Source organism: Hyalella azteca, unplaced genomic scaffold, assembly GCF_000764305.2.
Source record: "Hyalella azteca isolate HAZT.00-mixed unplaced genomic scaffold, Hazt_2.0.2 contig2748, whole genome shotgun sequence".
NCBI lineage: Eukaryota > Metazoa > Arthropoda > Malacostraca > Amphipoda > Hyalellidae > Hyalella > Hyalella azteca.
This window is the reverse complement of record NW_025933011.1, coordinates 573,087-634,649: the sequence shown is the minus strand read 5'-3', so window position 1 is coordinate 634,649 and position 61,563 is coordinate 573,087. Positions and strand designations below refer to the sequence as shown.

Here is a 61,563-nt window from a genome sequence, read left to right as displayed (position 1 = left end):
CCTGCTAGTCAGCTGAAATTTTGCTTCTGAACCCTCCATTGCGACAAACCTAAATTTCATTAATAAGGCACACATATTAGTCGTTGGATTAATAAGACAAACAAATTTGCCGTACTGCATTAATAAGACAAACATGTTAGTTATACAACCCCAAGGAAAATCAAGAAAATGAATAATGACACACGTGAGCCCATTCTCACATTTCATTTCAGCCCATCTCAGAGAAAATTTAGTTTTTAACTTCTTCTAAAAAAAGGCTCCAATATTTATGCGGGTGATTATATATCTAGATGTATGCACGCGTACTTGATGTGTAAAGTAACTAGTTTTCTTTTAGCCATATTTTCAAAGATTTCACAATATTTATTTGCCTGCTTTTTACGCAATAATATGCAGAAATAATGTACATTTCTTGATCGCTCATGCCCTTAGCTGAAGCTCACAATTCATGGAATCATTGCTGAAAATATTTTCTTTCTGCAAATTCTAGGAAAGATTTTCAGTATCGCAGGATTAGTTTTGACATCTCGCAACATATTGCTAGTGCTTCCACTGCCAAGAAATGTGCCATAAACGTCGAAGAGAATTAAAGCGTAAGTGAGACTATGCACACTCGACCAGACTTGCTCCTCTATTTATTGTCAGTCATAATTGTGTCATAATAATTATTGTGAATGTCAGTTTGTTTCAAATAAAAACTTTATATTTTTATCGGTAGTTACTTGATAGTGTCACCTATTCTAATTCACGTCTGCTTTATATAACTACTTATAATTTCAGATCATTTACAAACTCCCAAATAAATATTTTTCGGCATATAAATGTATTTATCTACACTAGATTATTTCTTGCATTCATCCTCATACGCAAAACTTATTTCAACTGGATTCTATTCGAATTCGCGTGCATTTAATGCCAATTTAAGATTGAGACTTTTCCTTTTCTGAACCTTGGATGTAGCTTTCGGCTAATACTTTCATCTCGTGCCTCTTTAACGGTCTTTTTCGCTCGTTACATTCTGAAGTGATTTTGAAATCCCAGGTGCATTGTTCCCGAGCTCCCACGCACAGAGATCTGGCAGATGGTCTCACCTGTGAGGTGTAGTTGTTACGAAAACAAGATTGTTTTCTCTTCCCTTACATTTTTCGTAACGTGCTGAAGATCTTCAATAATGATTAATCTGTCCGTTTTGCTACTGCCTCATCACTTCTCCGTTCTTCGTCTCTTCAAGATGGTAACACCGTTTGTCTTCTTTTTACATGATTCTACCATTGGAAACTTTCGTCACGCATGTCTGGTACTCTCCAATTGTTTGCATCACTGTTATTCCGATGACTTTCTCGTTTTAGGAATTCTTTGGTTTCGGTGTGAAAAGGCCTTATAGTATGCCTGTTGAGAAAATGAATGTATACATTTTTATTTGTCTCGCAGGGCAAGGACCTCGAACAGAACGTGAGTGCGGGAGTGATGGTGGTCGGAAAGTCGTTGGTCCTACAAAAAGTCACGAGACGGCACGCCGGAGTCTACTCCTGCTCAGCCACCAACTCCCAGGGCTTCAACTCATCCAAGCCGGTCATGCTTAACGTCAAATGTAAGTCGCAAGAACAGATTTAGAGTGAAAAAACTGGCTTGGGATTGAATTCAACTGACGTGAGTTCTTATTTCCTCGGATAGCTAAAATAAACAAAAATGAGGAATTAGAATTATTCTCCTCATATATAAAACTGAGATGGATATCGCATGTTTCAATTGTTCTGACTAAGACACAAGTGTCCCCTCGAGAAACCGGATATCGCATCCCACTTGATACTTGTGTGGGAAATGGTTGATAAGCTTGATGGTGTGCGCAGGAATTATTGCTATAAAGCAAGGCTTAAAAAAACAGGAGGACGGGAGTTTCTTCCTTTATTTGAATTTTCGACAGCGATTAAAATTATATTAGTTAATTATATTGTTGCTTAATTTTAATTTATTACACTTGCTTGATGCATGATCGATAGGAGAGTATGAAAAACGTTTTCCGTGTTGTATTTTACATAAAGATATGAAATAAGTTTTAAATTTACTCAATATAATGATTATGAATTATGTATAGCGACTATTTTTCTGCTAATGATTTAGCAGAAAAAAGATTTCTACAAAATTAACATTACTTTCATGAAAAAATTATTTGAATAAAATATGATGAATTTCTTCGCATTTATATTTTATTTTATTTTTTTTTACTTTTAGATTCTTCGTCCATTTTCGATAGAAGCTAAGAAACGGTCTTAAAATTTCATCACCATACGAAGTGGAGATAAAGAATGTACATCGATTAATTAACTATATTATCTTTTAAAATTTCGGTAATTCCAAATGAGAGGAAGATGCGTTGGTAATTCCAAACGTGAGCTTTAATTTTCCTATAAATATTAACTCGATGTGAGCGAAACTTATTCGTTTATATGGAAGATGCCCAGTAGGTATCTGCCACGAAACTTCGAAATATTTATTAATATAATTTTAATCTATTAATTTATTTGCGCCTTTTGAATGGCGCTTAATAGAAAGGTCACATTTTAAAATGAATACCTCATTAGCTCACTTCCTGAGAGATAAATAGATTTGAGTTCCACGTGCATTATTTTCAGGCATGTAGCCTCCGTAAATGTCATAATTTCTCACATTCTTGGAAATTCAGCGTTTCATGTAAAGGATAAAAACCTACTCAGTTTTTTTTAATTTGATTGAAAATAGAATCAGGTCTTCTAGATCTTGCATAAACGATATGTATTAATTAATTTGTTTTACAATCATCTTTAGATCTGTTCCTGCTTATAAAGTAAAAATCGCTAGCTATTCATTTATTTTTTGCAGATTTTCCAGTCAATATCGTGTCTAGTCATATTTGTTCAGAAAAATACAGTCACGTCGTAAAATAGACATAATTAAGATTTAATTCAGAAGCTTGAGAATTGTATTTTTTTACATTTACAAAATAACTCGTTTCAAATGTATTAGGGAGTCATATTGAATTAGTTAAAACTGAATAATTTCTTTTGTAATGGAGGTATAATATTCTTCAAAGTCATACACAACAGGTTTTACAATTTGAAATGTGTCTTCATGGGAATGATGTGAAAATGGTTGCGGACGTAACTGTTTCTTTTCTGCAAGATTAGTCTTGCTGGTCATAATATTTATGAATAGACAGGCTTATCTCACACGATATTTGCCATACCTGTAGCTTATTTCCTGTCCACGATAGACCGGTGTGTAGCGCAACAAACTACTGACATCTACATAAGCTCCGCGAGTGTAAGTTTGGCAGAATCCAATTACCCTTCGCAATGTCCTAACCGAGGTATGTTGTACTTAGGCAGACGTTGGCAAAAAGCTCTACCATGCGGCCAACAACCTTGAGTGGCCGTATCAAGGCTTCAGAATAAAATTTTTTAGTTTTAATGGTAAGCTATATTATTCTTGCCAGAATTAATAATAAAAGTTTTCTCCATTTCAGAATACTTTTTAAAAGTTAGTATTTGGCACAAAAAAAAATCACAAAAAAGAAATTGGTGTTTTTGAAGGGTTAATAAATGTGCTCGAAAACATTATCTACTTACTCAGGTGATCTCAGTTGTGATAATTCATCAATGATCACAAAATTGTTTATTTCTCTATTATCCTCTGTTCTTTAATACTTGGTGTCAAGTTCTCTCTGGTAATGTTCTAAAAATTATATTCCTTTGTTTACATTTTTTGTGCTTGTTGACGTGTTTGTTTCCAAATCTAAATAAATAGAGATATTTATGTTAGATCAAATATCACAGTCAATTTCATGTTGGGAAAAATCTGAATGTGAAACTTTATTTTTATTGGGTCAAACATGAAGCCCTTGACAACGGTATGGGTGATTGAGGAAAAGAACCACTTTAGGGGTTGATATGCTGAGCCTATTATACCACGATATCACATGTTACGTATATTAACGGGACTCTGAAATCACATCTGTCACACGCAACTCAGGGGACAGCCGTCAAATTCTTAAGATATTTTTCTCTATGTTTCCACCTATCATTGTTCACCTGTTCTGACCTCAATTTTACTCTGTTCCTTATGTCCCGCGTCTGCCGTTGCAGACTCGCCGGTGTGCCGCGTCGAGCAGTCGGACGTCTACGGTGTCGGGAGGCTCGAGAAAACAACCGTCACGTGTCGAGTGGAAGCCGATCCTCCTGCGACAGCGTATCGTTGGGCTTTCAACAACACCGGGGAATTCGTTGATATCCCAGAGTAAGTCAATTTTTAGTATATAGAAAAATGTCTTGTGTCTGTGTGAAAAGCAACGGAACCAGCTATGAGTGGAATAAAATATTTTCATATGATTTCCTATTAAATTAAAATAGGAGAATATGAATCGTAATGATGTACACTCATATACGAGGTGACGTACACTCGTATTGAGGAGCATCATGTTAATGTTGAGAACACATCATAAAAAGTTACGGGAACTAACTGATTAACTTTCAAGTTGCATGCGTAACCTGTAAATGAGTCACCATTTATTATCAAAATTTATTGCTACTCTCATTAGGCTTCATCAAGTTATCAAAGCGTAAAATATTAGATACGATATCTATTAGCCTGAAATAAATTCTTGGTAAAAATCAGTGTCAATGTTGACACAATTGGATGATGACTTGGGTGATACTCGAGCCCTGAAAAATGAATACCAAAGCAAGGTTGTAGTGCCACTCTGGCACAGCTCAGAACTCCAGCCAGACGCCGGACTGCTCATTACAGGAAGCCGATATCAGGCAGAGAGAAGCTGCGACACAAAATGTAATTAGGGTCCACAGGAAGGCTCCTTGAGCGAGACATCTATTGCAGCGTTCCGTCTCGGTGTGGACCGAGTCAACATCTTCACAGAAATGTTGGGGCGCTAGGAAATTACTTGAAAGAACGACTGTTGGTCGCGTCTGGTTCTCGAGAGCTGAGTCGATTTGAATGAGGAAGCACTCAATTTGGAATTTTAAAAAAATCAGTTCGTAATAATATTGCCCCGCTGAAGTCGGGGAGATTCTAAATGCTAAAATGCTGGCTGCTTGATGTTATATAATCTGAATTTGTGTTCAGATTTCTTAGCTGAAGTACAACAAATATTTATTTAAATTGGAACAAAAGAATGAAAAAAAACCTATTTGGAATTGAATGTTCACTCGACAAATTAGTAAAACATTGATAAAATATATCAAATTGTTGCAGCGTGATGCTCGTGCCGTGCCGTTGCCGTGTATCATTGGATGCTCTAAATTTTAATCTACAAGAGAGTGGAAAATTGATTTTTTATAACTATTAAAAAGTTGCTCAGTTCGGCGTATCGTTTGAATGACCATGGTTTCCATTTCGTAGTCAAGATATCTTTTTGGTATCTCGACTGCTCACTATGTTGAGAATAATTATTGTGTCAAAGTGTACCAAATTATGGCTAAGATTGATAGAATAATGTATTTTGCGGTATTTAAAAAGTATTTGAATGTGCGTTCTAACTTCAAAATTCCTTTCAAAACAAAGGCTCGAATTCCCTACTTTTTCTTTTTTGAATTACTATTGTTTGAATTATTATTACGCTAAACAAATGCAACAGAGCGAAAAAACTGGTAGGAATAATTTAATTTGTAATTACCGACGTCGATAAATTGGAGTAATAATGACATGGTTGTGTAGATTCTGTAGTAAATTGTTTTTATCACTAAAAACTAAAAATGTTTTTAAATAAGATGAATTGAGTAGAATGCGTTAATGGAAGTCAACAAAATTTTAACATCAGCGGTGAATTCTGTCGGTTCTTGATTATGAAGTTATCAAAGCGAGTTAAAATCTTCGTTATTGCTTCACGTGACTGCAATGTATAGAATGCCTTTTCTGGCTTAGAATTCATGAATTTAAATTAACTCCGCAGTCAGAAAATTACTTGCTTGATAAATAAATTACTCGCTGGGCTCATTCAGGAATCAACTAATTACGTCGGTACGAGCGTCATCGCGCGTTTTTTTGCAAATGCGAAAGAAATTTAAAATTTGATTTCATATTAACGAGGTGCATGATTGTAGCCGTAGTCTAACTTGTCGTACGATGCGCGGAGTTATAAAATGTGCACGACAATTAATTATTTTGTAAGCTATTTAATTCATAACCGACATTTTGTTCAAAGTATTCAAAGTAAAGCATATACAGGACTCGACCTGATAAATGTTTTAACTTTCAATGTAGTACGATCGTTCCACGTGAATAAACAATGCACAATAATGGATGCCGAGGGAATTTAAACGAAGGGAAAATTGCAATGTAAGAGTTTCGACGCACATAAGATCCTCTTTAATTTAAAATTCTATGGCAAAAATTTGAGTGTTCTTTTCAATTCGAGTGCTTTTGCAAATGTGAGTGATCTTCTTATTATATTCTGAAAATTTTACTGTTCATCTTCTTATCTTGTTATTCAAAATTTGAAATTTTTGTGCAAACTCGAGTGTTTTTTTAGCACTAACTCTGTAGTTATTAATAAGATCAACTCATGATGAAATGTTAGAGAAGAGGATACTGGAGCTGCCCTCATTTTGTTTTGCAACTTTCCATAATGTTGCTATGGAAATTTAATTTTGCATATTTTCTTGAATAGTGGAATTTAAAGATGAAACTGCTTTAACTTAATAAAATCACTGTCTTATAATCTGTAGCAATAATTTGGAATTTTTTTGTAAGCATGTAGGTATCTGCGCTTAAACCGCTATTGAATTTTGAAATGATGTCAGTTACCTGATCGTTATATTGTAAGCAGAGCCAAGTAAACGTAGGAAGAAACGAGGTGTCAGTTAAGCGTGTGTGCCATACTTCTCTACATCGAGCGGTAGGAGGCAAACTCTTCTTATCAGCTGCATCAGCCGACGAGAAACTGGCACGCAACCTTCTGACGTTAACTCAAGCCAAGAGATCTAACTTGTTATTTTGAAGAATATATTCACCTAGAAACCCCAGCTTAGAGCTTTAATTCCCTAGATTATTATACTTTGTTTCATATCTTACGCTGATTATGGAAATTTAATTACACGTTCTGTTGACAACTTTTGCTACTGATTTTGCGATTTTAGTGCTTCTGAATATCGGATATTAATGACTTTTTCAAATTGGAAAGGCATTGGTTATTGCGAGTTGATGGTATTTCCAATTTTATTTTCCGGTAAATTAACTATCACTACATGTTCAAAACATATCTATTTTCTTCCTTACAACACGTGTAAGAGGTAAGTATTCTGCAACTATCATCCAATTTTGTTTTTAGCTTCTCACTACACCTAATTATTTCCAAAAATACACTTTCTTGGAGTAAGAATCTTATTCGTAAGTGTTAGAACCTCAACATGTGTGCTTAATTAGACAAATCTTCGAGGAAGAGACGGCTTTGAAATCAGGATGACAAAATATAGTAAAGTCTACGGTGTTAGGTCCTCAAATTTAAGTGTCTTCCTGTGTCATTTTAATTCTTGCGTGTTACTTGATTTGCAGCATATAACGTTTTCCAATTACAGATGTACAGGCGCTTAATAGGTGTACGGTGAATCTAAAAATTACAGGCGTACTGGCTGACAATAAGCCCACAATTTCATTTACATCGACTTAGTTGAGCAGAGAATGCATAGATAGATTGGACTCCCTGAGTGCATCGACAGAAATAAACTTCAAAGAATCGAATCATCTGCAGCCATATCATCATCATCATTACTTATGGAAACAAGACACTGCAAAATTTTGACTTACGAGCCTTATTATTTCTGTGAATTCTATTGATATTTGTATTATTGCGCTCTTATGGACATTAATTTATTTTGCAATACTTTGGAATCGAATTACGTAATGCACATTATCACTCTACATGAAGTTACAAATAAAGTGTTACAAAGCTAATGGGGTATTGAAGAGTTTTTAAAATGAAACAAAAAATAAATTACTGAAATGACTTAATTTTTCCTTGCTCTGTAATTCTGTGTTTGTCATACTTATTTTGTTTTTATTTATATAATTATTCAGAAGAACACTTAGTTTCAGGTATTGACGATCCTAAATAAAATTTCAGGTATCCTCGTATATAAAAAATGGGAATAGTTTTAATTTAATAAAAACATGTTTCTGGCTGCATTAAAACTAATAAATTAATACTTTGTTGATTATTGCTCATAACGCATAACGTATGTGGTTTAGCTCTGAAAGTTTGTGTTATTATTCTGAAACGCTGAATTGTTTTCAGGTTACAACGTTTTGCGCGAGAACTTATTTATTTGTCTCACTAATGAATTTGAAAGAACGTATTTGTTGACCGAACGATTCGGAACATGGAAAAAAATAAACAAAAATTATTTTACAGCTGCATTAGTAAATATTTGAATAATTTATCACAATTGAGCATGAAATCAAAATTCTTGTAAGCTCCTAAGTAATTAAAATAATTTTTGAATATACAATAAATAAGCCCATGTCTCTTCAAGATGCAATCAGATACACATTTTAAATCTCAGAACTTTTCAATTTAGCTCGTACTGAATATTTTATTCGTGCCATTTGCTTGGAACAGTCGAGCGCGTAAGTCAGGCTGGTCTGTGAAGCTCGTAGAGTGTGCGGATGTTGTGTTGAATATTTTCTGCTTATATTACCACTAAATTGGAAGCCTTCATATTCCCTAAGGAAGTTCTGCTCACGCCCCTCATGTTTATTGGCCTGAGCTTGTGGCGCTTCTGTATTTGTTGGCTCGCTAGGTTGCAGCACGCGACGGCTGGTGCTACTGTGAAATGACATAAATGTTAATAATATTGCTGGATAAATAAATACACTCCTCCAACGATACAAAATAAAAATTCGCTTATCTACATTTGGACTCAATGCTAATCGCTCATGATAAGTATGATTGGACAATAACGGAAGTCATTGCACAATAGAAACCAAATTCAATAATGCTTGAAAAAATCCACAATCCGAATCTAAGAAGATTTGGCATTCGGTAAGGTCTGATTGAGTTTCATGCGCTCAATAAGTGACTTTATTTGAGAAGGCGTAGGTCACTGTTTGATAGTTTACCATACTTATCTAGGAGAGGTGCTTTCGGCTTAACGTAATTTGATGTCCAAATCGCACAAAGTTCTGACATTGTCTCAGGTATCACCGGGCGACCGAGGTTGACTCAAATCTCTGACAGTTTTCCACTCATGCTCAACGAGGTTAAATGATGATAGCAAACCTGCGAGTGAATTAAGATGAAAAAATATAGCCTCTACTCAAGCTAACTAACGATATGGCCAACTTTGTTATATTGTACCAGATGAAGAAAGAAGGTCAAGCTCGCAATGATACTGGCGATAGCTGGCGTGATGACTAAAGCCAAAAATTCACCAACAAAAATATTCATAACACTAATATTGTTTTGAATTTTAATTTTTATTTCTTATGTGCAAAGCAAGCAAAATAAGTCAGGCTAACGCGAAAATACGACAACGGGCTATTCAGTTAAACCAAAAGTTGTCAGTTATATGTATAAAATTAAACTAACTCCTAATTTTACCTATTGACTCTTCAGATTCGAAAATTTTTTTCTAGAAAATATTTTTTATTAAAGTGAACAAGTTCGATATATTACTTAGGAGCGGTACGAAATAAGGCATATTAAACAGTATCTGACATGGAAACTGCAAGCCTTAAATAATTTCGCATTTTTGTAGTTGTACACGTAAAAGGAATGACGCAGTGGCTCGTTAACATTCAATAAATCGCGCAATACCAGACGTATACAAATATGCTAACAGCTTCCCGATGTTGAATAGACCTCATAACGTTGGAAGGTAATCTTACTAGAATTTTGGAAGATAATCACTTGGCCGATGCCTTCCCACTTTGACGGCCATCAAGAATAAATGACATCATTAAAGACTGATTAAAAGTATCAATTAAAAGCTTATAAAGCGGTGTATCTTATCAACCTTGTTTTGGTATCTACCGTTGGCTTCCTTAATCGTCGTGAACGAGAAGGGAAATTAGGTAAAATTGGGCATCGAGCAGCCTCGAAATTCGAAACGTGAATTATTCACTTACTTGATTATACGTTCAATTTGTATTGAAGTATTGCATTATATGAAGGATTGTGATGGTATGACTGCATAAATGAGACAGCGAAGGCTTGGGGAACATAGGGGCTCATAAGCGCGCGAGACAATAACATTTCAACTCACGTCTCTCATTTCACCCTCCACAGCGCCCCACGTCTAGCGATCCTTGCACTTTTTACAGATCACGATGAGTTACCGTGCATTTTTGCGGTTGCTTTATAACTACTTTTTTTACTTCATGTAAAAAGAGCCAAGTACAACCAAGCTCCCATCTTAAGTCTAGTTGAGGATAAAAATTCGCGGTGTTTAGGATATTTTATCTCCTACGGTTCAAACGAGTGGAATCTAGTTGGATTAGCATCCTTTGAATTTTTTCTCGAAATTAAGATGCGATTCTTGATACGTTTATTCCGTTCATTTTTTGGCAATAATTAATAATATTGCTTTTTTAAACTTTCAGGTCGCATTTCATCATCAAATCTGACGGAGAGTGAGTATTTTATTAAATATATTTTTAACGAGTGTAATACGTATTTTTAAATATATATTTAATTTCGATGAGCGCGATTTTCAGCAGTGGCGAGTGTAACTGCTTCTCAAAAGTCATTATATTAGTTGACCTTATATAGAAGCTACATTTGAATGATATTATTATATTATTATTGAAATCAAACTTTATCTTTAGTGGAGTAGCTGCTCCTAAAAAATTGTTCATTTTCGTATTTTTTACGCTTCACCTCTTTTTTAACGGTAAATTATGGTCACAAAATAATTGCAATTAAGGACTTTCATTCGAGATTTTGCGCCGCTTTGTCGCTTGTTGCGGAGTCTGATATGAGGGCTTCATCAAATACGGTTAGCAACGCCCTTAGTTCGTTATTCCGGTGCAAAAAAATTATCCACTTTGGCTCTTATAATACAGTGACCCAGATCATTAAAATGCTTTACTCGTAAAGAACCAGGCATGCGATAGCTAAATGTGGCGACGCGTTTCACCCGTTGTATTAATTATATCGCGAACTTCAAGACCGAAATTAATACTCTGTTCAATCAAATGCAGCATAAATGGTCATGATTAAACTCATTCAGTTATACATGAAATTGAACACTCTTTTACATAAATTTTAAATTATTCAGACTGAAGCTCGAGGATCAGCAAATTGCTCTACTTTTACTTGCTATTCAATTCCTAGTAATTTGCTGCAAACTCACAAAATCTAATTCTTAATGATTAATAAGGAGGTAATCCATAACGTAGCAAAGATTATTGCTAAAATTTAGATTCAATTTCATATAATCATGTAATGCTTCTATCAATACTGTAACAATTTTTTTGAGTCAGGCATCAACCAGATGCCGTTCACTTTTACTACTCACATTTCTCATTGATGTTATGAAATATTCATAAGACTCTACTCTGTGCTACAAGCATGAAATTCACTATCGCACACTCAATCTCCTCTCGTCTGGTTGAATTTAACATGAGAACGTCACAAGCTTAGAAAAATTCACTGTGCTCTAAGACATCTTCACTATACGAGTTTTGCTGTCACTCCCAAAACTTGAAGATAAATTCTATCTCGGGGATATTACGCGGTATCGTTATCGATAGTTTACTTGGGGTTGCGTTCCTGGGCTCTGATACTAGCTTTCAATGGAGTAAATAACGTTACCCTATCTCAACCTTTTTTATTTGTTGACCGAGCTTGCAACATTTACATGCATTAATTAGCAAAAATCATCAGTTTTAGGAACAAGTTTTATAACGATTCATCTAAGGTCTCAAATTCATAATTTTCAACAGGCCTGACATGATTTTCTCTACTTATTTTCCTAATAAGGTTGGGACAGCGATCCGACTTGCGGTATTCACCCGTGAGCGACTTGGACTACGGAACGCTGCTGTGCTGGGCCAGGAACAGCATAGCAGGAGTGAAAGTCTTTTAATACAGAACAGTTTACTCGCTAATTAGATTATACAATAGGCACTTGAGGTTACAGCATTGATGTGAGGGGTCAATACGACCTGCTCGATAGAGAAGCTTATATCGAGGGTCGGAGCGTAGGACTAAGGTGTGGACGCTTGGAGGTCTCTACTACAACTGACTCGTCGGTAGCTTGAAGAGCTATATGGGTCAACCCGCGTAGTGTAGCAAGCTACGTATGACAAGACGTACGACAATTGGGCGTCACGTCACCGAGGGTGACATATATTTTGTGACGGTGCATGGCATGAACACCTGACACATGCATTAATTTGAAAAATAAAATCATCAGTTTTAAGAGTAAGTTTTACGATTCTTCTTAGGCCTCAAATTCATAATTTTTAAGAGGCCTGACATGATTTCCTCTAATTATTTTTCCTAATAAGGTTGGGACAGCGATCGGACTTGCGGTATTCACCCGTGAGCGACTTGGACTACGGAACGCTGCTGTGCTGGGCCAGGAACAGCGTCGGCAACCAGCGAGTTCCTTGCACCTTCACCGTCTTCCCTGCCGGCAAGCCGGACACTGTCGCCTCCTGCAAGTGAGAAAGTCGCATTGATTTATTTCATTGAAATTGTGCGATCTTCGTCACAACTGGGGAAGGTATGTTAGCTTTTCTGATGGCCTCGGATTCAAGGCTTGGGGTAGAAATAACTTATTAATTGCCAACCAATATCGAGGAAACTGGTTTTTATCGTTCAGATTTCTTGTGAGTGTCAAACATTGAGAGTGAATGCCAAAATTAGTGCCAATGATCGGGCTTCTTTAGCAGATAACGGAAATTATAAATGACTTGTTAAAGTGAGCGAGATTTTCAGGTTAATTCTTGCCTTTGTGATTACTTGTTAGCATGGGCGATGGATTATGCATGCTATTGGATGAACAGCGCTATGGAGCCCGTCCCACAGAGATAGTGAGCCAGTGAGCTCAACTATTGGGAAACCAAATAATTTCATTTTCAGTTTGAAGAAAACAATAACAGAAAATATTTTACGGAATGTGACTTTGCATTCGATAAAATAATTAACAGTTCAATCTCATAATTGCATGTATGATTTTAATTGCTAATTCAGAAAACCTTCGTCATAGGAAAGAAAATGTAGACTTCTTTTTTAGTGCAAACTAGAAATACAATTGAATCACTCAAGAACGCTGACGAACAGTAAACGAAATTATATATAATTATTTGAAATGCGAAACAAAGTTTCCAACCAAAAAACGTTTCCAACAGAATACATTTAAAACGCAAGAATAAGTATGTGAATCTAGAATGCCATGTTCTCCATTACTCGGCCATAATTTAATCATATTCTCTTCATTATTCAATAGGTAGTTAGGCCAGGAGGCCTTTTTGGCGAAGCATATTACAATTTCGACTGAAAGGGAGAAATTCTGTGAATGTGAAGCCCGAAATAAAACGAGAGCTGCGCTTTTCTTATGAATGAGGCCGAAGATTTGGGAAATTGAGGCAGTAACTATATATGTCCAAAAATTATATTAAATCATAAAATCTCATAATCGACATTTTAATTCTGAGATAAAAGAATATATCATATTATATTATTTATCGCTGGCGTTGCGCGGGAGAGATTATACCTGCAATTTGAGTATACTGTTATTTCGTATCCATCATCCCAAATTCCGCCATTTCAACTCTCATAGATAATTTTGATACTTAAGTCCAGTAATTAAGGAAAGACCTCTTCAAATCCACAGCACGAAACTCTCAATCAAATCCCATTTAGAAATTTATCGGAGACTCCCACATTTTATTTTATTAATTAAAATAATTCACACTGAACTTAATAAGATTTTTTAATTCTTCTAATCCTTTCTGCATCGTACGAGTACGTTATCCAAAATTGAATTTAATGCCCAGGTAATATACTGAACACTCGCAATGATCAGCCTGTATTTATTTCCAGCGACAGGCACTCCAGATACAAATTAAAGAATTTTTGCATATTATATGACATCAAAAAATCTCAAAGCTAAACGATTGCATTCCATTCATCTTTATCCAATATTTTCTGCACTTTAAATCAAATAATGATCATGTAATAAAAACCCACAAATTAATAGAATGATAAAGTTATAAATTTCCCTTGAGAGCATATTAAATTATATAGAATCATGTTATCAGTATCCTCATTCAATCCAAGCTACCGTTCCGATCCAACTATTGCTTCCGTCGGTCTTTAATGCAGCTAACCATCTATATTTTTCCATCTTCATGGGCACTCAATCCTGAAATTTATCTCATTCCAAGGCCCAACATCCCCCACCTCAGTTTTAGGTAAACAAGTTTTGCTAAATTCTAAAACGAGTCACTCACAAGACGCATTTTAAAGAAGGCTGATGTAACAGACAAGTAATTTCCTGACAGATAACTTGGCAATTGTTACTTGATCGTTGCCCTACATCACGGAGTAGACCCTCTCCGATCGTGCGCTGTTTACTGCAGAATGAGAATCCTAAGCACAGTTAGCCTGACGGCGATAAATTCGTACTTTCCTTGGCATCATTCTGCAATTTTTCCCGCGGTACCTTCGACAGATCGCGAGAGTCATGTCTTTATAACGGTGGCCATTTAGAGTCGCTCATTGGAGAGAGGAAATTAGACCAATGTTAATTTCCACTGCATCAGGTTTTTTCCTTTTAATCTGTCTAGTAATTTACTTCAACCCCTCACCTCGTCCGCAATTCAATTTAATATTGCGAGGAGTAATTTATTTATTCCACATCATACATTGAAGACGTCTAAAAGGAAGCAAAAAATTAACTGACAATCTTTAAGTATTCCGTAATGCTTCTTTTTTTAAAACCTTGGGATTTCAACGCTAATTTTAGATATAAGATTTAATATTCTTTTCTTTTGAGCATTTACATTCATGTTGGCTACAGAAATTAAGATTTTTCCGGACGATCTTCTTCATTTGACATTTACCGTTATAATGTTTCTCGCATTAATATTATCATGATTTTTAAGCCAAATTCATCGCGATATCATTCACCTGTGAATTTATTTTACTTTAGCTTTTCTTTTCAGGTTAAGATAATGTTTTCCAACATGGTAACTTTTAATCATTTCATCTCAATCCATCAGAAAAATTTTCCTAATGCTTGTCTTACTCACATCGTGGTTGTCGTGCGTGGGGGATTCAAGCCTTGATTTTTGGTTTAATTAAAATAAGTTGGAAAAATAAATAAATAAAAAATAAATAAAATAAAATTTTGTTTAAATAAAATAAGTCGGAAAAACAAAAAAATAAGTCGGAAAAATAATTTTTAACTAGTATTTTCAGTGCGAATTATACTCCATTTTGCTACGGGTTATTTAGGTAGCGATCAACCACATGCACAGAAGACGGAGAGCATCCCGATTTTGAGTGATCTAAGCTTTATACCGTACCTTGAATCTGTCATCATCGTAATGGACCAGGCCTTATATCGCCTGCAAGAGACTATTTCCATTCGTTTCCCCATATCTTTTATGCCTAATTAGAAAATAAAATGTGCTGGCGGATGATTCATAAGTGAAAATTTTACATATATGTTTTATTTGGTTATTTACCTCGTGTAAAACTAAACTAATTGAAGGTTTTGATTGTCCTACAGGACAAGGAACCAGACAGAAGAGATGATTCGGAAGTAAAAAATTTACATTTACGTATTAACTAAGTTATTTAACTCATGTGAAACTAAACTAATTTAAATTTTTTATTGACCTACAGAGCAACGAACCAGACAGAAGAGAGCGTTGTGGTAGTGTGCGAGCCTGGCTACTCGGGCGGTGTGAACCAAAGCTTCCTTCTCGAGGCCTGGGACGACGGTTCACTCCGAGCCACGGATCGCAGTGACACTCCTACGCTTGAGGCGAGCACTTAATTAAATTAAATAAATTATCTTAAAAACATTTGTTGAGCTGGCGTACAATCTCTATTGATATGCTTTGTTACTGATATATCAATGAAGCCAATTATCGAGAACTTGGAATTATATAAAAATCTCGGACCTCTTATCATGGTATAATTTTTTTCTTTAGCAAAAAAAATTATTTTTATCAATAAAACCGATGAAATAATGATTTTGGGTATTTTTTTATAAATGAATTAGGCGATGTGTTACGACGGTGATTTAATGTGCATTTCCTTTCGTGGATTTTCATGAATGTAAGGCTTTATGGTTATCAACTTAGTGCATGTTTTATGATTAAGATTATCAACTTACAGCCAAAAACTATGACGTAAAAATATGACGTATAGCAATTTTAATCGTGATTCAAAAACCTAAAAAATAGCAAAAAAATTTATTAAAGCTTCAATGAATACGTTTCGGAGACCGGCGCCATCATCAGTTCAAAAAACTGAAAATGGTTTTTTTGAGCTGATGATGGGGCTGTTTTCCGGAACGTTTTCAATGAAGATAAAAATGATTCACTTGGCGTTTTCTTCGGTTTTAAAGGCTTGATGAACCTTCCATTTAAACAGACAAATGATGTAAGCAATCATATGTTAATGTTACCATACGATTGCACACTTCAAACTTCGTAATTTTTTGACAAATGTTTAACAACGTAAATATAACACAGGGGTTTCAATAATGACAAATTCTATTTACATTCTAGTTAGAAAAGCGCATTCTAGTTAGATGTCGGTTTTGTGTGGAATTTAATACGGAATAATTTAGTTTGGTGCGACCATTTAACTTATTTCACCGGTGATTCAAACAGAAATTTGTAATTTAATTTATTTGTTGCAATACCAGTAGTCATGTCGTAGTAAGCATCTGATACCTAGGCGGCTGGTATATTGGTTCAGCTGAAAATATACTCTGCAGCAAATACGTGGCCCCCATATGTACTCGTGGATATTATATATATAAATACTATATACGTCACTCCAATATACAATATATAATCTGCAGATATGCGTGGCCCCAATATCGAATATTTTCTCGAGCACAATTGGGGCCTCTGTCTTCGAAAGCGCCACACCGAAATTCAATCACAAAATTTGATCTACGAGAAACTTATTTCAGATTTGACGTACTTCTTCTGCTGCCAATCAAACGGCACAATACAGGTAATTTATACTCCGATCGCTTCTCATGCCGACCAAATTATTATTTTCGCTGACTCAGGCTTCAGGACTGAGGCCAGGGACGCGGTACAACCTTCGTGTCTACGCTGAGAACTCAATGGGAAGGTCCCAGCCATTCTCCTTCAAGGCGTTCACGCTCACTGATGTGGCAGAGCGAAGAACTGGTGAGTCGTCGCCCGAATTGAATTAAATTCAGGCAGGATTAACATTGGAATTGCGTACCCAGTGGCACGCGTAATCTGAGTCGTTTGTAACCCAACATCTACCCAGAGGCTCCCTCAATTCTTTCAGAACGACCACTTAATTAGCAACCAAAGAGCTCAAAGAGTTTATTATATACAATTTTGCAAATGAAATAAATTCTTCAAATGTAGTGAGCAATTGGTTTCATCATAAATTGTTTGCTCGGATGGAAATTCAAAAAATTTTAGAGCAAAAAAAAATTTTTTCACTATTCTCTAACTTTTAATTATATTGTTTCGGAGACCAACTCCTTTTGGAATAAAATATTAATAATAATAAAACAAGTAAAATATGTATAGTGTACGACAAAATTCGAACCGTAAAGATGAAACTCAAATTAACCAGTAAAACGAAAAGTAAAGCATGACATTTAATAATTTCAAGCGGATAGCATACTTTACAAAATTCTCAAGCAATGTGTCTATCAACAATATGCAAAGATTACAATATCCTCCAATCGGAAGAACCGGATTTCGAAGCTGGAATTTAAAAAAATTTCTCCTGGACTCCGCAAATTCTCACCTTTCGCCGCTAAATTTCACTGATAAATGAAGTGCGAGTGCATGTGTTTTTCCAGTGCGATAGCAACTTCCACGCTATTCTATCAATCTGCTATGGAGGCTATGTGGCGTCATACTGACTTATGCTGGTGCGCACTGCACACAACTGTACTCGTAAATCTGATTGGACTGCAATTATGCAGGAAGGAAATCCACATAAAGGAAGAAAGAACCGATTCGAAATTACTAACTTATTCTACATGCAAGTAAATATGCAGTATATATATTAATATAATCAATTAAATTCGTTTGCTATAATTAGTGAAGCAGGGTCAAAGTATGGTATAGAGAATTGAAAATTTATCTTACTATAGAATCACTGCTGCCTATCATTCATGCATGAAGTTCTAAATTTGAGTTAACACGACGTATGCTCTAATGAGAGTAAAAAATTATTAAACCATTATTTATGTTTTAATCACATTCACTTTAAACCGATATGAGCATTGGCTAAAGAATCGCATTTGAAAACCACCGTCAGATTCAGTTACTTTACAGCTGAGGACTATTGTTTCTAGCTCCCAATGGTATATTGTTTCTAGTTACAATCAAACCATTGTTATTTTCTAGCTCCCTAGTGAATTTATTAAAGTTTTTAATATTTTGATAATAGAAGAAGTTGTTAACATGTCAGTTAGGCTAACTCACTACTTTACTATAGACAATACGTACACGTTGACCGGATCTACCAATGTCTCGTTAAGAAACTATAGATGATTGCCCCAACTCTTTGTTCAAAGATACAAATAACCGTGTTCATAGTATATGAAGCGCTTCATTTTGAAACACTCTTTTTGAATTATTTGTATGAACTCTTTTGTAATCTTTGCTGAGAAATTTTACCTAAAAATTGCTTGATTTTTCAAACTTTTACATTTTCAAACATCCCTCTCATGCTGGCGGTGTCTTCAATTAACTTAACTTTAAACACAAAAAAAAATTCATTGTGAAGGTAAAAGCCAAACATAGCTTGTCGTTTCTGGAATGCGTAATAAATTATTCGAACGGTCAATTTCAGAATACTCTATTGCGAAAGGCGGCCTTTAGCATGTGGAGCATGCGCTTACCTTGATATGCCTTCGGCCATTAAGGTTTTATGTAATTGTTATCGACATACAGTAGGTATCTAGTGTATATTATGTTAACCCGATATAAGAGGTTGATGTCTAAACGGCTGTCTCGTGTTGCTCGTCAGGTTGAATGAAAGTGTTTATTGCACTCACATGATTTGTTTGAGCGCAATTTGAAGCTTACTCAATAATGCTGTGTTGATTTGGTTGTTATAATTATTAATGCAAGTTTAATTTGAGTTTGATTTAGTGACGGAGCTTATATTTGAAGCGTTCATTTCTAAGCTTTATATTTCCAATTAAATTCTTAGTTATCCAGTTCTCACCTTAAAGTGCTTGTGCAAGTCGAAGGAGTTTACCGTTATTTTCGAGGCTTTCACGGTTCAATTTCTCCAAACCTGACATTTTTGAACGCAGTAATGAAGTTGTTTACAATATTCTAATTTAGGTTGCATTCGCCTTTTCCGGCATATACCAAGAAGATATCCAGAAACTGGAGTAGCCCATCCATTTTGTGGTAAGGATGGTGCATAAATCTGTCCCAGACAACACCGGACAGATCAACGGATCGTTCCCCACATTTTCCGCAGTTTATTGGAACAAATCTCTTCTTCCCGGAGAATAGCTTTGTAGCTGGACTCGTATAGTCACTTTCCTGAGCGAATTTCAATGTTTTAATTAATCTTTAACTTCAATTTAAAATTTTGGGAAGCGACTTTGATATATTTTGCTGGATGATTCCACATAATTAGAAAAAAAGGTAAATTCAATGGCTCTGTTCTTTTCCTAATCGATGTTTAGAATTTTTCATAAGATGAGTTGAGTTCCTCCAGTTGGATTCATTAGGATTTTCTCTACATGTCCAAACAGACGGCTGTCTTGTTCAAATTATTTTCAGACTTTGTATTATTATAATAACTTTTTTGCCTCAATTTCTACAGCCATCGGCACAGGAAAAGAAGGACAGCCTCTGAGTCCCGTGATCGGATCCATCGTGGGCGCGTCCGTCTCCCTCCTGCTGCTCGTGCTCGCTGGGGTGGCGGTCGCTCGCTGTAAACGTCACGATGACCACGAGAACAGGAGGTGCGGAATACAGCGAACTGTGATGATCAGGATAGTGTTTTGGTCTGCGAAAGGGAAATGGGCATTCAATGTGTTGGATACAATTTATTAAATACAAATTTTTGCCACACAACAAACAAGAAATCATGAGACTGTTACCTAAATGTTATTGTTGGTTCTCAGACAAGACAGGTTAAAAACATGAGAAACCTCAGGAATATTATTTTACATGTAGCCATATTAATCCAGGTTGGTTAGCTATAATGTGCACTGTTGTTCGTCTAGTGGGTTATACAAGGATATTTTCCCCAAAGTTTTGCGTACAGAAATAGTGGCATAGTCATGTGATATGAACCTGAATAGTTATCGTATTACAATTGTGGAACCTATTTGGATTCAGCCCTTGGTGGCAGGCAGTAGAACAACAAGCCCCACGCGCGGTCGCCGGATTTAGGAGATTGAATGAGTCCTGCAGCTGAACATGCATGCCTATGCATTATTTGCCGCATTGGAGGCTGTGACTGCAACATACGCCAAAACTGTACTGCGTGCCGGTTCCAGTACAGCCCTAAGGACACCTCGTGATTCAGGCATAAGCATTCAGTCAGAACTCCTATTTTTTGCATTATTGCGTCATGCAAGAAATTTTAATTCAGCTTCCGGTTGGTGTAAAGAAATAAAATAAATTTTGCAAGTAGAAAATCCAATTATCGTTGTTAGGGTTTTTTATCATTCATTAAATTTAAATATATAAACTTTTTGCCTACAATTTTTTGAATTTTTACCGTACGTTGTTCTAACTTAATATTGTGCTTAATTTTCTTGAAATAATATTAATATTTTGCTTCAAAAATGTACTTATTTGCTACCAGAAAGTTTTCGTGAACGAGTTCTGTAGAACTTCGAGCTACACAAGTAAACAATTTCAAAGTTGTCATGTACAAAGAGTCAGTTCGTGTAAAACCTTTATAACCTTGTAGGTATGAAGCAAACAAACTAAAGACTAGGGGGTGTTGACAGTGAATGACTTGCCCGATAAAAAAAAATGTTCTCTCGAAGACTAAAGAATACAATAACTTAGTTTTTATGGCGGCATCTTGTATCGTGCATTTATTCCAGTCGTGCAAGGAGTTTTAGATCTAAGGTTAGAATATTCAATGTTATGGACGACGTGTAAAGTCTCCTCCTCTTTTAATGCTCTCTCTTTCTTTTTGAAGGCTCACTTCCTCCTTCAACCAAGTTTTGTGTGAGCCTTATGGCCCTGAAATGCTATACGATAAATGCGTAACTGTGTATCTTCTGGATAAAATTTCCCGACTGAAGCCCTGACTACGAGCTTTTCCAAAACTCGCGAGTCGCACCAGCGCCGATAAAAGAATCGGGTACTAAAACAAGCGCAGCATCAGACTTTTCTCTTTGAGTTGAAGTGATGCGTGAAGAACTTATACGACCATCGTCTCGTTCGGTCAGCTTTGAAAGCTTTTTTGTCAGACGCCAATTACTTTTATATTCATCGTGAGCCTGTGACCAATAAATCAATTTAGCAGAAAAATAACCTTTTATTATTTATGATAAATCAGATTTTTATGCGAGCGCGATCGAAGAAATGAAAATTGAGAGGTAGTGATCTTTTGTCTAGCGATTATATCCCTGAATTTGAGCGGACTTTTGATTACGAATGAGAGTAGTGATAGGATGTAATGATGAGTAAGTTAATCGTTTTTTTTGCCACTATAAGTGAGGTGAAAGATCATCGACAGTCATTCAGTCCAAGTTACTAACTTCTTTAATCTGTTGATCAAACAAAATGTTTGAGGTATAAAATAAGGCAATGAAAAAATCTTCTGCCTATTGAAATTCTCGTTTAGTTTGCACAAATTTTTTTTTGTTCAATTAAACGGTAGTAATATTTGAATATGTGTTCAACCAATATTGTAGTTTTAAATGAATTTTACAGAATTTTCTAATTAAACATTCATTTAATTGACTTTGATCAAATTCTTTTGAGCTTCGAAGCCAATAAACAGTTATTTCACAGAATTTTCTAATTAAACATTCTTTTAATTGACACGAATGAAATTCTTTTGAGCTTCGATGCCTATAAACAGTTATTTAAAATCCAACAAATCGCCGTCGCCTCTGTCCGGCATTTAACACCTTTTTCTAATTAAACATTCTTTTAATTGACACGAATGAAATTCTTTTGAGCTTCGATGCCTTTAAACAGTTATTTAAAATCCAACAAATCGCCGTCGCCTCTGTCCGGCATTTAACACCTAAACTCCTCGGCTTCTTTGAGGTTTCGGGTTTATTTTCTCATTGCAGCCAGGACATTCCCTGAGTGCAATTGTGCAATTCTGCCGAGTCGAGCCTTGTTTTTCATTCTGACCACAGCAGCTTCAGAGAAACTGGACAGGACGAACCTGGCTATAAGTCTTTCCGAGCGAGCGAGGGAGACGTGGCTCAGCAGAGAGACGCTTCATCGTCACCGAGACCGACCACCACGTTAAGTGACGACGAACATGACGCTCAGGTCACGACTGCGTGTGATCTCGTCTCGGCATCGCAAGGTTTGTCGCAAAAAAGTCAGAGATTTACAGGAAAACAAATGAGTATTGTTTTGAATAAATAAATGAAAATTCTGTTTTTTGAAGTTAAAATGTTGTAGTGATGAACTTCTACTGAAACCCTCGTAAATGTGTCGAGAATTTGCTTGGTACTAATTTTTATAAAATTTATTTTCATCTTTTAAACGAGTTGGAAGCTTCAACCGAGGAATAAATTTTTAACCATTACTTTGTATAAGTAAAAATGTTAGGAGCTTCAAGATCCGAAGCTGTAATGACTTTGTCCAACATCGAATAAGCAGCCGAGCTCTGCCGCTCTTTGTTATGAACTTGCCATTTTTTCTAAAGTGCGCTTATAAATGCATGAAATTTGAGAATTATGCGATTGAAATGATGCGCGCATATGATGTCTAAATTTACGCCAGGATCGTACGCGAAGCCACGCGTTTATTGAATGGCTGCGACATATGCAAGGTTTCTTAAATTATCCAACATAGCCGGGTTTTTAATAAAAATAAAACAGGGTTTTAATAGAAAAAGGACACAATATGTAAAATGAGCTTGGTTCATTTATTTCAATTATATTTATCTTTGCAGTCTTTTTCATTTATCTTGCTATAATGAAAATGTGATGCTGGTGAGTATTAACCTCTTTAATTACAGTTGCCATCACTTTTAATCTAATATTTGCAATTTTTAAAGCAGTGAGTCAGTTATGCATCGTTAATTGGAGGAATGACAATCCAAAACAGTGACACAAGATAACAAATGATTACAATAAATAAGTTTTTAATCAATTAACGCCGTTCGTTGGCATTTTCTTGTTTCAAAACTCATATAGTGCAAGCCTATAAAAAACAATTTTAAGTATTTTCCTCGTAACTTTTGAGAATTGGACTTAGCCTTTCGAAATTTGTGCCAAACTTTAAAGTTTGTGCCAAACCAAACCTTGAACGATGTCCATGCTCAAAAATTGACAGGATTGTAGTGCTACTTGTTTTTACCTAGGAGGCAAAATTATACAAAAATCGCATGTATTTGAAAAATTAGTCTGCTGAAAAGAAATCGCATGCAAAAACTTCTCTGATTGTACCATGTCTTTGAAAATAATACTTACCGAGAGAGTTGGATCTTCTTTTTCCATCAAATGTCATTTATTGTATTTTAAGATTTGAGTCTATTTAAGGAGCCAAAATATAAACTGGTTACCTAACAAAGCAGGCAAAAGTCTATGGACTGGACTTCGGAGTACTTTATCACAAAAAATAATTCAAACATAAATTTATAACAAGTATTGTGTATGTAAATATCATGGAGAAATAATAGTTTCTTTATGACGAATGTGGTCATAAATTTAATTTTTCATTTTATTCTGTTTCACATTGATATTCTCCAGCATATTAATTAAATTAACATACACCTTGAAATTGATGTTGAACCGACAGTTGAGATAGCGCCAACATAAAATAGTTACAAAAAATCTCTGTGAAGTTTATTTCTCTAGCAATGACGTGACAAATATTGCGCCTATGAATTTGGACAAAATTGCTAAAATCTCAAACTAGTCTTTGATACGAATGAGATATTTGGCGGTTATTTTTATTATTTCTTGTCATTGTGATCCTATCTTAGCAAGTTAGAGGACCTGTTAATATTTTTTTAACTTTATTATGGGTGGGGTTTTCAGAACACAAATCGATATGGATTTTTTAGAGGGTGGCACTATATGTATGTGGGATTACTATACGTCTGTGGGAAGGCTTAAGGGGACCGACCTAGCTAAAATTTTCAATTTTGACGTTTTTCGGTTTTTGTGCTCATCTGAAAGCTGGAATTCTGCTCTTTCCAATGGTACCACTGCCATCGCTGTACGCCAATATTTACGTTAATGACGTCTCTTTAAAGGGAAGCGGATTTTTTTTTTACATTTTACGTATGTATGTGAAGTTTCATGACAATCGGATAATAACTGTAGAAGTTTTCCGTATGCTAGGTCGGTCCCCTTAATTGATGTTTCCTTGGTAGTATCCATTTAGTAGTAAAATAGTCTGAAATTTCAAAACCATGAAATTAATTTGATGCATTCGTAAGTTTTCTTAAACTTTACCTATTAATGCACGGTTTTTTTTTTCAAAAACCTTAGTTTTTGCAACCTTGGTTTAAAAGGGCATTCTTAGATGCCCAATCGCCACAGGTCGAACTATGGGACACGCTATGAAATATTAATCGAATTTTGAAAGCTGAAGCTAACGTTTCGAACCATCTAAATTGTATGCAACAATAATGTTACATGAAAGCATCCTTGATGCCTATAACCAATGTACGTATCAAATTTGCCAGCAGCCCTGAAAATTTTTCGAGCATGAAGAAAATTTACGAAGTTACGCACAATCACTTTAAAGTTATGTTCCAACTCATGAATGTTTCGCCCCCAACGTAATAATCTCTTCAGCTTTAAACCAACTTGTAACTCCTTCTGAGAAATAATGATGAATGTAATGCTTTTTTGTAACACGGAATACTTTTTGAATAATTGATTCACTTCGAATTACTCCGACTTGATGCTCTGAGCTACGACAGATTCATTCAAAACCACCTCATAGTACTTTTTTTCTACAATATTCAGCTGTATTAATTCACGATGTTTGGTAGACCCTGTAAAACGAGATTATACAGCAAGCGTTGTACATATTTCGTCTAAGAATGCATAAGGGGACATAAGTATTGTTCAGCCCAGTCGTTCTATTTTAGAACCCATTCGTTACAGCTGTGAATGAATTGAATGGACTCGATCTCATTCTCTAGGGTGCGATTCCATCGCCAACGAAGACCGCATAAAATGAAAAGCGATGCGAGACTCTTTTATGCTTCGTTTAATTATGTCGCATGATCTTCCACTGAGGCGAAAAAATTGTAAAGGTTTCTTCTGCTCTGAAACTGTCAAACCAAGAATGGAAATAGCTTGAAAAAAAAAACAGAAGTTTGGTTGATAAATTTTGACGCGACATTTTTCAGAGCCAAAATAATTTGGAAAATGTATGCGATTGTGTATCATTTGAAGTAATGTGGATCATACATTTAAAAATCATATAAAATTAATTCACGACTATTAAACATTAGAAACGTTTGTATAACATGAACCCTTCAAAACAGATGTGTAGGTATGAATCATTTTATTTAATGATTTGGAGCCAATCTCGCATAGCGAGAGTGTCTCTTATACATTGCCTTAGCTTTCATTGTTTTAATAAATACATTAGCGAATATTTAATTTAATAAGCTCGATCACAGACTTTGCATTATGGCCCTTCGTACACCTAAGAAAAGAATAAGCGAGTATAATGTCAGAAGTTTTATTAGTTGCACAAGGCGACAATTGTTGCTTCATATTATCCACTTGATTCACTTAATTAAGCTGGAATAAAGAAAAACAAGAGTTTCTTCTCACCCTAATTGCAACCCCGTCAATCAAAACACAACATCATCTTCTAAAATGCATTCGGCAATCGTCAACATAAATTCCCAGCAATCCTTCACACGACATTAATTTTTAGATGACCAATATTACCAACAAATATTTGAATCGTTGATATAGTAATTTTTAGACTTTAGCACGCAATTTTATCAATATCTGGAAACTTTAAAACTTATGGAAGCAATCGTTACAATCAAATCTTTGTTTCCGTTTCTAGACTCAATACTGATGAGCCGGTCCCAGGACTCGAACACTCCACTGCTCACTACAGGCAGGTCCTCCGAGCCAACGACGTCTATCAGAGCAGACGCTCCCTTCACCCGTCAAGGATCCCTCACTAGAACTTCGTACGCAGGCGCTGCGCTTGTGTCTCAAGCCTCCAAAACTCGAGCAGCGAATTTATCTCCGGGACGCAGTGCGCAAATGGGGGGATTTTCTCCCTCCTATGCCTACCATCAGCAGTTTAGCGATGCCGAGGTAAGATTACGACGATACCCTAAATTTGAAGTGCATCACTAGCATCATGTATGTTGAAGTTTATATAGAAAGATGTGTATCTGGAGCCTCAAAATTAGTCCGTGCGACAACGCAACCTTGATAAAAAAATTTGCATTATGATATTGTATGATTATTTTAGTTACAAGATTACAGTTTATCATTTTAAATAGTTAGATGACTAATTTGCATAAAGATTTAATTAATAGTTGCCATAAAGGCAATTAAGTTTTCATTAATTGTATGCATAACCAAAACAACACACTAAATTATATAACACGCTAAATTATATTTATAAGGAAAATAACATCAGACTTCAACGCTGTTTATATGAACGCACGAAGTGAAATATTATCAATAACCTCTTCAATAATCCAGTAAGCTCTATCTGTTTTTGACTCGGGCTTTTCAATTTTTTTCTGATATGAGTGCAGTCGTTAAACTCGATTGATATTTCCATTATTGAATTGAGCGATTGCCAGTTTAAAAGTTGTTTTTTTTTCTACTGTTCTTCATGTGCAAGAAAAAAAAATCATCAAATGAAGACTTGGACCTGCTAATTGAATCGATGCTCTCATGGACCTCTTACAGGCCGGGTCCAAGTGGCCTCCAGAAACTTGGATGGGCGACTCCCCTTTCCTCTTCTCGAGCTCCACCAAAGGGATGAGGGCTCTTGATCCCGAGACTCCCACTGGTGGGCCTCGGGCCCCAATATCCTCTCATGCTTTGGCCTCCCCACTGTCGTCACCAGGATCTGTAGACCTAAGACGACACTCAGCCTATATGAGGCCCTTCGATCAAGTACAGACTCTAGAAGAAGAGAAAGATCGGCTTATTAGGCTGCCTTGCGTTGCAGAGGACAGAAACAGCGATGAATTTTCACAGCATTCTTTGTTGCGCCAAAATTCGTCCCGGAAAGGGTCCCCAAGATCCGCGGGGACAGCCTCATCACCCTTTGGGTTTTCATCTTCTACGCTGAACCCACGTCAGTTTGCATCACAATCTTTATCGAAGGGAATAGCCACCCCTTTCGTCGCTGGCGTTACGAAACCTTCATCCCATATTACCCACAAATCTTCTGATCATGAGAGCTCTGTATAGGGATTCGCCCCGCAACAGAGATATTAAGTATTATTTCATAAACTTGTTGAATTATATCAGTCGGTTGACCTAATCAACTCAAAAGGTGGTTCCGAACTCTGTAATGTAAAACTTGTTTAAATATCATCCATTTTCAGGATGAATGGATAAAATAAATTTATGTATGGAGGTCCATTGAGGTATTTGTGCGCAAGTGTACGCCATTTTTCAGGTCATTGAATGATAAATATAATGAAGACATGATGCGAAAAAAACAACTGTTCTCCGTTTGTATCTTATTTTTAATCATGCATTTATATATTCAACATAATATTTTAATTCTGGTAATTTTTTACATTCAGCTGAACGACATGAGTTACAATGGATCCTGTATACGACTTCAATTTCTCATGTCATAAAAGCCCAGATAAAGGCTGAAATACTTTTTTTTCTTGCTCACAATTAAAGGTACAAATGACCCATATATTTTCCTTTTAAACAGCTTGTTAATAACCTCACTTAGGAGATTCCCAGAAAATTAAAGGACGGGTGCCCAGATTTTTTTTCTCAATCGAGGCATTAGTTTTTCTTAATGCATCGAGGTCTTCGTTTTTTAGAGGTAATATGAGACGGAGATAATTTTGCTCGTGTGTTTTTTGAGAGCTTCTTTTTTGCTCTGAGCGTTTGAAGAGACAAAATTGAACGACAAGACTTGGCTATTAATTCCACGCGGCCGAAGTCGTTTCTCCTGAAGTGACGCGAAAGAAAAAATTCCGCGCCCATTTTTTTCCTGCTGAACTTTAAACTGAAGAAAAGACACTAAGTTGCTAGAGCTTTCCAACGATTCGACGGCTTCTTACAACATCACTTTTCTCGAACGTCAATCTTCCATTGTTAAAGTATTTGTGTCCTAGAAATTAAGAGGCCTTTGAAAAAAAGAAATATTGAGATAAAATTGACAGTTAGAGAGCCTGATTAAATTTCTCTAGTTTCATATTTAAATTAGTGAGTTATTCAAATTCAAGGTTCACTTGCATGTCGATAGTATAGTTGAAGAAATATTTAAAAGTGTAAATCGAAGTGTGAATTTCTTCTATTTATTCGTAGTGGGACTCGGGAATAAAGCTCCGCTTTGAATTTTGTGCACAACAAGACAGAACTCAAATATATAATTAATCAATTCGGTAATTAGACTTCTTTAGTGATTTCTCCTAATTGCACAGGAGTCATAATCACAATTTCGTATGATGGAGTTCGATTTATTTACTTTTAGTTCAACCAGTTCGAGAGGTCTATTCAATTCTCTGGGAATTATTTGACATAAATTAACCAAGTAAATCGTAAATTAGCTGTTTAATTCTATTTGGTTGCATCCCCCCATTATTTGTATAAGCAAATATTGCAGGCGCACTCGTGAATGCCCTTCCAGTCTTAATTAACAGTGCAATTAGCGACGGGGCAGGCACCGGCTGTTATTGAACATCACGTGTAATAATAGCACGCGATGATGTCAGAAGTGAAACTTCGTATAAAATAACACAACTCAATCATATTGACATGGGCGTTGTCTAGGAAACACCTGAAATTGTCATCGAATTTTTCAAACACTAGAAGAGATAATAATTAATGTAGAAACCGGAGTGCATGGAGATTTTTTCTGATGTTGTGGACTATACAGGAGTTCGGTTGGAAATGCGGCACAGTTTATATAGACATTCCTCGCAAACAATGTGAAGGGAATGGGAGGACGGAAGTGTATTTTATGCTGAATTCATGAAATGATTTGCTAAACATGGATTGATTAGTAATTTATATGAAATTTTGTTTATGTATAATACTACAATGAAAACTTTAAATCGTATTTCGAGCTGTTCTGAAACTGAATATGTTATTATAAGATTTCTTAAATTATTGTTTTATTGCTACCATTTCTACATCAAATGAAGCCATCGAATAACAATAATCGCATTACAGAAAAACAGTTACTACAAATAAATTCAAATTGTAAGTTAAATGAGTTTTTAAATTGCCTCTTAACAAACTGCACTCTAATTAGTAGAGTAATGTTATTATAATTGATAATTGGTATCGAAATTTTAAACACACCTCTTTTTATTTGAAAACCAGTGATAAATAATGAAATTTAAGGCAACTAATATTAATGCCCAGGATTGCTCTTATATTTTATCACAATTGAGAATACAATACCAAAGAAGGATTCGAAAACATGAGCATAGGAGCGTCTCAGTATGCATAGTAAAACGCTATTAGTCGAATGAAAGATATTCATCCTGTTGGATTTCATGTGAACATTCAGATGGTTTTTCAAGATCATCCCTTATTACCCTAACAAATTTGTCCGTACACAAATTCTTTTTGAAATGGTCAAACATTTTACATTTCACTCTTCCCGCATCGGGCAATGTATAACATTTTTATGTTATTCTAACCCAGTTGAGTTTGCAATAACTCACCTGCAAATATTTCTTCGTAAAAATTGGCCAGCCAGTCTGGATATCCTTGAGATCGGAGAGGACATCTTTTGGTCGGTTGGAAGTCGGACTGCGACACCTCATCTCCATATCGCACGCCACAAATATCCCTATCGTAATCTGTATTCCAAGAGTCTGTATCCTGCTTATCCTGCCTCGACCCGATACACAGGCGAGTTTCGTCCAAAAATTCCTAAGAAGAAGTCTTCCACTAAAAATAAAGGAGCACGGAGTGCCACGCATTATTTTCGGTAGGCGGCGACAAAATGTTGTTCCCGTAAGGGCCATTGCGTCTTGTGTACGACGTCTAAATACAGATTCGGGATAAGGTTTTTCGGTTCTGAAATGAGCGCTCGGGAAGTCGAGATTTTCTCATGTGATTTGGATGCAACTGAAAGGGAGTCGGATAATGCCGAATAATGTGAGGCGGACTCAGAGATTTTGAAATAATACTAAAAACGTGGAATCGCATCACATGACTTAGGTGATCATCTTGACAAGATTTCATGTCTAAATTTATTTTAGGAGATAACGATCGAAGCATTGTTGTTAATAATTATTGTAAGGTTTAGCTCATGGAAAATGGTGATGAAATCATGTGGCAATCTCACTTAAGTAATGACTTAATTGGAATACGAGAATGGAATGTACTAAGAACACTTGGAATGGAATGTGTGGCACAAGTTCTGTGGATAGCAATTCTCTTGATAGAGCAGAAAGGAAGCTAAATTTTGGCGAAATTACCAGATTGTAATGTCGGTAGCAATAATACCGTAGTCGATGACTATTTCGAAATAAATTTGATCATCCGTTGTTGTTGCTGTTCGGAACATGATCAATATTCTGATACCGCAGCGAGATATGTATGACTAAAAAAACTTTAACTTCTACAGATAAAAATACATTTAAACCAACGTCAAGATTCTAAATAAAGGCACTAATCTATTCAGCAAACTGCACTAACATTTTTTTGCAAATGGTCACTTAAATAGGGGCAAATAACAGTGTAATTTAAAAAATTTTCATCAAGAAAAAATAGAAATTTGCTTCAGTTTGCGCCATGATGCTTAATTTGAATTTTACAGTACAGTTCAGTAAAATGTGCTACAAACTCATACCTGTGATGTTCATGATTTTATATATACATGATCCCAAACAAATACAAAGGATGATTGCAATTAGTCTCGTGCAAACTAGTTTATAGAAGTTCGGAAAACCAGTTATTTCCAATTTAAAAAAACAGACACTTTAGCTGTCAAGTATTCTGCTTCTTTAAATACTAAAATCGTCCTCCTAATAGCAATGTAGCCCCTCCTCTGTAGGAGTCCCCCATACACATAGCCTGACAAACATAGGCCAAAAGCGCTTACTGCGTTTGGCGATGCTCAAGCTTTGTCGACTTAAGAGTTTTGCCGTCATCTCGCAGGGTGCAGGTGTCTGCTCGCGTGGCAATCCAGTTAGTAGAAGTAAAACTCTCGGGCGCAGCCTTACAATCAGCAAACTTTTTCAGCAACCTATTTTTCCGCACACACAGGCCTTGCGTTGGTTGATTCTGAATGCTTTCTTTCATTTAAAAAGGAACTTAATCAACACTAAACTTCAAAACGATGTGAAAGGGCGGTTTAATTTAACACATCAACATTTGATTGTATCAAATCTGAATTTTCAAATTTTTTTGGTGCTTGGAGATCTGTGTAAAGCGGATGAAGTGATGCAATCAGATGAATATGTGCGAAAGTTGGCGTTTGGACACCCATGAAAAGCTGATACTGTACATCACACGTGTTTTAAGTTTGACGTTTAGACTTAATCTTGTGTGAAGCAGCAGATTCACATAAAAATTATACACATCTGCGTGAAGCTCAGAGTTTGTACATCACTATCAAGATATTCGTATGTTTTGGCAAAATTTGTTCCTTTAAGCAGGTTTTATTGAAAACCAGAGAATTCGCTTTATTGACAATTTTCTTATTAGTTTTTTCAATACATCGATGAACATTTTTCGTTTGCACTGGTAAATCTAAAATCAGAGAAGCGATGGACATTTTTGTTTCTATAACGACGTTTCGAATGTTTCTATCATTCATATAACTATGATACAATATTACCATAAAAATGTTCTTCTTTTAAATAAAACAAGTTTCAACTTCATAACGTTCTTAGTTTTTTTATTTATTAACAAATTGAAAGGGTTACTTAATTCTGAAACACCCTGTACATAGGATACTACTCACAAATCGAAATTGTTAGAAATAATTACAAAATCACAAAAATAGTCAAGAATTAAAACACCGAAAATTACTCCGAAAACAGTCTCAAAGTTCTGACAAATCCAGTAGTTTGAAGGTTGATGGCTGGGGTCCTATCCTTAATGGTGAGGGCCTCCTGCAGCTATCGCGAGTCGGTTGGCGTCTATCAAGTACATCTCTGTCAAGATATGTACCCCACAAATGTACTTCTGTGTGAATTTTGTCGTTCGTTTTCACCGGAAAGCTGAATGAGAGATGTTCCAAGACTCAGACCCATATAGCGGGGACTTCTCATGCACCGAGTTTGTTATGGCGATTGCGTCCTTATAATTTTCAATGAAATAATCGAAGCGATGAATTCGTAGTTGAATGACAGGAAAAATATAGAAAAAAATTGATTTTTGCAAAAATTGGTGATGACGTAAATTTTCAAAACTGTGAAATAACCTTTTATCATTAGGCTGTTTATCACAAGTTCACCAATAATAAAAAAGTGGTGAAGATGCCAAGCAAATTCATTATATCTATAATGACAGTCATGAAGGCCAGCTCCACCATCAGCTAATGCATCTAAGGGATAGTGTAATCATCAGAGAAAAACCAAATATACACGTAAAAGGGATGTAGAGATAAACTCTATATGTAACAAAAATCTGGCAAATTAACATAAAAACCGCTGGAAAGTAATATATTATTAATGAAGCTTACAATCCTAATTCACTTGAAATCGTAAATTAATCGATCGGTTTTAATGCTCCGTTGTTAATTTTTCGTTTTTCAGGAGTTAATTTAGTTCGTAGATTGTTTTATTTTTTCTGAATTTCTCTGAATTTTTAAACTGATGGAGGGGCTGGTCTCCTAATAGATTCCATTGAATATACCGTGAATTGATTCTCTCATTTTGCTTTAAAATATATATTATAGATAGAAATCAAAACTAGTGAGAATGATGCAATGAGAATTTAAATTATTGACCAGCAACTAAATTGGTGCGAAAAATACAAGAGTATTTTATGAAATTTGAGCCTAACAATTAATTTACTATTTAGATCGCGATAAATATGTTAGTCAATCATTAGATCGATACATCACAGATTCGGGAAGCAGCGCTGCATATCGCATCCTTTTTAAGACCTAAATCATCAGTTAGGAGACCGAGGAAATATCTATAATCAAAGAGGAAAGACATGAAATATAATTTTGTTTAAATTTTCTGAGTGCAAAGGAATACCATGAAATGATGTAGAAAGGAACAAAATATACAGAATTCGAAATAATCGATAAACTTTTGAACCCCCCAAAAACTATATAAGAACAGCTGGGTGGCAGAATGACAGCTTCTGAAATTTTCGCGTTGATTTCAAGCAGGTGAGAATTCCTTTATATTTGCAAGGCAAAGGAGAAATTTGCCTTTGATCTCACAATAGCGGCGAGGAAGCATCGCAGCGAGAGGAGCGACCTAACCCAACCATTTGTTCCTTTCAGAAACAAGCTTTATCGCGGCCAATAAATTCTCTCTTATGCCAACAAAGAAATTTCGACTATGATAAATTGAATATCACCTCACGTTAGCCTTCTGCTTCAGCGAGGCAGAAGAACACATTGCAGTTGTGTGAAGCACTGAATTTTTCGAATTAAATCTTAAAAGGTTTCGTATAATTTCTTTCATGTTCGGCCCCGTATTGGTAATGAGTAGATAACTTTCAGAGCTAGATTAATTTATATCTCGCGATTACTGTGCTCAATCTAACCATCCACATTAACTCTCCTTTGGCGATCGCCAGCATGCATTATCAATGAATTTAATAATTTTATTTTGTAACGAACCAATTCTAATCTGTTCTAGCAACTAAATTTAAGAAATACAAGTAGTCCTGTGCAAAAGATTTAATTCTCAGTAAATAATCTAAAATTTGATGCGAAATTAACGGTCTTCATTTCAGTTGGCCTAGAGCAAAGACAGCGCCTTTCGAATCTAGCGCGTGGTTTCAGGAGATTAGACGATTTCTAATCACGCGGAAAACTTAAGACGGCTCACGGTTTCGAAAGAAAGATCATCCGATGCCGTCCAATGACGAGGCGAGCGAGGCTTGAGGCTAGGCACTCGATATATCGCCTTTGCAAACTCACAGAAAGAAGCTGATGGTGTGAACTTGCTGAAGCTTGCTCGTGCTACAGCTACATAGTATCCCGTTTCTTGGCACCAGTGCGATTCCTCTAGGAGATGGCTGCTGCGATTGAGGGGTGAGTCGGGTTGGCGTTAGGATCATCTCTCTTCAATATAAGAAATTGAAGTAAATGGACTCAGTGGGAGGATTTAATTTTATTCGATTATAGGATCTAGTTTCTATTAAAATTCATCGGATCAAAATCAGTAAAAAAACAAAACCCATTTAATTTGTAAATTAATCGTAGCTAACTAGTTGTGTACTAGGTTCAACTTACAGCCCATTATTTTACTTCTTGTCTCCTTTGAAATCGATATTGGAAATTAATTTGTGTCATGTGTGGAACGGATGTCACAGAAAACTTACATGCATTGAATTAAAAATGAAATTATTAATATTGCTTCTGAATTATAGTACTCAGTGGAATAGCATAAACTCATAATAGTCAAATACAGCGGTTAGTCCCCACTGAATAGTAAAAGCGGTTTAGGAGAAGTGACACTAGTAAGTTAAAAGGAACGTTTGTTTCGTGCCGTATTTCAACTGAAGGAACGAAGTTTCGTTGGTATGAAGTGCTGACGTTTAATTAAAGCATCGAGGCTCAGTGGTTCCGTGCCCTGTTTCAACCGGAGTGTCAAGGCTACGTTGACTGAAGAGCTGTATTTTTGCTGATGTGACGAAATTTTGTTAATTGAAAGTCCGTGTTCAGCTGGAGTGACGGGATTCTATTGGTTTAGTGTCATGTTTCAGCTGTAGTTTTTTCAAGGGTCGCCGCGGTCACGCTGTTCTTTTCATTTCAGGGAAAGAAACGAGGTTTTTTTCCGAGGTATTGCTGTAGTTCAGGTCAAGTTACGCAGTTCAGTTGAAGTGATTCCGTCATGTTAAAGTGACGCTGTTCCGGTGAAGTACCGTAAGTAGTAGACGCGATTCCATTGAGTTGATGCGCTTTCGTTGTAGCATAGAATTCCTATTGATGCTACGTGTGTTCAATATAATTTTTTATTGGTATAAAAGTGATGAAGTTCTAGTGAAGTGATGCAGTAGAATTGATGCGGTTCTTTGCAGTGATGCAGTACCATTGGAGGGAAGTAGTCCGAATACAGTGATGCAATTCTTTTGCAGTGATACAGTTCCATTGAAATGATGCAGTTCAATTGCAGTTACGCAGTTTCATTGAATTAAGAGAGGGGGATCTACGTGAAAAATCGTTAATTTTTACTTATTTCGTTTTTTGAGTTCATTCTGTAGATGCGGAAAAGGCGCGTCGAACGTATCAAACCTTGTATGTATGCGCGGCCTTTAGTTTTAGCGTGAGGCGGTTTCAAACTTGTTTAGAATGAACATTTTTTACAAGTTTTTACAAAAATTTATTTGAGAAAAATGCTACTTACAGGATTTTACGCGCGTTAAACTAGATAACAATACGTTATACAGCGCATGATGGTACCATCAAAGCGAGCTATAGGCGATGCAAAAGCTAGGGATGCATTATTAAGAGAATGCTCTAGCCTTTACCTCTTTTTTTTATACCATTTCACTATTTCAACTCTCTTGAGCAACTTAAATTGCCATTTTTTCACCACATCTCCTCATCCAATTTTCAAGCGACAACATCGAGATATCTCATTCGATCTGTAAAAAGAATATCTGGCGACTCTAGAAGCTATTTTTTCTAATTTATCTATCGTTTATATTGTATATTTTAGAAATTAGGGGAGAGTGGGTTGGCAGTGGTGAATAATTAGAAGTATTTATCTAGAAAAAGAAAATAATAAAAGCAAAACTAGAAAAAAATATCTCCTAGAGGCACTAGGTATTCTCCTTACGAATCGGATGATCTCACTGCATGTTGTAGCTTGTAAATCCTGTAAAGGGATTTATCCTTCACAGGGATTGTGAAGGGGTCCTTTAGAGGGAATTATCCTTCACAGGGATTGTGAAGGGATGATGTAAAAGGATTTATCCTTCACATGGATTGTAAAGGTATGATGTAAAAGAATTTATCCTTCAAAGCGATTATAAAGGGATCTTGTAAATTGATTTATCCTTCACAGGGATTGTCATGGGATACTGTAAAGGGATTTATCCTTCACAGCAGTTATAAAGGGATCCTGTAAAGGGATTTATCCTTCACAGAGATTGTAAAGGGATCCTGTAAAGGGATTTATCCTTCGCAGGGATTGGAAAGGGGTCCTGTAAGAGGAGAAATCCTCTTTGGATTTACACGGTAAAAACCCTTTTTCTGTTTACTAAGTATTTCACGTTTTCTTCAATTGGTTTTTCAAAATTCGTATGAGCAAAATACTCTATATTTTAGCTACATACGCATAGGAAGTTTCAGAAAGATCGTTCATTTAGTTTAAGAGATATTTTATGACGGAAGACCTTCCTCCTTAACGAGGTTCCACTGAACTAACGCCGTTCTGTTGAAGTTTCGTTGTTCGGTTGAGGTGATAACCGTATTAACGTTGAGGTAACCGTATTAACGTTGAGGTGACCGTATTAACGTTGAGGTGAATCGCAGGAGAGGCCGGCAAGGGCTGGCACGTCTGTGAAGGGAGGTGGGAACTTGGCTAATCAGTTCTCCGGAGCCCCGATGAGCTTCCTCTTTTCTTCTCATCCAATTGGAAACATGAAATTTCCGGGAAATAAAACTCGAATTTCCTGGTTTAGTCCTGAAAACGATTTGAAATTAGGCGCCAAAGTGAGTGTTTTCATGTGGATAGCAGGATCACCAAGGAATGCAAGTGGTTTATCACTAAATGGTTTACCAATGCAAATCAAACTAGTTTTCTTCACCTCAGTGCGAGGAGATAAAATGTATTAATATTCGAACATTTAGTCGATTTACTCGGATATACTGAACGACCCATCTTCATATTCTTAAAAAATGTTTCTGGACATTTGTTGAAATTTTTGGTGAAACTCAGTCAATGGTTTATGTTAGAAAATTTCGATACATTTTATCTTTAAGCGACATGAGCTTTCCATTGACTGAATTCCGTGGACCAATGAAACAGCCAAATCACCAAATCAAAATACAAGGAATCTGAAATCTGCCAATGAATCACGTTGCTAGATTGATAATATCATAGAGTAATTTTATTAACCTGAATGTGACGCCATGGAGCATCTTAGGAGTGCCCTCGCCGGAGCGGCCTTCTTTCAGCCAATTGGAAAGTGTCATCGATCAATCGAAGGGTACGCAGAAAAAGATACGAGCGTCTTCTGCAGGCGTTTATCTCAGGTGATAAAGTGAAGGCTCGAGAGGTACAAATGGCTCCTAGCTGCCCTTCATGACACTCACAGCCTATCGTTCTGAGATAAAATGCAAATTGTGAAACCATTCCAGCATCACAATGCCCGCCAGCAGCTGCCGAAGCCGTCGAATGGCAACATTTTCAGAAAGCGAAAGTCAACGACATTGAATTTTTGTCGTATATATCTCAGGTTAAACTTTTACTGGGAGCCGTGAAGTTTTCCACGTGTATTTGATGTATTTTTGCGATCAGAAGCTTATTGGTGAAGCGTCCTGTTTTACATTACCGGGAATAGAAGTTGCTCGTCGTTCATGCAACATGATAAGAAGTTTTTCTATCCCTGCGATGATTCGACCTTTTCCGTAACTTTTGTCCAGCACTCAATTGTTCTTTTAACTTTTCTCATGTAACTCAAACTTTGAATTTCCAAGACACCATTTTATCCTCAACCGTCCTTGTGAGGATAAGTATTCAAAAATAATTTTTGCATCTGCTGAAGCTAAAATGAATTTTTACGTCAATTTAAATTATTTACTACTTTTAATTTACATTGTATAAATGCGTTGCATTTGCTAAACTTTTCTGTAAAATACCGAACAATGTACAAACTCTCTGTGAAAAGTTACGGAGTAAAACATAACCGTAATGAGAACACGTTTTCATACCCAATAGCCAGCAAGCTTACAGGAAGGACACGCTTTGCTCGCGTCGTCAAAACAATGATGTGATCTTACTCGTGGTTGGTTGAAAGAAGCCTTGGGAGTCCACGGCACAACAATGAGTTTCTCGGGCACGATGATTCCCTGCAGTTTTAATCTAGCAAGTCCTGTTGTATCTTCTGCCATTTCGACAATTTCTCCACAAAACTTTTCCTTTCCGAACTCAAGGGATTCGTACGTAAGGGTTCCCCAGGGCAACATGGAGCTGCTGGGTGGGTACAGGGCATTTCCTGAAGAACACAAGGCAGCGGCTTTTCCTGGTCCAGAACTCTCGAGTTACACGGACATTACTGCCTCGGGTCTCGTTATTGCTCCGAGTCAAACTTTACTTCTCAATGACAACAGCTTGCCAAAAACGCAGCTACAGAAACTTAATAGACAAAGTAAAGTTCAGACCGGCTCGACCGGCAACCTAAGTTTTGTGTAAGATTCTCGTTAAAAATATGACGAGTTAAGGGCGTGTGTCTCGCAGACGGACATTTTTCATCAAGTTTCTGTGTAAACACGATTCTTGGTTTGTGCAGATCAACGCCAGTCTTAGATTGGCTGATAACATTACAGTTTACAACAATAGAAACGTAATTTTGTAATTTATTCACATTGTTGTGAGTTAATATTGGTATCAATTGTAAAAACATGCACTAACGATATTGAATCGAACATTTTATAAATTGCCCAGTAATATGTCAAAATAAACTGTACAAATTATAATAATCAATGAAAAAAGAACAACTGGCAAATAAGTCACGCGCTGAAAATTTAAACATTTCAACATCTCATTTCTTGAATGCTAAGCCTGATTTCTCAGGCTTAGCTTGAATCATGCACTTTTCATTTATGGGTTAAAATCGCACCTCCTATTGTTGGACGACTATGATCCCAATAAATACATCACAATTAACGAATAAGTTAATTTCGAAGAAGCGATCATGAGCTTCAGGTTCAGAAATTCGAACATATATTGTAATGTCTCGAAAACCATTGTGCCAGTTATTTTGTTGTATGAGCGGGTAAACTTAAAGAGGTCCTGTTGAATTTCAATTTCATACAAATCCACCAGAGGGCGGGTGAGTTTAGAATGCTAGCATTGGGTTTTGGTGTATTACTGAAAGTGAATTTATAATTATCTTTGCACGAATCGTTGCAACGTAAACCCAGAAACCCCACATTTCCAATATTTCCAATATTTTCTACAGTTGGGCTGTTGAAAATCCAAGACCCTGACTTCGAAGAGCATGAACATTAATCCTGGGAAAATGTGTGAATGGTCAAATCAATTGATTTAGCTATTATTCAACTCTGGTCAAATTCTGAAATATTTAATGGTGGAATGCGATCTGAGGAACTGGGTGATGATCTACCGGCATTCACTATTATTTATAGCATTTCTTGGGGTCTGTAAATTTAAACATTTCACCTCCATTTCTTCAAATGTGAATCAAAGTGTACTTTTAACGGCCGTTCATAATTACCTGAAGAAAACTGATTCCACATTCCGATTATTTTATACGCTGTTGATTTAAATTATTTGAAAGTCAAAATATCTATCCAATAATGCATGAGCTTGAAAAAATTTCCGAATTCAGCCGCTCGATCGGTTCTTGTAGTGAAGTACAGGACGCTCTAATAAAATCAGTACGCTGAACTTTGGTTTTCTGGTTCGCCCTTGTCCAAACTGCAAATCATTAATCAAATTTAAGCTCTTCCAGCAGGCACGAACTAAAAGTAAGCCACAAGACTTGCGATCGAAAAACAGTTGAGATTTTGCTTAACAATCGAATACTGCTCACTTCTATATTGCATTTAGCGATTTTCAGATTACTATTTTACCAAATAACACATTCAGGCGCAACACAATCATAATTTACGGCGCAGCTCAGAAATATGTCATAATAAAGTTTGAATGCAAGAGACCGTGCGAGTCGTATTAGCTAAGTCTTTGTCAATTTGAGCAAATTTTTTAATTAGATTGACCCAACCTTAATAAAGTCAGGTACTCAGTCGTGGCTTACCGTTAACCTTGCGAAGCTAATGAAAATTACAGAAATGAAAGTTGGTGCCGTAATGCCACTTATGCGGTTAAACTTTATCATTTGTCATTCTTAAGAAACTTGAGCGGAGATTAAGAAAATGATAGGGCCCAATGGTGCGAGTCGAGGCAACAATTGCACTACGGATGCAGTTAGACACAACATTTTGCGACCATAACATCTAATTATTCCGCTACGAACACGGCATTAGGTATACAAATTCAGAGATTGGAATGGAGAGCATATAATTGTTATCTTAATAACTCTGACAACAATCTCTCTTCACTTTCCAAAGAAATCAGCCACTGATCGATGATAGAATAAATATTTAAAACCTATAATTTCTATGTTTTTGTAGATTTAGCATCTAATAGCAAGAAGGCAAATTCAATTGATATCATGAGTTAAATCTCATGAAAGGCGTTCCAAGTTGTTGTTTGATTATGCTTATTGGAGCTTCGGAGACGCGTCCATGTAGCTCCACGTCTGCATGTCAGCAGCCCCAATAACTGTTTGCTCATGAAAAATGTCATTAGGATAAAGCATCATAAACATTTTATCAATTGATCAACTAGAGCTCACAAAATTGGGGATGTATATTTCAATATCATGTTCAGGGAAATAATTTGCTGAAGGCAGATCAAGGAACAAAATGGATTTCAAAATAAAATGACATTTACTTGTGTTAATAAGCGGTAGTGTCTAGATCATTCTAAACAAGGGACAACATAGAGGTAAACTAAATTGCCCAAGTTAGTAGCTAGTGGATGCACTGGCGTTCCAAGTGATGGCAGTGCAGTTAGTGTTTTACACAGAATTTTTACGATAACTCCTCTGCAAAATAGACAACAATTTTCTTGTTACCTAGATTGCATCGGAGAAATCAACCATATGAAGAGATCCTATCCAATTAATCAAACATTCATCAGATATAAAGTACTGTTATTGTAATAATATAAAAAAGTTCTCGAACTCTGTATTTTTCTGCCTGACGTCAAAGGTATCACTACATTATCAGTGAAAATTTTTTTTGTTTTCTTCTTACGATATTTCTCGCAATCGATTCGAACGTTTGCAGAGATTCGATACTGTATAAATGACATGAAGTTCTGCCAGCTGCATTTGATGGTTTTGAGATAAATTCATTTTTTGTAGGCACTCTATGAAACGTCTGAGGCTCGCACTGAATTTTACCAATGGGAACGAATAAAATAATTTCCATGGCTCGACTCTTGGGATTGGCATCTTGGCCACGAACGCATCAAATGTCGTCAGCAGGAGCAATCTGCCGAGCGAAGACAACTTTACCTCAAATTTATTGTCCAAACTGAGAGGCTTTTTGTAGTCTGCTCACGATTGCGGAGCCAATTGAACCCTACTGAAATGCCTGACGGACGAGTCTCAAGAAATAAGCTATGACCATCTGGCAGCCGAGGAGAATTGAGTCAACCGTTCAGACTTTGCCTGTTTTCCATATATCGAGGTTATTTTGAAGTCTGAAAAGGTCGGAAAATTGTGTTCCTTTTCACTGAGAAGCCCATTGTGTTGCTCCAGCCACGACAATAAAGTGCACGACTTATGGAACAGTCTTTCTCGGGCCAAGAAAAGTTCGTTTTTGATTAAAGAATTTATTTTACTTCTATCAGAAATTATTTCGAGACATTTCAGGCAACTTTGAGTGTCTGAATCATATAACGTGGGATATGCGTTTTTTACGGATAATGACATGCAATATAGGAATTTAATTTTTTGCCTAGCTTCGCACTAATATGCTTTGTAATTACTTTGCAATCTGGATCATTATGCGTGAAAGATTCACGCAGAAACTAAAAACGTTTTTTCCGATCTTACTGCGTGAATGTATCGTCAGAGTTATCATGCTATCCAATTTATGGTACGCTGAATTTGAAATGAGTTTGCTTTAACTCCTAGTTTGAAAACAAACTTCTAACTGATTGCCTTATCATTATTTTTACACCACAATTCAAGTTAAAAATATATACCGCAGAGAAAAGAGAACCTGATAATTAACTTTGATCAACTTAGCGTTATATTAATATTCTACGATCAGACCTTTCAAGAAAATTTGAATCATATTCATAGTTTACTCATCGAGCTATTTTTAAAATTAGATAAATTTCAGAAATAGCTCAATGACTACCCAATAACTACACCTTCTCATTAAAATTCCAAAGTTTTTTTCGAAAACAGCCTCTACTCGCTAGAAGTTGGCGCACCGAAGTACCTACGTACGGGGTTGTAGACAACAATGTTGGATGTCGGGTTCAAACATAGTGCAAAAGTTTAAGGTTCAAGTTAGTTTCGTCGTGCGAGAGCACAAGGCTTTGTTCCGCAAAGTAATCAATGCCCTAGACGGTATTGAGGAGCCCACAAGTTGGGCGGAGGCTGCAGTTTTGTGCTGTGTAGGCTGGTGTGTAGTGCTACTAACCTGTAATGTGGGACCTTGATAAGCTTCCTGCAGGGAGAACGCCAACCAATCCTGAGGATTACCGGCCCGAATGAGAATATTTATATCTTTCTATTTGTGCTTTTAATGTGGAACAATTGTGCTTTAATGTTTCACAGTGAACAATCGAAAAAACTTTTGCAAAACCCGTTTGCAATAACATTAAAAAATTTATTTATAAATTTTCCAATCGAAGAATGTTTATGCCATCTTCGAGGAATCGAATTTTCCCCAAATATATTACTTAATAATTAAAATTGTATAACCATCGAATCTAGTCATATTTCAAGTCATGCATCAATTAAGATTCGTGCGTAGAGCAGCCCGATGTTGCCATTGCGGCGCTGCAGAATAATTAGTTCGCACTTTTGAAGGACCGACTTGATTCGATTCTAAGTCCTCACTCTGACGAGCGAGAAGCAGCCGACTGCAGCTCCGCGAATTTAATCCCGAACGATCCCATGATTTGAGCGCGAGGAAGTCGGTATGTGAGTCGGCATGCGTAGGTCAGAATTAGTGAGCCGGCATAAATGCATGGGTCTGCATGAGTGAGCCAGCATAAATGCATGGGTCTGCGTGAGTGAGCCAGCATAAATGCATGGGTCTGCATGAGTGAGCCAGCATAAATGCATGGGTCTACGTGAGTGAGCCAGCATAAATGCATGGGTCTGCATGAGTGAGCCGGCATCTAACAGTTGTCAACCGTCATCAAACGAAATGCGTTTCCGGGGAAACTTTTTCATGAAACCTTTTGAGCAGTAGATGATTAATTCCGGAACATTCTTTTATATCTTAGTATAAGAATATTATCCAGGTCACTAGAATCGTGTAAAAACTACAAATCGAACAAATCGAATTATAAGCGCCCAGACCAGACGTGATCCGTAGAAAAGCTACGAATTGTGCGGCTACGAATCGACTTTCATACAGCTATGTTTCATTTCTTTTTTCGTACAAGTGGCTGGACTGTTAATTGTACCGAAATTTATCAAGAAGCGTATTGTAATTTTTTCCAAAGTCCCTTTCCTCCCTCTGGTTAATTTACTTTTCCTGAAAATTACATTGTAAACCACTTATAAAAGTTATCTTTGAATTTAAATAAAACTTATTGCTCTGATGAAAACTGCTGCCACTTCTGTGACAATCAAGAGTTTGTTACTCTCTCTTTGTTGTTACCTGGAGAAGAGCGACGTTCTTACAAGGAGTTTCGGAACAAGTAACTGCCATTTCGCTCAAATTGATCGCTAAACACTTGCATGTACTTTCCCATGCTTTCACATGGATGAAAATAACTGCGACATGTCCACAAATTCTCAGCTGCAATCGCAGGTTCCTCGCTGGCAGCGACCACTACAATGATTAAAAAAGAAGAAAAAAAGAGAAAATTATTGAAAAGTGTTTAATATTTACTGGAATCATTCGTGTCCGGAATCGCCAAAACTATGAACATAAGTGTCGGAAACATCTTTGCCTTGGATTAAACCGTTATTTAATGACCAAATCTGACGTTATTATGACCAAATAACTTTTTTTATGGCCAAATCTATAGTATTTTTAAATTAGGAACGAGGTATCGTCTTAAGCGTAATTCTTTTGCGTCATCGTCGAGTTGAATGGATCATGTATTCAGAATTATCTCACGTCTCATATACTCGTATTTTGTCTTTTCCTGCACGTTCATGAGCTTGACAACTTTACTTGGCTGCCTCAATTTCCGTCGTGCACAACAAGTGCGCCATCTGCCGAGCACAGCCGTAGGCTGACGCCATAAATATACGGCTAGCTGAGCACACTGACATGAGAGCGACTCTTCTCAGAATCACAACATGATCTGTGACGCTGCGAAATAACATCGAGTGAGATAGACGGTGCACTTTATGATTGTTCTCATATCACTGGTGGAGTAAGAAAACACACAAGACAACTCCCTATCAATAGAGCCAATTTCTGTAATTGGTATTGGTTTTCCATCCCCTACAAGGAAAACGATTTCGATTGCAATATGAAATCGTCATGTCAGAGATTTAGCACGGAGCTTCGGAGCTCCAGAGACTGGCATAAGCGGTCCGGAACAGAGCATCGTAAAGATCTCCCGTTCCTTTGTCGGAAGTTGATAGCTTTCATCACCAGGGTGATGAAGTGCTAGCTGAGTGATCAAAATATTACTGTTTTCTGACCCGTGCAATAAAGCCAAGCCCCCTTATATATTCCATGCGAGTTTTGAAGAAACTGAGCTTCTTGTAAAGACGCCGTTGCGGAAATTGTTGTGAATCTCCGCGAGCAGCTCTTTTATGAGGACTTTTTGGAGAAAGAATTTGATTGCAGTTTAAGCTGGGAAATAGAAGCTTATCTAAGCGTTTCACGAGTATAACTTATTTACATTCGTTTGCGTCTGGGGAACTCTATCTAACATGAACCTGAAAGTTATTTGCCTTTTTTGCTTTTATGCTAGCGAAAAAGGGAGGAATAAAAGCATTATTTTCACCAATTTGATAACCCAAACTTAGTACTTGTACTTTTTTCCTTACCTTCAGTTATTGATACCAGAAAAAATTCATATTCTACTGTATAAGTAAATTAAGCCGATCGAAATTGAAGTAGTTTCGTTGCCTTGCGTCCAGTACATGAGTTTGTTGGGGGATTTCCTGCCGAGATCTCCGATTAATTTAATGAGTAGCACGAAGCCTACAAAAAATAGTGCTACAACAGAACCAATTACGCACCATTGATTGTGATGCATTGCTATAAATTGTGTTAATTAACGTGTAAATTCTTGTCCGTCGACTAATGCCTCTTAGTTGACACAAATTGGTTCAGCTGGGCCAACTCATGCAGGCTATTAACCAATGCCATTTTTTAGGCACGTTTACCGACATCATCACTTGATATTGATCAGTTTCGCTTACACGAAGAAAAAATTAAAATTCACCTGACTTTGTATCGGCCATAAACGTTTTAGGTACATGAAAAATATGGTAAATTTGAATTATTCGCGACTGGCTATATTGAACTGATATTCAGACATTTTATTGTCAATCTGTAAAAAATTTAACCTTCGTCACAATTTTGTTCAAAATCTTGCATAATTTCACTATGCAAATGATAGCGAAAAATGTGTCGTCCATTGCGATCGAGAAATAAAGCTCTAGCCGAAAATGCCAAAGTTCCTGAAGGTAAACAGTATTGTCATAGCGCTGCAAAAACTTATACGTTCTGCTACAAAAATTATGAACCTTCTAATAACCAAGATTTCATTTGAAAATTTTTCATATTTAACCAGGCAATAAAGCTCCAGCGACGTAGGCGATTCTGGGTTAGAAAACACGCTTATTATAATCATCACACTAGATTATACACAACTACTTTCTTAAGTACTCATGAAGAATTCATTTGAACCTATCTGTACAAAATGATCATCTATCAGGTTAGAAAATATAAAAGAAGAAAAAACCTTATTTAATCCTACCTTCAAATTCCCTTTGAGAACACCTACCAGACCGCTGCTATGGCGCACTCCCAATATAAATAGAAATCAAATCCCACCCGCATTGTTAGTTCGCTCCGGCAACGTTCGCCCAGTCTGTGTTATTTTAATCTTATCTTGCATATGAATCGATGTCTCAGCCCGCAAAAACGTCGTTGCGTGTTCCTCAATGTTGCAAGGGCGAGGTTTTCACTTTATTAGTATATTTTCATTGGCTATTTTGCGTGTTAAAAATATTAAAATCCAAATCATAAATACATAGTCAATTTACTTTAAAACGGCATTATTTTCTCCTAATTTTTGAGCTAAAATAATGTGGGTTTTGGCTATTTTGTTAGATAAAAATATTTTTATTTCAACATTTCAATCTCATTGCTCAGCATTTTGATATATTATTCAAATTTTTTGTGTAAATTTAAACCCTGACGCCTTGAATATTTTGAGATGCTGGGAGTCGGATGGGAGTTAAATGTTGCAAGTAAAATGTGAGTATTAAATGAATTTTCATTTATTTGCACTTACTAGTTTCATTCCTTTCAACAAGATTTGAGATACGTGATTCAGAAATTTCAGGAATTATTAATACCGGGTGATTTCCAGCTAATCTGCAAGTCTCTTCTGCATGATCTGAACTTCTGTTCGCAATAAAATTTGTTGATGCATAAAAAAACAAAAAAAAATTATGACAAATTAATTTGTTGAGGTCAATATATTACGATTTCTGACCCGTTACATTTTATTGAGACCGCATAACCCTCTACAGCCTGACATGATTAACCGGAGCAATAATGTCACAAACCTACTTCTCAAAAGGGATACGTCTTAGTGAGCGTAAAATGACTTGCACTGATGGTTGCCGCCACGTACGACAACTTTAAAATGTTCTCTGATGCGTACAAACGTCCGCAGGTTGCCACACTCAATAGTTTACGTATAATTTAAATTGAAAGTTATGTTCCCGGAGAGTGGCATACGGCGGTAGAAGGTTAACGCCAGAACGCAAGCAATGCTCAACCAAGAAATCGTGATTGAATATTTCTTATAAAACTGATTATTAGATTTCTTTATCAAAATCTGAATAACATCAGCTTGTTTTCATGCAAGTTTTTATCTTGTTAATCTGGCAGGAGTCTTTGTGTGTATTTTTTCTTATTTTAAAATTAAATATTCTTTCACACAAATATTGGGATTTGTACAACCAACCATTTCCTATTTATGATTTTTTTAATTAATAAACACCAACCCCTGCGTTTTTTTAACTTTATATAAACAGATTTAACACAGGCGTGAAATATAAAGCGATATATTACAAAATGTATTCTTAACTGAGACTAATTGACATATGATTCCCGTCGACGCCCTTGAAGTTCTGAGTGTCAACAGAGATCGCTGTCGGTAATTCAGTGATCTCATTTAGCGTCGAGGCAAACTCCAGGGCCCGATTAAGCTTAATGAGTTACCCCTTCTACATAAATTATTGGTGCCTCGACAAACAACATTACCTTGCCATGCTTGTCAACAAGCAGACGTTCTTCGCTTGCAGTACCAGCGTCACAATGGCGTAATGAAACCCTTATACATTTAAAAAGTGAAAAACTTAGACATTTTAATAGATATTGAAAATTTAATTAATTTTTCATTTTTAGTAATTTGAATAATTTCTTGACCTGATGTCATAAGAAATTCCATTTCCGCGTTGGAAACGATGCTTGGGAATAAATTACCCCGCTATTTTTCAGCAGAGCCGAAGTTTGCGGCATATGATTGCTACCAAAAAACATCATAGCCTCCAAAAAAATCTTACACGATGTAAAAAGTTTGTGAGCAGAATCAAGTTTCAACAATACAACGAAAGCTAAAAAGTGTGCATTATTAAAGAACGACTAACACGTCATCATTCACCACAGAAACTTCATCTTCATTGCATATAATTAGATTTGACTGGAGAAATTAATGACATTGGCCGAGATGACGTTTTGGAGCTACTAAGAGACGCAATCTAGTCGAACTGAAGAGGCTGCCTGCCTCATAAGGTAACTTTTATTACATTCTAGGGTAATTTATGACCACGACTTCCAGCCACACACAAGAACGCGGTGACGACCATTTTTTCTCATATTATGGCTCCGCTGGGAATTTTCCTGCAAGTTGTGGGGTAGTTTTCATACCAAAATTTACACATTAGGCAGAGGAGTTATTCCTGTAATTGGCAGAGGAGTTAGTATTGTAATCATTCATATCATAATAATTATAAACATCCGACAATAATTTGTCACGTTTTTCACTGAATTATAACGATCAATACACATATTACATGGGAGTGAGAATTATAACTCCAAAAACTAGTAGTTGGAACAGAGTGAGACAGCTTCATAGAAAATAGACTAGGATTACAATACGCCGGAAATTTTTTGTCGGAAAAACGTTTTTTTTCTGCTGAAATTGATTACATAAGAAGAAAGTAATCGTAGATACTTTCTTTCTTTCTTTCTTTCTTTTCGTAGACATCTTTAGCATCAGCAAGTTCGTTTTAACAAGCAGTATTAAGAACAGTAAACGAACAAGCATGTCTAGTGAAAACTGCTTACCCTGAGTTTACTTGCCACTTATTTCTTCTCAGTTATGTGTTAATGTTATGTGTTAAACCCAAAACCTCGCATGAAGTGTCAAAATAAGACTGATACTAAGAATGCTTGGAATGTTAATACGAAAAATGATAAGGTATTAAAAAAGGACGTTATTTTAGTTTAATAAATGAAAATAAATTAAAGCCTTTCGGGCTGACTTACATTGCAAAAATGAGAGGTTTCACGCCGTGGAACAACTTCAGGCGTTTGAGGAGCTGCTGTATGTCTAGCAGACGGAGCTTTGCCCGTAGCTAAATCCGCTAAAAAAGTGAGACCTGGCAAGAGCTGTAGAAGAGACAACCACATGAAGGAGCAATGGAAGCTAAAATAGGTCCAGGTTTAAGTTCGCTAAAAGCGAAAAAAGTTGTAGGAACGGTCTACGAAAATAATACCTTACAAACCCATTCATGAACATGATTTAAAAACGTGTTCATGTATATTAACAGTACCTAAAACCACTGGATTTTTTACTGATCTGCGCCTGTGCCTGATCAGAGTGTTATGCATCAACGGAGAAAATTTTTATACAAGCTTTGATGATATTGCCACGGCTAAGCATCGAAACCCCTCTGATAGCTTTTATTCCAGGAGAAGACATTATTGCAGTTCTGCCTACTAGCCACGAAATTATCATATCTGGAAGTACGAATTTATACGACAATTTTTAATCTATCAACTCGATTCAAATTAACTTTTATCGAAACGAAAAAAATATTCATGTTCACGGGGCTGCTTGCGACATGGCCTTTTTTTCAAGAACTAAACCGAAACCGATTTCATATTCCGCGGAGTAAGTATCTTGGATAAACAGTGCTGGCAATAGCTTCACTTATCAAATGAATGTATGAGGGAATTATTCACATTTGGTTTATTGTATAATCGTGGGTTAACAGAGATAAATTTTGCTCGTTATTCTAATCTAAAAAAATGAATTGGCTCGCGGTACCACAATTATTAAAAGTCATGCTATGCGATATCGCGTCAACCTCTCCTGGAAAGTAGTAATACGTCAAATGGTATCCTGAAAAAAATATATCAGTCAAGGTAATAATGTAATGAGACACAAATTTAATAATGAATACTAATAATAATAATAATACGCAGACTTTGAATTAGTGTATTCACATATTCAAAATAAGAGGTGAATAAACTCCAGGTAAACAGATTGCAATAACTATGCTGGCACGCCTAGTTTTTTTTTACTACAAAGAGCGGCGCTAGAAAATGCATGTAACTAACATTGATTTTGAATAATATTTTTATAATTTTATTACACGAACAAAATCATGTCAAGGTTAAATCGCTGTCTCAGGATACAGAATCCGCTGTCTAGGTTTCTCTTATTTAAAGCTAGGATTTGCTTTATTCAACAGATGGGTTCAGGGTTCAGGGTTCAGATGGGTTCAGGGTTCCGATGGGTTGAGGGTTCAGATGGGTTGAGGGTTCAGATGGGTTCAGGGTTCCGATGGGTTCAGGGTTCAGATGGGTTCAGGGTTCAGATGGGTTGAGGGTTCAAATGGGTTGAGGGTTCAGATGGGTTCAGGGTTCCGATGGGTTCAGTGTTCAGATGGGTTGAGGGTTCAGATGGGTTAAGGGTTCAGATGGGTTGAGGGTTCAGATGGGTTTCTTTTCGTGACTTGTTCACAGTAAAATCTTGGCATTTGACCGGATCTTTTCAGGGCTGACGATAGTTCATATTAGCTACTAGACTTCCACCGGGTTCGATATGGTGCTAGACAATTCAAGTCTGAACATATATATTTCCATAGCTTTATCTAGTCTGTTCTTGAACACGTTCATACTCGGAGCGCCAACGATGTAATCGGGGAGGCTGTTCCACATGTCGTTGATTTGAAGCAAGATATTTTATCCAGATTTAGATCCAGATGTATCCATATTTAGACTAAACTGTTGTTAAAACTACTTTTTATCATTTTAAATAATTAAGTTACCAAATAATTTAAAGCCTAAATAAGAGTATTGCTTCCGAACAATAAAATCGACGCACTAAGTTTACCAAGAAAATTAAACAGATTTATCGGTAAACTTCATGAATATTCTTATCCAGATGTCTGTGAAGAATCTAGATTATACTTCGACACAAAGCCATGAGATAAACTATTCAGGAAGAAAAACCGTATAGCTTTAAAATATTACATTGAATAGGAATCATAGGAATCGTCGCTATGAATTCTAAGGACGTATGAATAAAGCAAAAAAAGACTGGATTTCCCGTTGAAATCAAATCGTGCGTTCATCTTTATTACGTGATTTCCGTTCACCGATGAATTTTTTAACATTCGTGGCATTTTCCACATAGCGAAGTCAACAAGAGATGGATACGTAAATTTCCAGCCTTCGGTAGACTCAGACCAAATGCTTCATATAAATGCAAATCCACGAAAGCTTCGGCTAATTGCATGGCTGAGCATAATATTTTGATAGAAATTGGCGTTTCATAAAAAAAATTTTTGAAGTAAACAAGTAGATGTGAAATTAAGTTACAGTATAAAGTAGTTACAGTGTAGAGTAGCACCAACCATAATATGCGGATAGTTTACATACGGCTAAATACTATTAATGAAACTTCTTGTAGTCAAAACAATTTATTAGAAACGAAAAAAAAATCAAATATGTGAGTCAAAATTAATTTTGCAAAATAAAATCGTCAATTGTTGTACTGACTTTCAAGTATTCTAGTAATTAAAACCTAATACAGAAGTGTATTGTGAAACCCTAGATGGATAACAATGAATAGGTACTGATTTATTTGAAAATGAAATTTCAGTAATTTCATAGCCCAATGAACTCGACGTGAAGAAATGATTTGGATTTTCTCGTTTGTGACAAAGATTTCAAAGCATGAAAATAACAAATTTAACGCTGAAGTTCAATATGTTGTCTAACTAACGAGAACATGTGCATTGCGACACAAATCTACAAGCAATCTAATATACGAGCGTTGTACGAGTCGGCCCCTGATACAAATACAAGTAACATGCTCTTATTTCTAACTGAACTGTTTTCTGACGTAGTCTTCGAGTCACATTATTAATTGTTTGCCTTCTGACGGTAACAGTAGATAACGGGTCTTTAGCAACGAATTGAGCATTTGTTAACGTTCGTGTTAACGCTGTAGGATTAACGTGCAAAAATAATACGCAGTAGGGGCAAGCAGCTAACATATGGTATTACTATGGACTGTATTCGACTATCCAGCTATGGACTGTATTCGACTATCCAGCTATGGACTGTATTCGACGGATTCATAGTTGCGGATGTAGAACAATTATTAGCTAACCACATCTTGCGCACCGCTATATTAAAACATTTACCCTTAATAATTTTGAATAAATTATTTTGAATCATGCGTTCCATTCGTCTCATTCAATTAATAATTGTAAAAACATTCCATGCAGAGTTCTGTTAAAAAATATTAGATGACAAGAGATATGTCCAAGGTACCGTAGTTAATGAAGAAATGGCTGCATGTCATGCCTACAGCTAATTTAAACACAGGCTACAGCGCATGCGTTAAGGTGAAATTTAAGTTTTTAATTAATTTACGACACTCGCAGAAGCCTGAATCTCAGAGGGTTTGTCTACGTATTCCCAGAGTCATGGTTGGTGAATGAATGATGTTACGGACGGCGCAACGGCGTGAGCCTGGAAGAAAGCTAGTCCGATCGAGAGTGACTGGAACGGGACCGAGTGGTCAGGCAGATTCGATATGCTGAGGGCTGTTTTTCGATATTCTTGGCTCTCGCCCAGCCTTATAGAAGCGGGAGGTTGTGGAATTACCGCGCATTGGCGTTCAGCGAAATTTGTTAGAAATTTCAGTGCATTCAGTGAAACGAGTATTTTTACCGCGAGTAACATTAGTTATAGTAGTAAGGAAGTAGCAAATGATCAGGAATTGTGCCCTAAACACGTTTAATTATATCTTGAACGAAATCTATATCATGATATATATCAGGAATTATGTTTGTATCAACAGTTAAATACAAAAATAAAATAAAAACTTTTATCGAGTAACGGTAATAGCCGCAAAAAGTAGGCAATAAATGCGGTAGATCCTGCAGACGTTTTGAACAACAGGATAGGGCCTGATGGTCAAACTCCTCAGACTTCTTATACTCCTCCTACAGTATTTCTGGACGCTGTGGACTTTATGCAACGTGTGTGCACTGTGTTAACACTATATAGTGTTAACTCCCCCACCCCTCTTCGCCTCTCAGCTTAATCTCCAAAGCGTTAAACAACCTCTGGTCTTCTCGTAGATATTGAACTATGACCGCAGTATTGTTGTTTAATGAATGTATTCTGCACTCTGCAGCCTCTCCCTTACTATATTTCAGGTTATCACAAATTTCGAGGTGTGACAGGTTATCATTTTTTCAATGTACATGATGGCATACCATTGTATTTATCCTCTTCAGCTGCACATACAGTATATACCCAGCTTCACCTGCCTCTGCCGATAGTCCAGCTCCCTCAACCCGCTTATCATCCTGGACGTGGAGGTTCACTGGTATCCTTCCTGCACTGGGCACACACGCTGCACAAAGTCCACAGCTACCAGCAATACTGTAGGAAAAAGAGAAAAAGGGGTCTGTTAAGTTTGACCATCAAGTTCTATCCTGTTGCTCAAACGTCTGCATTTGTCGCCTGCTTCTCACGGCTATTGCCGTTACTCGATCAAAAACACTAAATCAATGCTCATTGAAACTCAGAAGTCACGAAAAAACTTGCTTCTTCTCCCATACTGTTCCGTCTGCTGTAGGTTGTGATGATTTTTCCCGACTTTCCTGTAAACTCTATATCACCGGACACCAAACTTGGTTGCGTTTATTTTCAGGATATACGCATGGGCCCAGTCGTATATTGAGGATAGATTTTCTTAACATAACATAGTGATCTCGGCTCTGAAGTGTAGGCCTGATGTGGCCTGTCGCCGATTCTTTTCCTTTTCGTGACAATTGTTCACAGAAGATTAAAATCGTGTCATTTGACCGGATCTTTTCATGACTGACGACAGTTTGAAGTAGCTACTAGACTTCCACCGGGTTCGATATGGTGCTAGGCTTTCAACCTTTACCAGTCTAGCCTATAAAAAATCTTAATTTGCACCCTAATGTTGTACGCATTTGGACGCCATTAGGTATGAGGCTCTCTATGGCGTTTTATGTCGACAATATGAACGACGAGACTGGTCCGACCAATTAAGCACGTTCCAGTGGTATTCACCTTTTCACACTAGCATCGCTTGACTTTATGACTCCTACAACTATAGCTTGTTCTCTATCGAAAAGCAAAGTGTGAAATAATGCAAACAACCCTTTTTCTACACCGAGCAGTGTCACTTTTATTCGAAACCGTCTACACCGACTATTTATTTGTTTCTATATTCGAATATTTTAATTTCTCTGAAAGCAAAGAGACCTATAAATAAAGCAATTTCAGGAAGACTTGAGCTGTCATGTCTTTTATAGAACAGAATTCTCTTCAAATACACCTTCAGGTTCTTATGATGGGTTTTCCAATTACATTTATATACTAAAATTTAAATAGGATTGCTTTAAGCTAAAAATTTTATATGAAATGTATTATAGCCAGTTCCTATGATGACTTTAGTAACCTTCATATTTGAACCCACAGAAACTTGCCCTGTCCTTGGATTCTCTCATCGTTATCACTCAGCAGAAATGGAAACCATAAATGCATGTCTACTCTTGCTTTCAGTGTTCGCAAAAAAATTTATAAATGTGTGACCGAGAAAGATTTTAAGTGAATAATAAGAAAAATAATGGAGGTACAAATTATACTAGAGGAAATGATTCTGAATTAAAATCTAGCCTTCTTCATAAGGACCGTCCGACACAAACATTTAGTTTCATTTAAAACCGCTCTCACGGCAACTCTGCTGATATATAAGCAAGAAAGGACGGAATCGTTGGAAAAAATAATTTTCATCCTCTAATAAATCTATTTCAAACTAAAAACCGGAAAGTTTGCAACTGCAAATAAATCGGAGGTCTTGACATGCAAAGGCACTAGCTTTTGGCACCGAGCCGTATATTTTGTGCAGCGGAAGCCTTTTCATGGCCTCCAGACCTCTTACACAGGCTGCAGGACTGCTATGTATTTCATTCGATTTTTCACCTCCTTTTGGCTGAATCATGTTATGGAAAAAATCACTGTTGACACGATACTTTATTATTTACTGAATATTACTAATTGAATTTCAATAACAGTTTACCGCACAACACAATTAAATGCAACAATAATCATGAAGATTTATTTATACAAATGATCGGCCTGTCGATAACAGGGATATTTTTTATTTGTTATTCGTTGATACTGCAAAATCCATGGTGCGCTGATGACGTAAAATTAGGCGCAAATCGAGAGCCAAGTATATGCCTATTGTTCTAATTAAGAAGGTAGCTTTGGAAGCAGCGTTCTATATGTGAACGCCTCCTGCCTTGGTTGTGCATGCAGCTCATGCAAATGAAGTCCATCATTTGCACCCAAATGTTGACGTGAACATGCTAGTCACCGGCACTTGCAGGCTCAGATTTTTTATGGTCGTCTCCCTATTTATGGCAGCCAGGCACAGGACGAAAATAACGTTAAAAGGAAAAAGGATGAGAGGAGCTACGAGCTTGTATGGCATTGCCGCACCCAGTTTCTTATATGGTATCAGCTGAATTTCGTTCATTGTATGGTATCAGCTGAATTTCGTTTATTGTATTGTGTAAGCTGAATTTTGTTTATTGAAACAAAATAAGCTATTGAAATAAGCTGGATTTTGAAAATTTCAATTAACTTCCATTGTTATCTGTTATGACTATTAAGAAATCCCGCAATTCTTTTTTTAATTTTTTTCAGCGTAAGCAAATTATTGATCCACATAAAATAATTAGTTTTGCTCTTTTATCAACACTGACGTAGATTTTGGACTAGTCAATAAAAAATGACACATTCAAACTATAATGCAAAGTCAAGCTGATCAGTTTTGGCTGACCTAATTAAAAATAAAAGCTCTCAGCTATTTTAGCATTTTTTAAAGACTGTGAACTTATCATGAGATTGATGCAGCACCGACAAGCCGTGTCTTGGCCGCTATTGCAAAACTTCCCTTGTAAAACAGAAGGATGAATTTTCAAATCCTATTTTAGTAGACAACTTCTACGAAAGTTCTTCACTTATTGAAAATTATGGAGTAATTCTAACTTCCAGTACCAGCTGGAACATGTATTATCCTCATGGGAGATATTGAGCCCCAGCATTTGGTTCTCGAACCGCCACGCCGCACCTAGAAGTAGAACGAAGAATATTATGCGAGAGTTTTGTAGTTCATCAATAATTGAAATGAAAGTAGTTTGAAGCAACTTTATCATACTCCAACTACCCAAAGTGCTACTTATGACTTAAAGTGTTATGCGACAAATCGGCGAAGCTTCTCCAAGAAAAAAATAAAATGTGGGCAATTTACGTTAAAATTGTTTATGGACTTCTAAAGTGTATAAAAAGTGTTTTTTTCTTTGGACAAGTGATTTTAGTCCTGACGGTAGCCGGGAAAAGTGGACAAGCATCATAGACAAATAAAATGAAGAGATTTTAATAATCACCCCTAAAAAAGTTAATTTCATCGTAAACCTCGGTCATTGTCTGCAGGGTTGGCTATTATCGTTTATTAGCCTTTGGAAGGCTATGGAAGAATTCAATTCCAAATTTCAGAAAACACAAATTAAAAAATTTTTGAACGTAATAATATATTTTTAATTAAGTTTAATAAAGCATTCTCAAACAAAATACTGCATGAGACGAAAATTATCCAGGTATTTTCAGAATAAAGAATAGAGAATCCTTATAACGGAAATTTAAAGCCTTTATGTTCCATTTCTCGATGGTGCTGTTACTGTTCATGAATTAAATAGAATCAATGTTAGAAGCCTTGGCCGTCCCGGCTTTCTGACTGCTAAAGAACTAAACTGAACTGAGTCCTTCTGATAGTGTTCACGATGTGGACTAGGGAGCGATCATCCATGCAATTCGTTACAATGAAGCGGACTAAACTGAGAAAAAAATTTACCCCTGTTTTGACACACTTATTTGTTTAAAGGCCTTTTCGAGCGATCGTGCCGAAACCGTAACACCTATAAGAATGGAAATAGAATTCATTACAATGATGTAGACTGCAGAATAGCCAGCCAATTCATCACAATGAAAGGGATTAAAGGGAACGGTCATCCAATTCATAACAATGGTGTACACTATTGAATGGTAATCCAATTTATTAAAATAGTGCAGACAGGGGAACGGTCATCCATTCATTACAATGATGCATACTATTGAGCGGTCATCTCATTCATTACTTTAATACAATTCAAGCCCATTGCTCCAACTTATTGCAACAGTAGTCTCGTGGGAGCATTTGATGTGGATATTAATGTGAATAAATCTCGCTTTATACAAAATGTTTTCTGCTCTCCGAGGCCAGAGAACTGCCAGGAGGGCGGAGTTGATAAACATAGAGTTTGAAACACCGGATCTAGAGAAAAGTATCCAAGAATTATCTTCTCACTCGGCTCCGGGGCCAGATGCATGGGGTGGGTCCCTGCGATGTTACTGAAAAAATGTTTCGGTGCGCTAAAAGTCCCTCTTAGTCCAAGGTTAATTCATGATTAATTTGCGGATAATACATACTAGAGACATCAATAAGCATCTAGATATGTTTGGTTGAAAACAATTTCAAAGCATGGTTGGACTTTGGTTTCGCCAGGTGTCTCATATTTGGTACGATAGTATGGTCAACAAGACTTGAAATTGTTCCAGGTAAGAGTTTGATAAAATCAGGCGACGCGTTATGATCACAACTGACCATCTTCAGGGTGATAGAATGAACCGGCTGAGTAGACGAGAAGCTTCCAGGATTGAGTCAGATAATTGAGAACAAGCTTGCACAACGAGAAGTAATAAAGGCTGTTGAGAATGAGCCTGTTCAGTCCAGTGAACAGTTCCATTTGTGAATTTGCACGCTGCTATGAAATTCAGTTGATTGGTTGTTTAGGCCTAGATTATTGCGCTGAATTAACATTTTTCCCATTATTTGCAGTCTATTAAAGTCCAGTTCGCGACGTATAATTCTATATTCCTCTCCAGTTCCTCCCTGTTTAATTTGGTATTGCGGTTGTCCATAGTGTGCGTTTCAGGTCCTAGCTAGGATCTATAGATGCGTTCGTTGCGAGCTGTCTTGACAAAGTTGTGGTTGTCATGCCGATGCCGAACGGCCGGTGGCAGGCTAGCACTTCTCGTGGTTAGCAACAAGGCGAGTACTCTTGATTCGAAATTTTCTGTCGCGTTTCATGTCACTGCGATACGTGACCATTTATTCGCCAGCTTCATTGCACCCACGGTATTTTGCTCGAGTGAACTGCAGTACTTATTGAGGTGAGATAATTTCCTACCATGAATGCAGAAAAAATTTATTTTCCTTATGCGTCATGGTTAGACAGAAATGCTATAATTTAATCTTTTACCCCGTGCTTCCCAAAATGGGCGATATCGCCCCCCTAGAAAAGGTGGAAAGATTTTGGGGGGCAGTAAGGAAGAAGAGTGCGGTTGGGGGGCGGTAAGGGGGCGTTAGTCCGAAGTCGAAGTCAGAAGTTCCTACGTTTGTTTGACGATTTGTATACACAACACGAGCAGCACATCTTGACTCCCAGCGATGGTTTTTTCCCCCAGATCTGTTTTTTAACCTCTCCTGGGATTACGTCTTGGACAAATTAACGGCCGGACTCGCGGCCGGTCTCACGGCCAATTTCCAAATTCAATGATGAAGGAATAACATGTATCTCTCAAACTAATGAACTTAACTCGATGAAACTTGATACACGTATTCATTAGGACCTAACGGTATTGTTTAGCTTGTGAATTTTTTTTGAATTTTGCCATCATTTGTTTTTGCCATATTTATATGGCAACACGGGACGAAATTCACAGTGAACACGGAATTTCTCCCAAACGACAGTACAGATTCGAACGAAATTTTGAATTTACATGGTCCTATCTACCGAACGGTAATGCTTAGCTCGCGAACATTTTTTCGATTGTGCCTTCGTTCTTGAGTTTTTTTTTTTTGTTTCACCTTCATTCGCGATTTAAACAACAACACGTGCTTAAATTCGCAGACATCAAGAAATTTATTCCAAACTACTGAACAGATTTGAACGAAACTTAGTATATAAATACCTAGGTAACCTCAGCAACGGTTGTGTTTAGCTCGATACAATTATTTAGATTTTGCCATCGTTTGCGAGTTATAGGAGAAAAAATAAAAAATGTAATAAAAAATATGACATTCATTCATTTATTAACAACTCAAAAAATCATATCCTTAACTTGAAAAAATATACTCTTGGCTTAAAAATCTATCACTGACGTGAAGAAAAATATTTCATTTACTTGAAAAATATATATCCTTGCAATAAAAAATTCGTCCTGGACATGAAAAATTGTATCCTTGACTAGAAATAATATATTTAGTTGATCAGGAAAAACTTCGTTCCAGTGTCGACCATTATCCAGATATTATGTGCAGAGAATTCGTACCTAATCGTGATTTCAGCCAACACCATAAAAACTCATCAACTTTTGGCTCATTGATGTTGACTGAAATCAATTTTTGGCAAGGCAAGAGTCAATAACTCGTTAAGGGGTCAAAAATACGCATAACTAGAAACTAAACCTGCTGCCTTGAGGCAGCAAATAAAAAAAAATCATATAATATAAAGTGTAATTTGTAATTCAAAAAGCTAGTCATAGTTTTGAAAACAAATCTAATGATGTATAACACAAGTCTTCACCATGGGCGCTTTGCCCCGTGACACGCATGGGCCCGTTGCCCCACTAGGTATCATTTCAATTTATATCGTGTCAACATTATATTTTAAAAGCTAATAGTCTAAACTCGATCTCAAAATCATCCCTATAAATATTATTTTTAAAATATAATTCACAGTAATTTCAAAAGCTTCATCTACAGTAATCGAAAACAGTTTTATTTAGCAGCGAAAAACTTTTATTGGGGCTAAAACAGTTATTCAAAAATAACTTAATAACGCAAACTCTTAGCAAAACGTAAATCCGTACACTTCATCCCAGTGAAACTGTCGATCGGCGGTAGAGAACACGGACCAATATCTTCCATACTTAGCGAGAAACCCGCTATGGGCCCATGACCCGCAGTGGTCTCTTTGCCCCATGAATGTTACCCTACGGCTATACGCATACGGCTTTTTGTTAAATCGGCCGTTAGAAAAGCCGGTCGTTTCTCCTATATCTGTATAACTCGCGAACGAAAGTAAAATAGAAAAATTGTCAGGAGCTGAACATCACCGTTGAGAGGTAAGGTATTTGTATACAAAGTTTCGTTGAAATCTGTTCTGTAGTTTAGAAGAAATTTCTTGATCGCCGCGAATTTAAGTGACAAATTACCCGGCGATACTGGCCGAATATAAGGAAGTGTGAAGTCAAGAATGACGGTGAAATAAAAAAAAACTCGCGAATGAAAGTAAAATAAAAAATGTTTACAAGCTAAAAAATCACCGTTTGGTAGTTAGGAATGTATATTCGAAATTTCGTTCAAATTTGTTCAGTAGTTTGGAAGAAATTCTTTGATCACTACAAATTTCGGTCTGTATCGCAATATAACTCATGAATGAAGGTGAAATTTAAAAATATTCATGAGCTAAACATCACCGTTAGGTACTGATGAATACATGTTCCAAGTTTCATTGAGCTGTGTTTATTAATTTGGGAGATATTTCTTGATCGTTGAATTTGGAGATTGGTCGTGAGACCGGCCACGTGTCCGTCCGTAAATTTGCCCTCGAATATAAGGAAGTGTGAAGTCAAGAATGACGGTGAAATAAAAAAAAACTCGCGAATGAAAGTAAAATAATAAATGTTTATAAGCTAAAAAATCACCGTTTGGTAGTTAGGAATGTATATTCGAAATTTCGTTCAAATCTGTTCAGTAGTTTGGAAGAAATTCTTTGATCACTACAAATTTCGGTCTGTATCGCAATATAAATCATGAATGAAGGTGAAATTTAAAAATATTCATGAGCTAAACATCACCGTTAGGTACTGATGAATACATGTTCCAAGTTTCATTGAGCTGCGTTTATTAATTTGGGAGATATTTCTTGATCATTGAATTTGGAGATTGGTCGTGAGACCGGCCACGTGTCCGTCCGTAAATTTGCCCGAGACGTCCTAGGTTTCTAGTGC

The 61,563-nt window shown here is 36.5% G+C and overlaps 1 protein-coding gene across 1 annotated transcript; it reads left to right on the top strand.

Annotated features, from left to right (window-relative positions):
* Positions 1-1,041: 1,041 nt before the first annotated feature.
* LOC108681272 lies at positions 1,042-29,711 on the top strand (the record flags this gene model as incomplete). Its single annotated transcript, XM_047885664.1, has 11 exons — positions 1,042-1,093; positions 1,432-1,591; positions 4,122-4,272; positions 10,588-10,617; positions 12,499-12,654; positions 15,848-15,989; positions 17,256-17,379; positions 20,030-20,171; positions 22,545-22,720; positions 26,410-26,669; positions 27,279-29,711. Coding segments are annotated over 11 exons (1,903 nt in total), but the record flags the coding sequence as incomplete, so codon positions are not given.
* Between the last annotated feature and the right edge of the window lie 31,852 nt (positions 29,712-61,563).